Source organism: Dermacentor silvarum, chromosome 10 (genome assembly GCF_013339745.2).
Source record: "Dermacentor silvarum isolate Dsil-2018 chromosome 10, BIME_Dsil_1.4, whole genome shotgun sequence".
Classification (NCBI taxonomy): domain Eukaryota; kingdom Metazoa; phylum Arthropoda; class Arachnida; order Ixodida; family Ixodidae; genus Dermacentor; species Dermacentor silvarum.
The window spans coordinates 75276754-75348842 of record NC_051163.1 but is presented as its reverse complement, the minus strand read 5'-3'; the positions used below and the strand labels follow the sequence as shown (position 1 = coordinate 75348842).

At 47.8% G+C, this 72089-nt stretch overlaps 1 protein-coding gene across 1 annotated transcript; it reads left to right on the top strand.

The window, feature by feature from the left end:
• Window positions 1-14822: 14822 nt before the first annotated feature.
• LOC119431634 (uncharacterized) lies at window positions 14823-45634 on the top strand. Its single transcript, XM_049656939.1, has 5 exons — window positions 14823-14968; window positions 33625-34484; window positions 36841-37021; window positions 41500-42948; window positions 43153-45634. The coding sequence occupies exons 2-5, from the start codon at window positions 33651-33653 to the stop codon at window positions 45195-45197; spliced, it is 4509 nt and encodes a 1502-aa protein (XP_049512896.1). The 5' UTR covers window positions 14823-14968; window positions 33625-33650; the 3' UTR covers window positions 45198-45634.
• Window positions 45635-72089: the final 26455 nt, after the last annotated feature.

Sequence of the window (72089 nt, the reverse complement as noted above, 5' to 3'; positions counted from 1 at the left end):
TTCAAGGTTGTTGAAAATTGCGCTATAAAAAATTTCAAATATGAAATTTACAACTGAACAGTAAAAAATGATTCACAATTATGTAAACTGTAGCTAATAATACCTACACCAAAATTGGACAGAACTCATGCTTGATAACCGCTTCTAAATGTACCACTAATTTGGGAGTAGGCTCTTTCCAAGAGAGAGAGGGATATAAGGGAGGCAGGAATGTTAACCAGTCAAGAGTCCGGTTTGCTACCCTAAGCTGGGGGAAGGGAGAAGAGGAAGAGAAAGAAGAGTGAGAGAGAGAGAGAGAAAGGGTGGGGGGTATGGCGACGTGCACGGACCGTACTACAGAGTCAAAGGCGCTCGTACAAACCAGACGCTCTCAGAAAGCACAAAAGTGCTTTCAGCGCTTTCTGAGCCGATGATCGGTGGTTACGGTGTTCTGGTATAGTTTCAGAGGACGATCATCTAGTTTCCTGAACGCGGTAATCATAGATTGTCTTTCTGCTTCAAATTGAGGACAGCGGCACAATAAGTGGTCAATGTTCTCCTCGCATCCGCAGACATCACATACAGGACTTTCAGTCATTCCAATTGGTGCTGAATAATCTGTCGTAAAGGCCACCCCCAACCACAACAGACACAGAAGAGACGCCTCGCGTCGGTGCAGTCCGGCCGGAGGCCCGACTTGCAGCGAAGGGTTTAGTCTGTGCAGTCTGGTGCGCCTTGTATGTGCAGTATTCCACTCAGCTAACGAAAGTGTGCGTGCTAGAATGCGAAGCTCTCTCGCAGCGTCGGTCCTTGAGAGAGGAATGGGGACGCGGTGGTCTTCTTGGTTTGACGTCCGAGCTGCCTTATCTGCGTCGTCATTTCCAATGATACCGCAATGGCCGGGTATCCATTGAAATGAGATATCATGGCCTTTTCCACTCAAGTGATGGATAAGTTCCCCGATTTCGCACGTCAGCTATCATATACGTCTGCAGGTGCAGAGCTCGCGGCTCTCCGCGGTGCGCTTCATGTGATAAATACAGAGAGTCCTGGAAAATGAGCAGTCTTCTGCGGTTCAAGGCCGGCCTTACAATGTGTACAATCGTTTCTCCCACATGGATCTTTCCAAACTGTAACAAAACTGTAACGATGTCACGTACGCGTTAGATTTATATTGCCAATTCGTCATCTCGAGAGGATCTAACAAATACTGTTTACAGAACCGCGATACTTGTTTTTCGTGCAGAGCTACAGATTGCAAAAAGATTTGTAAAAAGTCACAGTTTCGCGCGAAAGGCGAAGCATCGATTGCGATAGCAAATTGGTGGACAACTATACGAAGTAAGGATAGTAGTTTTATCGGCCGTATAAACTTGTAAGCATAGGCATACTAACTAAATGAACAAGCTTGGCGTCACGCGCGCACAAACAAACATGGACACATCTAACTCGATGACCGCGGAAGCTCGAAGTGAGGAAGCGTGGCGGCGAGCGAACTAACCTTCGCGCTGCGTCTCGAACGTGAACCAAGCCGCGAAAACACAGTGCGCGGCGGACTTTTTCCACGACGCAGATGGCTTTCAAGATTCAGCGGCGCGGGCGGTCGTGCGCATCCGACCTACGAAGTGATTCGTTTGAGAAAGGAAAGGTTGGCGCTATCTTCTGCAGCCCTTGAGGGAGCACGGCTCAGCGCCATCGTCCGCCCGGGCCGCCCGGAGTAGAACGCAACCCCTCCCCCACCTCCTTACCTTCCCTCCGGAGCGTTGCGCGCGACGGAAGGCGGCACGCTTCCCTCCCGCTTTCCTCCCTGGCGTGCGCGAGTCTGAGCCGCGATCGCCGGCTCACCCTCGCACGCTTTCACTCGCGCGTACAGCAAACGGCGAGCGGCGACGATATTATCACCATTGAACTTTATACAGAACCTCACGGCGACGCCAACGGCATAAATGCGCCTATAGTGTTCATATAATTGCTATCGAAATAAAACAGCTAGGAAAAAAAGCTCTTCGAGCCCACACTGCGATCAATGCGCAACGCTTTACCACATGGTATGGGCTTGCGGAAACACACCCCACCACACAGCAATATGAGGCAGTGCTGTCCAGCTCCGACTCGACGGACCAGCTCAACCTGGTCAACCGAGCGAGAAAGGCAGCCAAGGCCGCTGCATGCAGGCTCCCTAGTTGCAGCAGAATCAACATGTTCCGAGTGGCGTTGTTCCAGACGAATAGAATTTAATGTGGTCAAAAGAGGTTGCTAATGCCCGCACACGTGGTATTAAACTAAACTTGATACAAAATAATACCTTTGTGCGAAATTTGAGCGGAGATGGGCCATAAGTTCAGCAAAAAGAGCAATCCATACCTGACGTCGTTACTGGTGCAACACAAGGCATATGCCAGGATATACAGGGTGTTTTCTTTTATTGCGATAGCAATTATATGGCAACGCGTTCTCGTCCCCGTCGCCGTTGCCGTCGCCGTCGCCGTGAGGTTCCGTATGACGTCAACGGCGATGAAATCATCGCCGCGCCCCGGACGCTGTATGTGCGAGTGAAAAGGCGCGAGGGACGCGCGCTTTCACGGGGAGCGAACGCACGTCGGCGAACAAACGCGCGTTCTGCGCTGTGCTCCCTGAAGGGCTGAAGAATTAAGCGTCTCTTTCCTCTTTTACAATCAGCATATATAGAGAGCAAACGCGGCTTCTTCCGTCGGGCGAAAGGCCGTGGGGAACGGGTGGGAGGGGAGGCGACGTTTAGCTGCGGCACCAAATGCGTATTTATATAAAAAAAACACCGCATATCCACGGGGTGAATGATGATGAGTGGGCGAAGCTCCGGAGGGAATCATCGGTAAACCGTGAATCTTCCGTGTAATTCGCCCAGTCTCGCCGCACTAAATCGAACGATTGACTTCCTCCAATGACACGCGCCATATGTGACGTCATTCCTATTTTATAACAGCGCCCTTAATTATAATTGCACCATCTCCCGCTTAAGGGGACGCTAGCACAAACGCGTTAGAAACGTGCAGTACTCTCTAGTAAGGGGGAGAGGCCACAGCGTCTTACGCAGCCGTTTACACATGCCGGAACGTGCACCGCGTTTGCCGACGCCATCACATGACTGCTGAGAGAGTATAACCACCGTATTCATAAAGGCTCCTCGACTTGAACTTGACTTGCCACCGCCTTCAACGCGTTTCGAACGCGCTGCCCAAGGCGCTGGCAAGTCAAGTTCAAGTCGAGGAGCGTTTATGAATACGGGGGTAAGGCGGAGAGGCCACAGCGTCTTACACCAGCTTCTTACACGGGCCGTAACTCGCTAGCACAAACGCGTTAGAAACGCGCAGTCTTTCGTTAATGTTGGGTATTTATTGTCATCGTGGTGCGTGTGTCCATGTGCGCTTCGTGGCGTAGTGGTTAGCGCCGCGCGTTCGGAAGCGAGGGGTCCCTGGCTCGATTCCGCGCTACGGACACAATTTTCGGAATTTTTTTTTCATAAAAGTAGACGTGGCTACCTACTACGACTACTACTACTACTACTACTATTACTACATACTACAGAGGAGGGACAGACCCACACCCTAAGGAGCTTCGCCCCTAAAACGTTGCGAGGCGAGAAGGTAAGATTTACAACGCTGCTCGACGAGTGTCCCATTCTGATCTCGTCGAAAACCTCCGAGCCGCGCCCAGAGGCACCGGCAACAGTCACCAACGCCGCGCGCGTTCGGTGCGAACGCGGGCAAAACGCCGACGGCGTCGACAACAGTTCTGCGCGTTACTGGTGCTGCTGCATGTGCAAGTTTATAAAGCTGATAAAACTACTATCCTTACTCCGTATAGCTCTCCACTAATTTGCTATCGCAATTGATGCTTCGCCTTTCGGGTGAAACTGCGACATTTTTTTAGACCATACAGATTTATTAAAAGAAGCTATAAGCGCAGCGAACGTGACGCTTGTGCATATGACTTCCTAGGCGTGGCGGACGTACTTTGGCGTTAATAGCGTGAGCTTTAGAAGACTTATTACAAAATATAATTAAACATTTTTCGTCACAGTGCTTAGGGGCAGTTGATTAAATGGCAAATAAGCAGGCAGTCTTATTTTAGTACACCTATATTTTCTTAATTCCTCAAAAATCACAATCTCCTTTCGGAAAGTTACCGTACCGTAACAGTACCGTAACACAGCCCACGGTACTGTGTTACTATTGTTACGGAATGTGTATGTGTAATGCGCTCGCTACTACTCCTAGCTGGCGATGTTGAATCTAATCCCGGCCCTTCTACTGAAGCTCTTCTCGCTGAATTGCGTAACCTTACAAACGGCCAAGCGCAGTTAATTGCAGAAATACAAGGCCTCAAGGCTCAGCTTGGTAATACCGACAAAACAATCGGGGAATTGAACAATAGACTTACAGATCTTGAAAATCATTATCAGGCATTGGTACCACTGCGGAAAGAAATTGAAATCATGCGCACTAGTACAGAGCGCACTGCCTCTCGAATTTCGGAGCTGGAAGCGCGCGTTGATGACGCCGAAAATCGTTCGAGGCGAAATAACCTAATCTTCTACGGCATCCCTGACCGCTCCCCTTCGGAAACATTCACAGAGTCAGAGCAGTTGGTCACAAACCTCTGCCGCGATAACTTGCAGTTAACCTTGGAACCAAGGGATATAGAGCGCGCGCATCGCCTCGGCCGTCCCTCAGCTGGTCGCTGCCGGCCCATTATAGTGAAGCTTGCTTTGCACAAGACCAAAACTGCAATACTGTCAAATGGGCGGATGCTTAAAGGGACAAGTTATGGCATCGGTGAGGATTTCTCGCGCCCAGTCCAAAATGCGCGTAAACAACTGATTGCTTTTGCGAAAAGCAAGAACAAGCCATTTTCCGTCCGTTTCAAAACATTGTACATGAACCAAAAGCGTTACATATTTGATGACAGTACAAACAGCATCAAAGAATTATCGTAGCAACCGAAGCGCCACAAAAAGAAAGAAAAGAACCGAGCGTATGCTGTCTCTAGCGATGCTCTTTCACTTTCTGCAATTTACACTAACATCCGCAGTTTTCTTCAAAAGCGTGAACGTGTATCTAGCATTGTATTGTCCTCTAGGAGTAATCTACTAATACTTACCGAGACGTGGCTCACCGATGACATAAGCGATACTGAAGTGCTATCAGACTTACCGAATTTTCGTGTGTACCGCAATGACCGTGTATCTACGCGCGGTGGCGGTGTACTCATTGCATTCCACGAGCGATTGTCTTGTGCCGTCATCAATATTCAATCACAGCTGGAAATATTGTGGGTGATTATCCAATCCCGCCCCCAGATCGTACTACTAGGCGTTTGTTACCGACCACCCCACGCTACTTCCGAATTTTGCAGCCAGCTTAACCAAACTATGTGTCAGCTCATTGCTGCTCACCCAGATGCACACATACTTCTATTCGGCGACTTTAACTTCCCGCAAATAGACTGGCACACTCACAATTTGTGTTCATCGACAGGACTAACCGAAGCCAGAAATTTTATCGATATCTGCCTCAATTTTAATATGACCCAGCTAGTTTCTGAAGCAACACGTGTTTCACAGGATACATCCAATATCTTAGATCTAATACTAACCAACAACCCCGAAAGCCTATCATACATTCATTATCTCAACGAGCTCAGCGATCATAAAGTAATTCATGCCGGTTTTTCTTTTCGACCAACAAAGCGCGAGATGTACAATAAAACGATACAGCTCTACGACAAAGGTGATTATGAAGCAATAAATGTAGGCCTTAGCACATTTTATCCCACATTTCAGACAACTTTTCATCACCATAATGTTGATACCAATTGGACACGCTTTAAGAAAAAGCTAAATGAATTAACAACTAAGTTTGTACCTAAAGTTAGTTTCAGAGCCAGTCGTCACAAACCATGGTTTACGAAAACATTAAAACAGCTTGAAAATAAAAAGAAACGCCTATTCCGGAGTGCAAAGCTTAGAGGTCGTCCAAATGCATGGGAGAAATATTACGAAGCAGATAAAAACTACCTTTCTGCTCTGCATCAAGCAAAGCACTCATTTTACCACTTAGAATTGCCCAAACTACTAAAAACTAATCCCAAACAGTTTTGGAAAACACTAAAAGCCGACGAACCGCGAGAAATCGTACTCACCAGTGATGGGAATGAAGCGATTAGTGACGTGGATTGTGCCAACTTGTTCAACACCACGTTCGCTACAGTATTTTCCGATGAACTGACCGCACCCTCCCGTTTACCTTCACTTCACTTTGATTACGGCATGTCAGCGATCACTTTCTGTGAAAATGGAATTTCATCCATAATAGAAAATATTAAATTGTCATCCTCAGCTGGAATGGACGAAATTAATTCCAAAATCTTGAAAAACACCAAACACAATGTCTCACTTTATCTCACCCTAATTTTTTCACAGTCACTTTCTTCAGGAGTCATTCCAGACGACTGGAGGACAGGGAAGGTCGTTCCGGTCTTCAAGTCAGGTAGCAGAAATTCCCCACTTAATTACCGCCCTATATCTCTAACAAGCGTCCCCTGTAAAATCATGGAGCATGTGATCTACTCCCACATAATTAATTTCCTTGACAGCAATCACTTTTTTCATCCTTCACAACATGGCTTCCGCAGGGGGTTGTCATGTGAAACACAGCTTGCCGTTTTTCTACATGACATCCACACTAACCTGGATGGTAACGTACAGACTGACGCGATCTTTCTTGATTATGCGAAAGCGTTTGATAAAGTTCCTCACCAACGATTGCTTGCGAAGCTTTCCCAGTTAAATTTACATCCTACTGTCTTAACATGGATTACAGAATTTCTTACTAATCGATCGCAATATGTTGTTATAAATAACCACCTCTCCACTCCGGTTTCAGTAACGTCAGGCGTCCCCCAGGGATCGGTTCTTGGCCCGCTCCTATTCCTAATCTATATCAACGACTTACCTTTGCATGTATCCTGTAATATACGCATGTTCGCCGATGACTGTGTTATCTACCGCGCCGTAATAAACACTCCGGATCAGCTAACCCTACAAAGTGACCTTGCTAACATTTCAGAATGGTGTACCACTTGGTTAATGACATTAAACGTTAACAAATGCAAAAGCATGTCGTTCACCCGCAGCCAAAACCCTCGGAGGTTTGCGTACACAATTAATAATTCGGTTCTAGAATCAACTAACACTTATAAATACCTCGGTGTCACTGTGTCAAACGATCTGATTTGGCGTACGCATGTGCATAACATCATTTCAGCTTCTAACAAAACTTTAGGTTTTTTAAAACGTCATTTGCGGAACGCTCCAAATCACGTAAGATTACTTGCTTATACATCACTTGTGCGACCGAAACTTGATTATGCCTCCGCAGTCTGGAATCCGCATCAAGCATATCTCATCGATGCTCTTGAAGCTGTACAAAACCGCGCCGCTCGATTCATCCATTCTTCATATTCATATGACATCAGCGTCACGTCACTGAAATTACTATCTGGGCTTCCAGACCTCGCTTTACGTCGGCGCATCGCTTCCCTCTGTCTTTACCACAAATTCTTTTACAGTCCTACCCTTCACCAAGCACCTTATATCACGTCCGCATCGCGCATATCATACCGAACCAGCCACTCGAAACAGGTTTCACGACCACGTTCACGAACATCAACATTTCTAGCCTCGTTTTTTCTCCGCATGGCGGCAGACTGGAACGGCCTCCCTCCTGCCATTGTCGAAATAATCTGCCCATCCGTATTTTTACAAGAGGTCACTGACCATCTGCAACTACGTTGTACTTGAATTTTCATTATATATGTTTGTATTTACATGCGTGTATGTATATGTACATATATAAGCGTTAATATCTGTATACATGTGTGCATGTACTTGAATATGTATATGTGTACACATTTGTGTGTGCATATGTTACTTGAACAATTGTAAAGTCAAATGTTGTACCCACCCCTTATGTAATACCCCTGAAGTCAGGGGTCTTTAAGGTAAATAAACTGAACTGAACTGAACTGGAAGTAAAAGAAGTGTGAGTTGTATTTGTATATTTATTTGTCTTTTGTTTATTTGTATCTCCCTGTGATGAAGTGGAAAGACTCATCCATGCTTCTCGTACCTATCCAGACTTCGCCACTGGTCCCTACAAAAACAAAATTGTTGCTTTTTACTGCTTGATTCGTTCAGCTTTTCTAAAAGCTCTATTCCTGCTACCCTATTATAGACCTCACGCTATAGTTGAAGAAAACAAGGCGACGTCAGTGCCATGCAGTAAATTTGTGAAGGTGAGCGCTAGAAGACAAAAGAAAAAGAAGTAGACGCGTTCAATTATTGTCACTAGATATAGAAAAAAAACTCATTTAGTGCCTACGCTTGAATCGCAAGCTCAGGAAAAAGATAGCCGAGATCAACAAACAGATCGACAAGCACTGCCAAGCCCTGTCTAGGCAGCAATGGGACGAAATTTGCAATTCAATCGACGGGCACATGCGCACGGGAGGGAAGTGGAATCTTCTCAAACACTTGCTCGACGACTCCGGCACCAAATTAAACCAGAGAAGTGTCCTCGCTAAAGCGCTCCACGAAGCCAAGAAGTCGTCTTCGGAAGAGGAAGTGCTGGTGATGCTAGCTAAGAAGTACCTGCCGCTCAAAACTGTGGCCGATGAGGCGACATACCCAGTATACAAAGGGAAGCCGAACTCCGCGCTGGACGAGCCTTTCCAAGTCAGTGAAATCCGCCGCGCCCTACACGACCTCAATGGTAGGTCGGCTCCCGGCCCGGATCACATTAACAACAAGGCTCTCAGAAACCTAGAGGACGAATCGGTCGAGTTTCTCACAGATGAGATAAATCGCATTTGGGAGGAGGGAATTGTACCGGAGCAATGGAAGGTGGCGAAGGTCATACTCATCCCAAAGCCCGGAAAACCGCCGAGCTTGGACAACCTCCGCCCCATCTCACTGACGTCATGTGTAGGGAAGGTGGCCGAACACGCCATCCATAACAGAATTGCCGAGTATGTCGAGACCAACGACCTTTTCCCTCACAACATGATAGGTTTCAGGCCAGGCCTCTGCACCCAGGATGCCATGAAGCTTATCAAGATCCAAATCCTGGAACGCTGCACTCGGGACACGAGAGCCATCCTTGGTTTGGACCTGGAGAAGGCCTTTGATAACATCTGTCACGAGTTCGTTCTCGACGCCATCTCCAAACTCGACCTGGGCTCGTCCTTCCATACCATCGTCAGGTCTTTCTTGAGCAAACGATGCGCCATCCTCAAGGCTGGAGATTTGGAATCAGAGAAAATGGAGCTGAGCGGAAGAGGCACCCCCCAGGGGTCAGTCATCTCACCGCTCATCTTCAACATCGCAATGGTCGACCTCTCGAGATACCTAGGCAAGATACAGGGCATCGGTCACACGATCTACGCCGGCGACATCACTGTCTGGTGCGCGGGAGGCAGTGACGGAGAAGTCGAAGCCGCACTCCAGGAAGCTGTCGACACTACAGAGCGCTTTCTAACGGACACGGGACTCCGATGCTCCCCAAAGAAATCGGAACTCCTTCTCTACAGCCCAACTAGAAAGAGCCGCAAGCCACAGAACTGGAAACCCCCCACCGAAATCGACATTAATCTCTACATCAAGTGCGGAGATCCGATTCCCAAAGTCGCGTCCATTAGAATCTTGGGAATGACACTCGAAGGGGCGGGCACAAATAGCATCACCATTCACAAACTAGCAAAGAAGACGGATAGCGTCATCGGTCTAATCAAGCGGGTAGCTAACAGAAGGAGAGGCCTGAGTGAAGAGAATCTGATAAGGCTAGTCCACGCTTTCTTGTTATGCCATTTCACGTACGTAGCGGCCATGCACGTCTGGAAGAGGGCCGAGCGAGACAAGCTAAATGCCATGATAAGGAGGGGGATCAAGAGCGCACTCGGACTACCAAACTACACACGCACCGACCGACTTCTGCAGTTGGGTATTCATAATACACTGGAAGAAATTGCAGAAGCACAAGAAAGGGCACAGATTCTCAGACTCTCCGGCACCACGGCGGGCAGACGAATCCTAACAGAGATGGGCGTCCCCCCGGCTAAGGTCGAAGACTCCTACCAGGGCCTTCCGAAAGAGCAGAAAGACCACATCATCATATCCCCCGCCCCGCGCAATATGCATCCCTAGCGCAACGTGGAAAGAAGGAAGGCCAGGGCCGTGGCGCTCCTACGCCGGGTGACAGAACTCCCTGGCGGCAGGTGCTTCGTCGACGCGGCCCAATATGGGAACAGCAAAAATTTCACAGTAGTGTCCATCAACCACAGGGGTTCGACCGTTAACGCAACTTCGGTACGAAGCACGTCGTCATGTGCGGTCGAGCAAGTGGCTATTGCCTTGGCCCTCCTGGACGAGAAACATGCGAACATTCTTCCGCGACTCCAGGGCAGCCATCCGCGCCTTCAGCGTTGGCGCCGTGTGTAAGGAAGCCTGTCGCATCATCGACGGCAAAAGCATCGCCACCCACACGCTCACGTGGTTCCCCGCTCACATGGGATCCATCATGGGAGGCCCCACAAACCTCAACGAGCTAGCCCACTCCAAGGCGCGAGGTCTCGCATTCCGCGACCATGGAGAACTACCCGGCCTGCCCGCAGTGGTGGAGAACAGCTATGAACCGACAACATATAACGAAATTACGCGGCACTTTTATCTCGGCAGGAGAGACTTTCCCCTTCCTCACAAGAAGCTAAATAGAGCGCAGGCATTGACCCTCAGATTATTGCAAACAAGCTCGTATCCCAGCCCGGCTTTATTACACAAGCTTTATCCCGACACTTATGCCAGTAGTTCTTGCAGGCACTGCAATGACTTCGCTAGCCTAGACCACATGCTCTGTCGTTGCCCCTCGTTCCGAGGCACGGAACAAATGAATGAGGACAAGTGGTTCTCCGCTATCAGGAGCCCCGATGCCGGGGCGCAACTATGGGCTGTCCAGAGGGCCCACGATGCAGCGGTCGGGCATGGCCTGACTGTCCCAACGTGGGAGCGGCCCGCTGCGCGCTGAGTCGCGTACCTCAGGACTTTTATTAAAGTTTTACATCCATCCATCCATTTAGTGCCACCATCTTTTTTTCTGAGGTGCACCAATGCTACTTCTCTGCTGGTATGCTCAGAGCACCTCACTCTTTTTGTTTGTAACAGATGAATATCTCTCTCCGAAGTCCTAAGGCGACATGCAAGTACACGAAGAAGGTGCAGACGTCAACTCTACCGAGAACAAACACTCTAAAAATTATCCGGTTATTTTTACGCGCATTAGACCAGCATATTTGGGTGCCAAAATTTTCCGATAAAAATAACAGTGAACCGCTTTTTTTTTTTTTGACAGAGCCGCAATTTGTGGTGCGTATCAAGAAACTACCGAGAAAGAAAATAAATAAACTTTCTTGCCGATGCGGGAATCGAACCCGAGTACCCCCGGTCTCAAAGCGAGCGTCGTAACCACTGGCAACTAGGTTATACAGCCACGCTAGCAGAACATGCATTTATGCGAACCATATGATTGCGTTCGAGTGTCGTCGTCTTCGTCCATAGCTGGCGCGTTCGTACGCTCGTGCTCTGCGAGGTGATTAGGTTTTGCGCGCTATGAGAGCGAGAAAGAGAGAGACGCATTCACGGAGCGGGTCTCCTGGAACGCGGTGTCTGCATTGGAACGCGGTATCCGTGTTGCAAGCTGCGCTATGCAGCGCGCAGTGACGGCCGTAAGTCCTAGAGGCGCGAAAAGAAATTATCATCATCATGAGTTAGATGAAAAGTTCGCGCGCACTTACGGAAAATGCTGGGCTACGATCGCCCAGCTTCGCTAGATGTAGATGTAGATGTAGAGCCTTGGAGTTACTGGCACATACCCACTCTGGGGGATTGGCCAAGAACCGGGTAGTTTGAAATAACAACCAGCTTCGCTGCTTCAAGCATTGAGCGGCCGAGTGCAATGTTTTTCTTCTTTTTTTTTTTTTTTTGTAATACGGAACTTGAAGGCAGGCTGTAAAGATGGAAATTTTTAATGGTGCAATAGACCGTATTTTTTACTGGAATTTGAAAGTATATTTTATACAGGAACGACAAAAAGTTCTGTGAATCTTACGGGTGTTTCGTGCTTAAAAAACGACTGCGCACTGCCTACGCTGTAACCTTTTTTTTTTTTGTATAAATTGCACCTGTATATATAGAAAATTCATATGTAGTTTTCTTCACTTAAGGTGTACGTTCATGACGTCTATCTAAAAAAACAAACAAATTTCTACTTGTTGAGATTTTGCGCAATGGAGACTAGGTTGCCTAGAAAGGAAATTCTATATTTGCATTTTATTCATTTGTGTTGAATATTACAGTACAGTAGGAGGTAGAAAAATTTGAAGATCGCATTAACTTCAGACGTCGTGTTCCTTGTAGCGTAGCCATTTAGGAATTACAGGATGTTCAGAAATAAAAAAGAAACCACGACGTGCGCAGATTACTACTGCATTGTTTTTTTTTTAAGGAATAAAACATTCTATTAGAACAACTGTCAATTTGTCTCTTGTATGTCTTGCTGTCTGATGAACAGAAAAAGAAAAGAGCAAAATAATGGTTCCGTTGCCAAATAGTGAAATGTTAAAAACATGTGGTTGATCCCTCTTATATAGGAATCGGTATAGAACACGAAAGTGAAACGTGTCTTCACAGAAGTAGTGTAATGTTTATTGCACATTGATATATAATGTCTATTGGTGTTTTGTGGCTAAAGCGCCCTTAGGCGTTGATGCACCCACGCTGACGCCTGGTGGCACGTCTCCTCCATCACGACTACCAACGTCGATGACCATGAGCAACCGTCGTGCATATGGAAGCTGCACTACGCTGCACACGCTAGCACAACGCGAAAGACGAAGCACGTAACTGACACACTAATACAACGCGCAAGACAAAGCACGTAACTGAATCGTCACCGAGTCAAATCAGCGCGTACAGCGCGTCGTAATTGCAGCCTCCGCGATCAACTTCAGAAACATTTTCAGAGCTAATTGCGGAGGCCACGCTCCGCTGTGCTGAGTACGGTGAACGCCACCTAGTAGTGCTTCTGCGAGAACGCGTTGGTAGTGCTTCTTGATGCCAGCGTCCCTTCGAATGCTGGCATCGAGGCGTCGTAGTGTTGAGACCACCGAAGCGTTCACTGTCGGTGCGCGTTAGTGTCATAATGCAGTACTTCTCTTTTCTGCTCGTAGGCGGCGGCACCGCCCCGAGCAAGAGCGCGGGTACACGGAGGAGTGTTAGATATATAAGGCGCGTCTGTGTAGCTCTCTGCAAATGCGTTTGTGGCGCAATGGGTTAAACGCTCGGCGATCTATCGTCGCGGACCGAGAGGTCGTGGGTTCGATTTCCAAATTTTGCATATTTGTGGAACTTTTTCTTCTGGTTTCTTTCTTTGTATTATGTTCGTGTATGTTCGTGTGACGTATTTCCGTGACGGAAATTCACTGACGGAGATTCACTGACGTATTTCCGTGACGGAAATCCCCGGCATAAAACACTTTCGTGTTAAAATTTAATTATGGGGTTTTACGTGCCATAACCACGATCTGATTATGAGGCACGCCGTAGTGGGGGACTCCGGAAATTTGGACCACCTGGGATCCTTTAACATGCACCTAAATCTAAGTACACGGGTGTTTACGCCTTTCGCCCCCATCGAAATACGGGCGCCGTGGCCGAAAAACGATCCCGCAACCTCGTCCTCAGCAGCCGAATAGTTAAATGTGTCAGAAGGTGGCTTCACTTATGTTATCTGGGCTTGGTAGAAATGGTGGTACACATGCATTTCACTTACTGTGGACTATACGGAAATGGATTAAAGTGGGGATAAATAATTTTCACAAATAAACATTTCAGAGCATCGGCATGAGCAAGCTTCGCTATTGTGTAGCGTTAGCTTGGTGCCTATACTACATCATACTCGCATCAGCTCGGCAGTAACGCTGTACTTATGACGCATTCTATTGCCAGAAGAAAGAGCTGACAAAGGAATAGTTGCAATACAAACGAACCCCTTTCTTGCGTTTATGTTCGCCGTTGTTATTTCACATCACCGTAATTATAAAGTGTGTGTAGGCACAAAAGGTCTCTCTGCAATAATCGCGGCAGTATGGAAATATGACACAGCCGTGCGTGCGACGAATAAGGGGCTGTACAGTAGCTAACATTAACCGGTCCGCAACTGCAGACTCCGTCACGGAAACATTTATCTGTTCATCATCGAAATACCCTCGGCGGGTACGTGCCACTTGGTCGGGATCATCATCATTATCTGCGACTGCAACACACATAAAGCTGTTTGCGCTACGCGCTGCATTCCATTGCGAAGAACCGCACCGCGTCTCCCGAACGCCACCGGTACGAAGACATCTCTACAAGCATGACCGCAAGCGCGTCTCAGCGCGTTGCCGGGCTACGACTTTACCGCCGTGTTGGACATTCCTCCACTCAACGTTGGCTCCACCTCGACTCAAAAAAGCGGATGGCAGCGCCGCCCTTTGACAGAAGCGGTCATTGCGTTTCGACAACGCACTACCGCAATTATTGAGAAGCGTAACTTTTTTTTAGTCGAGGGGCGGCGCTGTAATCATCAAATAAGTGGAACGGAGGAACAAATTTGTGTCAAAGTTGGTTCGAGAATACGGGGCTTGAGCAACGCGTTGTGAGGTGAGTCTCAAGAACGCTGCTGGCGTGCACGATACATCCAGAACGGCGCTGGCGTCGGCGCGCGCTTTGCCACAGTCGCCGGAATCTGCCAGCGAAGGTGGCTGGCTACTTCGTGCGTTCGTGACGACGTGGCCTGCGGCAGCAGGTGTTGCTTGGACACTGGTCAGCCGAGGTCCTGCATTTCTACTCCCACGGAAGGTAAGCGTCTAAGCGAAGGTTCTTCGTTACTTGTTTTCATTGCTGTACAGTACGTTGAAAACGAAGAAGCGGTGGCGATGCCCCGAGGCATGGTGTTAAAGAAACGCTTCTTAGTTCGAGGGACTACGTTGTATGGGTGAGCGCTTGTGGTGCGTCATTATTTGGCGTTTACCACAGCTACGGCGGATTCTGGCGAATCTGGTTGTAATCGCTTCGATTTGTCTTTCCGAAATGTCCATAGACTGTCATTCGATGCGCGCATTAACCCGTATCGTGCTGACGCCGCGTCGAATGCGCCAGAGCCATGACCACAGTGGGTGAGAGCATCATGGTGCTACGTGACATTACTGACGTGACATTACCGCGACACTGGCGTCTGGCCCGGCTTCGATTCACGTCGGATCGGTGTGTACGAGCAGAGCGTTGACGAAACGAAAAGAGCTCCCGCGGTTGAAGTATACCATAACTCTTGGAGCTCCGCGAGTTTGTCTAGCATACGGTGGCTGCGTCATTCTATAAACCGTCGACTAGCAGCTTCCAGTAGCTTCGCCTTGTGCACATGGCCATTATGACCCATGGAAGCTTCTACGCCGCGACTACTCCTATAGTTTTTCGCAAGCACTTGGCGTGTGTGGACTGAGTGAGTGAACGAGTAGCTTAGCGATGTGCTACGCACGGAAAAACGCGTTCGTCTTAAAGCGTCCCGAGTACTCGAAGCTACTATTGCCGCGAGTGTCGCACCAGCAGACGTTTATGGATTACTTGGTAATGTATACAGTGGGAGCGCCAGCTCCAAACGCAGTTATGGTGCATTGGACTAGAGCCAGTGAACTCCGCGATTCTTCGACTTCCGCATTATAGCCTGTCTCAGAAGTTCCGGGCAGCATTGTGGAAGCTACGCGCACTTAGACCAATGAGGAAGGCAGACACATCAAAATGTATCTATCCGCGCATTGTTGTCTGCTATCGACGCCGACACCGATGCCTGTAGCGCCCGCTGGTCAGCAGTGCGAGTTGTTGCTCAACGCGGCGCAAATATTCTGAAATAAAACATAGACACAGACAAACTAAAAATAGACAATTTGTGAACATGACAGCAGCATCAGACGATGTGGTCAGTGGCACTGTTGTTAAGTGATGCATGCACACCATTTTTCTCGAACCGACTAACGATGCTGAAATTTCTTCGACATTTTTAAGCTTAAGAAACAGCAATTCCGTTGGCGCAGATGGTATTCAAGTCAGACCTATAGGATGTGTAATTGACGTCATTGGAGCTCATACTGTGTATGTGTTAATCTTGTACTGGAATCTGGCTGTTTCCCAACAGCCATGCAGAAAGCAGAAGTGTCAGTTGTCTTCAGACGTGGTAACCGAAATGACTTAAGGATCTATAGACCCATTTCCGTGCTATCTGCATTTTCTAAAGGATTAGAGAAAGTACTTGATCAGAAAAATGACGTACTCCTGCTGTGAGGGCCTTCAGGCACATTCAAGCTATGTGCCGCAGCTTTTCACCTGGATAAACCGCAACAAACTCGTTGGAAAATAAAAGCATTCTGTAAATACAACGCAATTTAGAGAGTGCCGCAGCAGATAGCGCAGGGAATTAACATTCGAACTATATTTTCCTTGCGCAAGCGTCTGCGTTTGCACGTTTCGCAGTCATGGCTCTGCTGAACGCAGCTTCTGATCGCATCGACGCTGCTAACGCTTCGAGCTCGCCTAGTTCTCTGTAGAAAAGGCGAGTCAGTTCGCATTCAAAGGCACGGCGAGCTTAAAAGCGGCGGCGGCGGCGTGCCAGAGAGGTCGAACTGCGCCGTGTCATGTGTTGGATCGAGTGTCGAGACGCACGCGCCGAAGCTCCGCGTTTCGCGACCGTCTCGTGGTAGCGCCAAGTCCTCGCTGACAAAAATCTATTTACTACAAAGGTGGATGCTTTCTGTAAACAGCGCACGAAAATCGTTTCAATCATATTTCCAACGCCGGGCGTTAACCGAGCGCCGCCTCGTATACTGCAACGCGACATGAAACAATGCGAACCAAAGGGATGCGACACCCCGTGCCGAAATACCCTACTATGCTTCGTCTACTCCGCGCAGCGTCCCGATAAGGCCACATTACCCACAGCTAAAAGCACCGAACACGCTATGAAATAAAATCCTAACAAAGCGGGTTATGCGGCAAAATTAAGCCACGAAGGGTCGAGCAGCCGACAAGCGACTCGGACGAACCAACATAGCGAACAAAGGGCGATGGAACTCCGAGTTATTTACGAGAGAGAAAGAACGGAACGAAAGTACGACTGAAAACATCGCAGAGGAGGAAATCCTAGTTCCCGTCAACAGCTCGAAATTTGTTCTCTCTCTCTCATGCTTTTCTTTATCCCTGCGCCTCTACGGTCTCGGCTGCTTTGGGCCCACGTGATCGCTATTGACCAATCGAGTGTCACCTAGGAGCCTTGTTGCGTGTTGAGTTCCAGTGAGATTGTTTCTCTCGAAGAGTTTGAACTAGTTTCAACGTTTTTCAGTTCCGTTGGGTCAAGCGGCGGTGTGCGCCGGATCCCTAATTTAGCCATCAGCGCTCTGTGGCGTCAAAGTTGCAATTTTGTTTGCGAGCTTTCGGTTTGTGCGCGGTGTGTCGAGCGAACATCAGGCAGAGGTTGCGTTTCGCGCGAGCCTTGATCGTGGGCCGTGCGGTGTCTGGTGTGCGCGCCATTGTGTGGCCTTCGGGTCGTTGCTCGCTACGTTTTGCCGCGTGCAATGAAACGTGTCCGCCGAGTGTGGAAACGACTGCGCCACGTGATGATGGGTACGTATTTCGTTACCTTTTTGCCCGGTGCCGTGTTCGCCTCCATCGGTACTATTCCTAGGGCCGCATTATGCAACGATTTTCTTTCGAGTTTCATTGTAACGGGTGTTACGCGGCGGCTTCCTGGTGGCTGTGATGGCCGGCGTGCGACGGCGTGGTGGATGGCAGATGTAAATGTAAACGCAGCGTGTGTCGGAGTCCTGAATTTGCTTTGCAGCGAAATGATAAGTTATAATATAAAGGTTATCGCGTATATGTCATTCGAATACACGGAAATATATAGGCGCCTTGTTCTCAACTAGTAATCTTTTTCTCACGTCGCATTATGCCGGCTCACGTGGGAGGCAGCCGTAGGAGCTCGTCTCGTACGGCGGCAACGGTAAGCACTGGCGCCGTGATGCTGCTACGCAGCCTACGTGGGGGGCTTCACTAAGCGTTTGCTTCAGTACATAATTATTAATTATTATGAAATGAAAATTACCTTGCGTGTTCCCCACTTGGTATGTGGCGCTCATCAGCGACAAAAAAAAATCCTTAAAAATTTATCCGGTGCTTGGCGGAATGAAGCCCGCGTCATGTATATTGAGATAATCTTGTCTGAATAAATATTCACGTACGCGCCACGCGCGAACTTAGCGGCAGCTGCGCTAGATAGCGCAGCGTGTCACGAGGAAATGGGGAGCTTCCATACGCGTTTGAAGGCTCCCCGTGAGGGAAGCGCGGGAAATGAAGCCGGCGCTGCATACGCGTGAGATTGCGTCAATGCTAATACAGTAACTCTGAGACATTGCGCGGGTGGCCGTCCTGCGGCCGTTATCGCCCGGGTCAGCCATCGATGCTTCGCATTGCAATTGCAATTTCTATTGTCTTCTGTAGTCACACTTTGATTGGATATGAGTGCTCTGACAAGCGGTATTTTGTGACACATGATGCTTTCTTCAGGTTATTTTTTTGCGTATACATGCATATTGTGTGCGACCATTTTGCATGTTTGATGATCATTGTGATGCAGGGTTCCTTTTAAATTGTTTAAGTAGCTGTGCTTATTCTTTGTGTGAAGTAACTTGTTTGATTGTGTAGAAGTACACTTAATGCAGATATCACTTGATTTTAGTGACACATGATGCTTTCTTTAGGTTATTTTTTGCATATACATGCATATTGTGTGCGACCATTTTGCATGTTTGATGATCATTGTGATGCAGGGTTCCTTTTAAATTGTTTAAGTAGCTGTGCTTATTCTTTTTAGTGAAGTAACTTGTTTGATTGTGTAGAAGTACACTTAATGCAGATATCACTTGATTTTAGTGACACATGATGCTTTCTTTAGGTTATTTTTTGCATATACATGCATATTGTGTGCGACCATTTTGCATGTTTGATGATCATTGTGATGCAGGGTTCCTTTTAAATTGTTTAAGTAGCTGTGCTTATTCTTTGTGTGAAGTAACTTGTTTGATTGTGTAGAAGTACACTTAATGCAGATATCACTTGATTTTAGTGACACATGATGCTTTCTTTAGGTTATTTTTTGCATATACATGCATATTGTGTGCGACCATTTTGCATGTTTGATGATCATTGTGATGCAGGGTTCCTTTTAAATTGTTTAAGTAGCTGTGCTTATTCTTTGTGTGAAGTAACTTGTTTGATTGTGTAGAAGTACACTTAATGCAGATATCACTTGACTTTAGTGACACATGATGCTTTCTTTAGGTTATTTTTTGCATGTACATGCATATTGTGTGCGACCATTTTGCATGTTTGATGATCATTGTGATGCAGGGTTCCTTTTAAATTGTTTAAGTAGCTGTGCTTATTCTTTGTGTGAAGTAACTTGTTTGATTGTGTAGAAGTACACTTAATGCAGGTATCACTTGATTTTAGTAGTTTTGTCTCTGTGTAGTTGAAAAATGGTGGTTATGCAACATAGAGTATACTAGGTGTTTCTGCGAAGACTCAGTAATTTTTAAAAATAGCTTGTGGCAGATAGCACAATTCTAGTCCTTGAGCTGGTCTACTCGAAGATGTGGGCATTACTTGTACAAGAAATTGAAGTGCCTAATCTATTGAAAAACAAAAATTCACTAATTAAGTTTTCAACTAATTAACCTATGTCACATATTTGAATTTATAAATTTTACCTTGCGAGACTGCAACGCATATCCACTTGAAAAGAATTCTGTGGATGACATCACTTTCAAGATATGCACCATCAAACTTTCTGTAAAAATGCACTGTCGTTCTGCATACTTTTCTAACAAAACGCCGTTTTATGCATTGAAGCACAATATTACCTGGACCGCCAATGTATTTCTTTGCAAAGTTTGGTAATAGTATCTTGAAACTGGTGCCATCCTGAGAATTCGTTCCAGTTGAATCGACCTTGTGAACTCCCAGGCTACAATTTATAAATTGCAATATGTGGTGTAAAGTAATTAGTTAAAAACATAATTAGTGAACTTGTGTTACTTATTAAACTATGCATTTCAATTTCTCACTCGGATAATGTCCGCTTGCTTGGGCAATCCAGCTCAAAGATTATAATTGCTTTATTTTTAAAATTTACTGAGGGTCCTTGAAGAAACACCTGGTATAGTGATCTATCACACATACTTTAACTGATTCCTAAGCAGTGAATCAGTCTTTACGTCCAGTGTGATTAACATAACATGCTTAGATAGAAATACATGCAGCTGGTAGTTAATTGTGTAGTGGGAATAGAAAGTACTTTTGTTGTTTGTCAGTGCTTATTGGATGAATACCTGCCTTTTCTTCTAATTTCATCAAAACGCCCCCACATGAACAATGCAAACGCTTGTAAACAGAAAGCAGATATAGCTGCAGGCAATTTGATTAGTGTGCATGACAGGAAACTAGTGTAGTGCGAAAACAATTCTGTTGTGTTAATAAGCTATGTTTCTTCTGCGGATCACCAGCACTGATTGACAGCTGCAATTGTGTGCTACAGCTATAGGCCTGTGGATGTTGGAGTGGGTGGTACTGATTTTGTGCGACAGTGATGAGACATTTGACAGCTCTAGAGGCTGCCTGTATGCTCTTACTAAGGCAGAATATGTCAGTTATTGTCAGTGCTGATGATCATATCAGACAATACTTCTGAAACTGCAGTGGCATTCCTAAAGCCCCTCAAGTGCAATTTTGTAATGCATAGGGGGTGTTCAGTAGTGAAGTCTCCGAATAAAATCGAATACGAGTTTTTCAGCAAAACAACCATTGATAATCGAATCAAATATAGAACATTTGCTCATTTTTAAACGACGCAAAATATCATGTGTGCACGGAGTCAATTTAGTATGTAATGCCTTTTGCAACATGATGTTTGAATGGGAAACTCTTTCATTGAATACCGATCGAATAACTATGACTGTTTGATTAGCATTCAAAATTTCAAATATTAACCACCGCTAGTAATAAATGATGAGCCATGTGAATGGAGAGACGTGATCTAATGAGGTGCAAGAACAGCAACAGACACTGATGCCAGATGGTCTTTCATAGCTTACTTTATGTATGCTCACTTTAGCCGCTGCAAATACTAGCTGCTTGGTTTAGGATGAGTGCTGAGAAGCCAGTGCTAATTAAGGGGCCGCTGATTACCAGCATTTTGTCTTTATGATGGCAGTTAAAACCAGCTTATATTTGAAAACCGTTTGCTAGTAAGGAGATGTGAGCAGTGAACATGTGCCATGCAATTTGTTGTGACTCATCTTGGTAGCACTTTATCGGCCATACACAGAACGCCTGACTGCACATATTTTATGCAAGTCAAAGGCTGTTAAAGAGGACACAGTGTATGTCGCATGGCTTATGATATTTTCCTAGGTTGGCCATTAGTAACGAAATTTGTTTCGGGCAAAATTTCTCAGGCATATACGCCCGTTCACGTGAATTAAAAGAGAAAGTTGGGCTTGTTGCAATGTGTAACTACATGAACAGCAACACAACAAACGGGTCTAAATAGCTTATGTTCATAGCAGTAGCGCACCCAGGATCTCTGCCAGGGGGAGGTTGACAGTTTGCCAATACCATCTAAACAGCACTAATTTCGATTTTTTTCACAGGAAATTGTCAAAAAATTGCGCTTTTTGCGAGTGTGCAGACGATTGCGCGTCTTACATCTTAGTTGCAGTACTCAAATGCGTAAGGGAAGAAAAGGGGTTAAACAAAAGGGGGGGTTAAGTCGGCCTCAGGGGGGGGTTACAACCCCCGAATCCCCCCCCCCCCCCCGTCGGTGCGCCACTGGTTCATAGTTGTCTTGCTCTGCATTTTGCACGGGAAAACAACATGAAGGGGTGACACAAATGGAGGCATGAACACACAAGCTACCAACTGTACTTAGAGGAGGGGGGGGGGGGGGAGGTGCTGTGCCCAAATAACACAGCACAAAGAGAGTAGTGGCTGACACAAATGCTGCAACTCCCAACTAAGTTTTATTTCACAAAAGAAGCTGTCACTGCACACCACTGCACTGCTACGCAACATAAAATTGCATTTCATAACAACACATGCACACACACATACACATGCACATTTATATGCATACAAAGAAACAAGCAGTGTTTGTGTCATCCACTCTCTTCTCTGCATTGTGCTTTTCATGTGCTACCCTCCCTTTTCACGATCAGTTACCAACCAACCCTATTGTTTACCTTATTGTATCTACTGTACTATTCATGACAACAGCATGTTTTACATGTGGCGATAAATAGGTAATATCAGAAGCTTCACAAACATTGCAAGTCAAAGAGGATTACATTACATCCGATTCGTCGGCTGACCATTTTTGTCATACTCCTTTATTTAACAAAGGGTCTTGTGCTCCTACTCTTTCCATCTTCCCTGTCTTTACAAGTTGTTCGTGTAATCCTCTTTTACTTATAATGTTCACGAAGCTTCCGATGTCACCTACTTATCACCAAATAAACAAACATGCTCTTGCCATGATGAAACTCTTGGTAGTGCGCACTTGCATACCTTTGTTTCTGTTAACCCTTGCTTTTTTTACCCGTGTAAAACAAAGTGCAAGACAACTCTGTGTAGACGTACAGCACAATATATTAACAAACTTTGTTTGGGCTTGTTATCAGCGTTTTGCGGGCAAAACTTGTTGAGCATGCTCATTATATATACAGCTTTACAAGAGAGCATGAAGTTGGGCTTGTCAGTGATGCGAAGTGAGACGCACAGTGCAGAAATGCGAGATGAACTTAAACACAGCAGACACACAGAAATGACTTGCAGCTGCCCTGTGACACTGAAATATGCAAGTGAGCACTCGGTGTCCCTGTGTTTTCCCAAGCTAAGTACTGCTCATCAGTGTGCCTGCAAATTTTACACGTAACCATTACTTCAATCTGCATAAAACTTATTGATATGGCAACCCTACTACAAAAAGTGCGTGTTTATTGAGCATTATCTATGATGTTTTGAGAGGATTGTCATATTGAGCCCTCTGTTCTCCGCCATTTGAAATAAATGTAGAGCATTTAAAGTTTTTTTTTTCTATTGCTGCTGCTTAGATTTCATATAAATGAGCACTAACATGGCAGTTTCATCTGCATCGTCACTATAGATCCATTCTAGTTTGCAGGAGTCATTATGCTATGATATTTTAGGGACTCTACAGTTCCATTGAAGTTGTTGTGGATGAGATGGGTTTATTTACAGGATTAATGAGAGCATCGAGATAAGATCATGGGTAATCAGACATTGCCTATTCCACACATTTCTTCAACCACCTTCGCCTTTGCCATCCATTCAATAATATTAACATAGTTGCATGTTCATGCGAGTCATGCATGTTAGCATGTTATCCAGTGGCAACTGAAAGGCACACTTGGTCACACTCATACAGTACTGTTTGGATATCATGTTCCCAATTCTCTATATCAAGCCTCATTGCACCTGGTAGTCATACGTGATAATTTTCATTTATCGTTTGTAGGGAAACCTACTCAAGTCTGAGGCATATTTGCTTGCTCATGTGCAAATACAGGGTGTTTCAGCAAACAGTTCCAAATTTTTTTTAAAGGTTGCCTGTGGCAGGTAGCACAATTCTAGTTCATGAGCTGGACTACTCGAAGAGGTGGACATTACTTTCACCAAAAAATTGAAATGCATAATGGACTAATTAACGAAAATTTAGTTTTTAAGTAATTACCTTTGCAAGCATCAGGAAAAAGTGCATAGCTGTCTAACTGACTAGCATTAGTCAAAGCACACTGCCCCATTTGGTGTTTTCGCAATGAATACAACCATCAGCAGAAGCAATATATTGTGGCTATCAGTTACAGCACCTCATGTAGCATGCTAAATATTAGAAAAATTAAACAAGAACAAAAGGTATTGCATAACCTCATTGTAACAGCGCTTCGGATTACACAACTTGAGGCATGCTTTGTTCTTATTAAGTGTGTGCATTGCAGTACTACATTGCGGCATGCGCATGAATCCCTCTCAGTTTTAACTCGGTCTTATTATATAGCATAAATTGAAAACTAAACCAGTGCTGTTATGACACCTGAGAGCATGCAATGATGCTTGTTGTAGTCATCAGGCATGAGCATAGTCACACTATACTGTGTTGCACTATATTGCAGTTTACAAATTCTAGCAGTGGAGTTCTCAAGGCTGATCCACTTCGAACAAATTCTCAGGATGACACCAGTTTCGAGATATTCATTTCCGAACTTTGCGGAGAAATGCATTGGCGTTCCAGTTAATTTCTTAACAAAATGTTGTTTTATGCATTGAAGCACACAAGTAACTGAAACGCCAGTGCATTTCTCTGCAAAGTACGGTAATTAATATCTCGAAACTGGTGTCATCCTGAGAATTTGTTCCAAATGGATCCACTTCGCGAACTCCCCGGCTACAATGTGCAAGTTGCAATATGGGCCATAATGTAATTAGTTAAAAACTTAATTTGCGCATTTTTGTTAATTAGTCAATCATGCATTTCAATTTTTTGTGCAAGTAATGTCCGCCTCTCTCGAGTAGACCAGCTCATGAATTAAAACTGTGGTATCTGCCACAGCCAACCTTTAAAAGTTTTTTAGGTTTTCACTAAAACACCCAGTTAGTGCGACTATGCTCTTGCCTAATGAGCACAAGCATCATTGCATGCTCTCAGGTGTCACAACAGCACTGGTTTAATTTTCAATTTATGCTATATAACAAGACCGAGTGAAAACTGAGAGGGGTTCATGCTGATGCTGCAATGTAGTACTGCAATGCACACACTTAATGCAAAGCATGCCTCAATAACGTGAGCAGAAGCCCCGTTACAGTGAGGTCTTGTTTAATTTTTTTAAACTTTCTCATGCCACATGAGGTGTTGTAACTGATAACCACAATATATTGCTACTGCTGTTGGTTGTATTCATTGTGAAAACACCAAATGTGGCAATGGGCTTTGACTAATGCTAGTCAGTCAGACAGCTATGCACTTTTTACTGATGCTTGCTTCCACATTTTACTGGTTTTTCTCACTGCAACCAGTACCACCGAGAAAACTTAACTCCTCCAAGAAGTCGACTACCCATCAAATTTCTTATTGCAATTTTTTCCTATTGAAGCGTCATGCTCAGTGTCCAGTGCTTGGTTCTTACTGCCACAGCAAATAAATCCACACGAACTAGTGATGTTCAGCAGTTATGTGAGAGTAGTTATGTCAGCAAGATTGTCAAGGCGAAACTTGTGGCCTTCCATTTGTTGCGACACCTTTATATGATATTTGAACTGTGTGGCTCTGGTTCACATATGTTTAGCAGACTTCTAAAGCAGTGGATCGCAACAAGACGCAGACTTGGAACTATGAACATGGCGAACAAGAAGAGCATTAGGCTGAAGCCAATATTTCGACAAGGGGACTTGTCAGAGCAACAACTGCTTTCCTTGGAAGCATTTATATGCCTAGCTCACTGTTCCTCAAGGTGCGAAGAGCATAAGCTGGTACAAAATACACAGGTGTGGCAACCGGAAGTGTTCATGAGGAAGGATTAGTTGAAATAGAGGTGGGTGTGTTACATACAGGTTCTTCAAAGTAGAAGATAAAAAAATGGTCAAAACCTGACGTGTCAGCTGATATCAGTTCAGTGGGCTTTCTTGCGAGAAAGCAGGAAGTATAAAAAGCCTTGGACAGTGGAAAAACTAGAAGGCAAAAAAAAGTATCATAAGGTACCCAGTTAAGAGCTAACTGTGCCACTCAGAAAAGAAGCAGTAAATACAAATACTTTTTTTCAAAAGTTAGGCTTGTCGGCGATGAGAAGTGAGATGCACAATGCAGGAATGAGAGGTCAAAATAGGTATTGTATAGGAATTTGCAAATACTCAAAATATAGAACAAAAGTTGAATAGTCCTTGCTATTTGATACGTATTCACTTCCAGAATTCACTGTTTAAGGTTGTTGAATGTTCATTTCTATTCGAATACTATTATAGACAACAAAATACAAATACAGTTTTTCAGAGGTGAATGGATTGAAAAGGCAATTGGCATAATACAAAAAGCATAATAAATGGGGGTGTGCTTGTGTGTGTGTGTATATATATATATATATATATATATATATGTGCAATTTAGAATACAGTTAAATTGTATAGAGTTTGCCTTTTTGATTCATATTTAGTTTGAGAATTCACTGCTTGAGGTTGTCAAATAATCATTTCTGTTCGGAAACTATAAGGAATAGGACTGCGAGGACTGCAGGTGCAAGTGGTGATTGTTCTGAATAATTCTGCAGAGGAAGCATCATTTGCTCTGCAAATGCATGAAGTAGCTAACTTCTGCTCAACAATTTTCAGTGATTCAATAAGAATGCCTTTCGTTTAGGCAGCTTACAAGTTCATTTTCTTGATTGAGGAAAAAGTCTTGCATCCCTTTTGAATGACGTGCTGTTCTGTTGTAATGTACTTTGCTCCTCAGTTTACCAGGAGTTCCATTGTGACTTGCATTCCAAATGTAATGCAGTTCAATATCAATGATTAGAAGGTCAATACAGATTAACAGAGGCTTAGTTTTTTCTTGCTAAACTGATTCTATGAGAGCTTTATGTTTCAAATTCTCCAGAAATTTAAAGAATATTTGGCATTTTATATTATATTTCGGCATTCTTCGTGAATAATTGTATTCAATGCAGAAATTTTGATATTCCAAAACTCCTCGTATTAAATGGAGAAAACGCTAAAATTCAAGGAAGTATGATAGTAAATGAAATGATAGATTGGTAAAACATGTGACTTGCAAGAAAAAAAAGTGAGTGTAGGATATTATCAGCTCTCTTCTAACCACATGTATAACAGCAAGAAGTTAAGCACTGTTTATATAATAGCAAAATTTTACATGTTGCTGGACTTTCACGCCCAGTACAAATTCGCAGTATACGGTTGTGTTTAAAAGAGTGGTCTTTTATGGTGTTCTGCGCAGCACAACCATACTGGGTCACACCTTATTTTTATGTCCTCGAAGCCGAGGGAGGAAACTTTGGCAGACTACAACCGAATGCCACTGATACTGCGTTTTCTCGAATTTCAACAATCTTGTCATCTCTCTGGGTCGCAATGACAGGTTGAAAAATACATGTACGCCAGTTGTGTACCAACTTTTGACCCATGCACTGTTTGCCACTGGTCATCACTATGGTAAACCCCACAAATCCCTAACATCATCCCACATGAAGGACGGACATGTCCACCTTTATTTCAGGCCATGCAGGTATAATAGTACAACGGAACTCTGGCAGAACCCATCTTTCAATGAATGTCTACGTTAATGTGATTTGCAGTCAAGAAATGTGTAGCCTCACACCCTATGGCCACTGTTTAAATGCGTCACATATGAGGCGTGTGCCGCAGCCGTGTTGCTCCTCTCTCACGCTTCCCTCTGGACATTCTGCGCCATCTGGAGGCGCCGCCGCGAAGCCCGCGCGTTGCCTCAGAGACCCGCGGTGCGACGATGCATGTGAGCTTAGTACTGCAGCTGCAGTTTAGTACTCCTGTTGCCCTCTTCGGGCGCCTCGATAACAGCGGCGCTATTCAGGGTGGAGACGTAAAGCCCCTATATATAAAAAGTAGCGCCATTCTTAGATCTTGCCGCCACCGCGCTCACCCCGACGTTTCCTCCTCGCCTCCTCCTGTCGCCCCAGCCTCCTCCGCTCCCCCATTGGCCAATCCGTGTCACGTGGAAGCACGCGTTGCGCTTTTGTATTTTTTTTTTTTTTTTTTAATTTCCGGCGCGCTCCGACAGCCATTCTCGGGCCTGTGCGACGAAAGTGCTGTACGCACAAACTGATCAAACGTGTTAGGGACAAGAACTTCGTTGTGATGGCATGCTGCTGCGCCTTAAGCTGCCGCAACTGACAAGGCGAGGGCAAAAGGCTTTTTCTTTTTTTTTTTTTACCATCCGGCGTGTGCCAACGCTTGCTGCACACTTGATATTTGCGCCGTCTTGCATCGTCGCGTTGCTACTTCCAAAACGGCATTATTAAGGCCAGTTACTGACTGACGAAGCAAAATCGCGCCTCAAAAGCTTCTCCGCAGGGCGCGATCGAAGTTTTCCGCGGATTTCTTCTGGTAGCGCGTTAGCTGTCGTCTGCCACGGAAGGCCCGAAGTAGGCGGCCCCACTGTCGATATCGCGCCCCGAGCGCGACAGTGGAACGGAGGAGGAGGAAGTGGTTGGCGCTACTTTTTATATATAGGGGTTTTATGGAGACGCCGTTTAATCCACTCCTCGCCCCTCGAGACCTTTCTCGCATCTGCCCGACTGTTGTGCACATGCGTGAATTGCGCGAGACATGGGGGGGGACTTTTGCTCCTCAAAATCTGCTTTTCCTTAGGTACTACAATACACCGGAGGAAGGCGCGCTTTGGTCTGACCCTAGCCGACGAGCCGCACTATGCCGCAGCTGATCAGTGCTCTGGAATAGGCTCTCCCTCCGCTCGCGTTTTGTGGCGTAGCTGCTATAGCACTGTGCTCGTGACTGCCAGCTTGTCGGTGCGCCTGTATTTGCGCGTCTGTGTGCACGTGTTTGTGCGTGCGCGTGTATCTACATGTATGTGTGTGCGTGCTCGTGCGTGTTTATGCGCGTGTCTCCTTTGGGCGTGTTTGTCAGTGCATCCATCTGTGTATGCGTCTGTACGTATTTCTTATGGGTTGGTAGAGCCACTCTTACGTGCAAGAAACCTCTTCAAAATTGGTGCAGTGGTTTCCGAGAGAAACGATTTCTCCGTTCACATGTATTTGGGTATAAGCCTCGCCATGTAAACGTTATTTTTAAATGACCAATTTTTGTGTTTAAAGCTTTCTCGCGAACATATTGCAATACCGAACGCTTCCTTTTCCCGAATTCCAACTTCTGACTCACTTTCTTCCCTGGCAAATGTGCACGATTTAAACAGATATCACGAGGGTTTTCGTACACGCCAAAAGGCGGCGCGGAGGAGGTGAGAACCAACATCATGGCACCGGCGGAGGCCGTGTCCCCAGCTTGAAAGTCGGGCTTGGTATCGAGGCGTTCTATTATGGACACGCCGCGCCATCTATCGGCGACGCCGTGAAGTCCGCGCGTGGCCTCCGAAATGCTTGACGCGCCGGTGCGGATAAGCCTTGTACTGCTGCCAGGCTTCTCTCTGTACACACGCGCCACCCACCCGCCGTGGTGGCTTCGCGAATATGGCGTTGCTCTTCTAAGCACGAGGCCGCGGCGGCCGCATTTAGGTGGGGGCGAAATGTAAGAACGCCCGTGTCACGTGCATTGGGGGCACGTTGAAGACCCCCTGGTGGTCAAAATTAATCCGGAGTCCCTCAATATACGGCGTGCCTCATAATCGGATCGTGCTTTTGACACGTAAAAGCCCAGAATTTAATTTATTTATTATTGCGATAGCAATTATATGGACACTTCTACCGGATTTCTGCCGTCGCCGTCGCCGTGAGGTTCCCTATAGATAAAATCTTCTCCGCGCGCCGTATGCCCGAGCGGAAGCGTGCGGGGACGCGCGCTTCACGGAGAGCGAACGCACTCAATCACCCACGCGCAAGCAAGGAAGCGGGAAGCCAGCGCCGGAGGGAGCGCGGAGGGGGGGGGGGGGGGGGCGCACTTCTACGCTGCCAACAACCGCGCTCGTCGCTCGTCCGCACCGTCTCTTATCTCCACACGGCTCTGACCTTTATGCGCCATGCATTCGCCGCTCAGTTTCCGTTGAAGCGATAGACCGCACGTACCTTCGCCCGCTGCGGCGTATATACGCTCGCTGCCAGCGTTTTGACAGTCGTTGTCTGCAGTCGTTCAGTGTGATCTATTCCTGTTTGTTTGTGCGCGCTCACACCACGCTTGTTCATTCAGTTAGTAATAGTCGGGCCACATTTTCCAACGCACGCAACACATGCAATGCTGCCCGGATCGGCAGTGCAGCACTACAGGTGTGTCCCTTCGCACGCGCTGCCCACGGGAAGCGCTTCTCATCAACATCACGGTTTCACACGCGCCTTCTCGTGGTCATCGAGTCTCTCTTCATGTCGGTCTACTTACGCCGCAGCACACCTGCTTACTTAATCAGCTCATGTTTACTACAATTCATATTGCTACCAAAGCCGCTCACCTTACTTCGTATCACATTGCTGTGTTGCTATCGCATTCATTGCTTCGCCCTTAGGGCGAAACTGTGACATTTTTTTCTTAACTGCGCCATAGTGTGTGCAAGGGGGGTGGGGGGGTTGTGCTTAGAGTCGACAAAGTGCTTTTGCAGCCTCCCCCCCCCCCCACGCTGAGCTTACGCGTTTGACTCTCACGCGCTGCAAAGTGTATCGTGCCTGCTGCTCTGAAGTGTTCGCGCACTCTGGCAGTTCCGAGCATGTCTATCCACCGCGGAGGTCGTCATCGTCCGCATACTGCGGTTAATAAAGTGTGACGGCCGTTCCGGCGGTTTTATTACGCTGTTTTATATGCCCCTCGCGATCTCCTTAAAAAAGGCCGCCGTATATATGGGCGAAGCGTGCACGGTTCCAGGCTTTCCGCGTTGAGATCGTGCTTCAGTCAACACCATGGCAACCGCGATCGTTTCGTAAAATAAAGAAAGCTAAAATTAAGCGTGTCTGGCGAGCGCGATCCGCTTGTTGTCGGGCGGGGGCGGTTGCAAGGAGGGGGCGTAGCGATATTGCGCCGTCCACGCTGTTGACGCGTCCAGAATTGCCATTTTCTGTCTCCGCGTCACATCGCCGAGTGCCAAAGCAAAGCGCGGTACCTAGAGTTACCGCGCATAGGAGCCATGTACAGTGACCCTAGTGGTACCGTACGTCAATGCGGAAAAAAAAAAAGCGGCAGATCCCACGCCCTGTGAGAATCGATGTTATGCGAAGCACTGTGCGGGGAGCCTACCATGTTAACGAAACGACCATGAGAGCACCAAGACGTAGGCGGCTCATTCATGACCTACATGATACGCATGTCATGACACTCATGTCAGGAGTCCTCTGGAGTCCTTTTAGCTACACCTAAAAATCATAAGGCGAAAGCCTTAGTCATGCTCATGACTATGACTTCGACCATCAACCTTCAGCCTTTTCCTTTACTTAGTACCACATACGAACCCATTCCTTTGGTTTTTGAGTGTTAATCTTTTTTTTTCGCTGAGTCATTGACTATGACTTCTAGCACAATCCTTTAGTGTTTCCTTCACTTAGTGCCCACGTCCGAACCAATTCCAGTGGTTTTTGAGTGTTAATCTTTTTTGCTGAGGCATTGTCATTTTTGCTGAGTCATTTTCATGACTATTCTACCAGCGTCCTTTAGTGTTTCCTTCACTTAGTACCCACGTCCGAACCAACCCATTTTAGTGGTTTTTGAGTATTAATATTTTTCGCTGAGTCATTATTTTTGCTGAGTCATGGTCATGACTATGACTTCTACCACATTCCTTTTTCCTTTACTTAGTGCTGACGTCTGAACCCATTCTAGTGGTTTACGAGTGTTAATTTTTTTTCGCGAGTCTGTGCCCAGAAAAACAGGCTACACTCAAAGCACACCGATAACGACAGTCACAGTGGGCGTCCGTCGGAATCTGGGGCGCGATCTTGTACGCGTTCCAAAGTGGAACGGAGGTGGTCCGTTCCATCGAGCCGCACACGATTGGTCAATTTGATCGTCATGGTTCAAATTGACCAATTGTGTGCGGCTCACGGTTCAAATGATCCGCCTCCGTTCCATTTTGGAACGCGTACAAGATCGCGCCCCTGATATGCGGGCCAAGCACGTCGGCTTTTATACATGACTCGTCGAAGGTTCGCTGGTGCCCGCGTGCCTTCCAGAAAGTACTACACGATTCGCGTCGCGCATACAATCAGATTACGCAAGGTTCGGTGAGAAACAGACAGCGGAGAGAACCACTGATAACATTCGAGAAACTTCGGTTACATGCAGGCGCGTACGTCCTGCGCTGAGCTATTACGTTTAACATTTGTTAGCCGGTGAAAAGCGGTGATCGGAGCAAGATAAACAAGTACACGTGTCAATATTAGGTTTGACACAAGTTTTTTTTTTTCGTTTTTTTTTACAGGGCAAGCTATTGTGGGCTCATTCCAATAGCCGTTTCTGGTCGCGTTGATGCCGGAAATGCGAAAAAAAGTACCCGCTCTCCGCCAGGATCGAACCCAAACCCGCTGCGTGGGAGTCGGATACTTTACCACCGAACCACGCAAGCGCTTGCTATCACGCATAAAAAAAAATTCCCTTTATACGCGCCCTGCGCCTCTGCGCCTGCGTGCCGGAGCCTCCGCCAGTACGGTGGCGTCATCTAGTTAACGTTCCTGCAACCGCCGCGTGCGATGAGGTGCGATTCAGACGCGATTCGATTCAGACGAGGCGCGCAATCAACGCTATCCCGATGTTAGATGTGCGCCACGTATTCTGGGTACCTCTTCGGTACACGTTACGGCGCCTGCTCGCAAGGTACGAACCGCTGCTGAAGAAGCGAATCGTAGAGCTACGTGCGCGGCTACAACCACGCATTATCGGGCTCAGCAGAGTGCTGTGCAGAGAGCATTACAAGCCGCAGCTCGCCGTCGCCGGGCGGACAGTTCAGATCGTTCTCGTCAAAATCGAGGCGAAGACACTTTGCCGCGAAGACCTTGTGCGTGGTGCCGAAATTGGAGCTACTCTTGCGCCGCTCCACCAGCTTACGCTGTGACTGTGCTGCGTGTGCCGCGCAGGCCTGTGACTTTTTCGTATTTACTAGTTAGACAACAGCGTCCAATATTAGAGAACGGGTGGACTAACCAAAGAACAGATTACGTCAATGTATTAGTAATGTCTTACTGGCATTCAGCAACATCAGCCGGCATGAGAATACGGAAGTTCTGCAACGTCCCTCGCATGATTTTGTTGTACGATTCTCTTGTTGAAGGGTGCCTCCGAAGCAAGGCTTTTAAAGCATTATTTTTTTGGGTACAAATACGAGAAAAAGACACATACACGCAAAGCGCGAACTACCAACTCATTTATTGACTCACATAACAGAACATAAAGGGCGCAATTTCTGCGCACGCGCAACACAAGACACAGTGTCGTGGCAGTACGAGTTTTCGTTAATTATTTAATCAATTGGTACTTGGCACTTTGTGTGTGTGTGCGTGGGTTGTGTACGTTCTTCTTCAACCCACAATAAATCTTTAGGAAACCTCACAAACTTGTAAGAGCAGAAACAAACAAAATATTCAGCTGTAAACGCAAATCTGGTGTGCGTGCGTGCATGGTTGCTCCCTTACATGCTTGTGTGTGTGTGCCTGAACGACCCTTGCTAATCGAATCGCCGTAAACGTCTGCAGGAGAATCAGCAACCACCCGGAACTCCATGGCTACTACCCCAGGGGTGGAGGCGGTGGATCCGGAGGAGGCACCACAAGGGCCATCAGACAACCGAAGCGGAGATACCGCCGCCAGCTACTGTAGCACCGATAGCGGCCGCGCCCGATCATGCGAACCGGGCGAGAATGACGGCACTTCGAGAAGCTGTAGCGACGCCGGTGATGTAGTCTCGAAAGCTGCCAGCACTAGCTACAGCTCCCCGAGCGTCAGCGCTGGAAGAGGCAGCGCCATGGACGTTGCCGGCGCTAGCGGCAGCAGCGTCGGGAGTTGCGAGAATGGTGGTACCGGAGACAACGCAACTGGTGCCGGTGCGAGCTGCGCCACTGAAGTTGCTGCTGTAGGCGGTGGTACGAAGACGGGAGGCGCCGGAAGTTCCGACACTGGTAACGCCGACGTTGGTGGCGCTGCCGCCTACGGTAACGGTAGCGCCGAAGACGTTGCTGGTGCAAGTTGCGAGTGTGGAGCCGGAAGCGTTGAAAGATGCGTCAGCAAAGACGGTGGTACCGGAGAAGCAGACGCTGGTGTTGGTGCGAGCAGCCCTACTCGAGTTGTCAGAGTCGACGGTACTGGAGGTGGTGGTACGGAGACGGAAGCCACCAGAAGTTCGACCACTGGGAATGCGGAGATTGGTAGCGTTACCAGTGACCAGGCTGCTGCTACTGGCGCTGGTGGCGGGAACGGCATCGCCCGGAGGACTGGCGCGACCCGCGTTGAGCCCGCAGCGGTTCCGTCGTCGGTGCACTATGGCATCTACGTGAACAACATACCGCTGGACGTCGAGGAGGACCAGCTGAGGGCGCTCTTCGAGCCTTACGGAGAGGTGCGTCCTCCGCAGTGCACGTTACAGTGAAGGTGAAACCGTTAGTGCGAAGCCGCGTCCAAAGCGGAAATCCATTCGTTATATCCGATATTCCTTGTAGGCATATATTGGTTACACGCTGATATAGTTCGTTATATTCTATATGGTGCATCTGTGTTCGTTATTTCGAGCTATATAGTCATGGTGGGATGTAGAGAAAGACTGACATGGGAAAGCATATCCCCTTCAGTCACGGTGTACACATTTGTGGACGTAACTTATTTATGCCGTTTCTGTGCAGTTATGACAAGGAATAGGACACAAAAGTTGAGCTTAGGGTAAATTAAACGTTCTACTTACCTCAAGTACCTTCATTTTACTTCCGAGGAAAATCTATCGCTACCGAAGATCGCTTTGGGACGTGGGACGTTTCGGTAGCAATCGCGAAATAATTTTTTTTCTTTGTAGTAATGCTTGCAGCCCATAATTAACTTGTGCAAGTAATTCGCGCTAGTTATTCAATTCTTTTTTATGAAGGAACGTATCATTACTGAGTGCACTATAATTTGATACTTAATCACTCTAATTATTGGGATTCATCGTAAGATTAGACTCATCATAAAATGTCCTTCTAACACCTTGACTTGCTCTTAATGTAGTCTGCAGCAGCTTGACATGAAATTATGTAGACTTCGTACATTTATCGACACTCGATCGCAATTTGTGTCTAAAGGGGATATGCTGACCAGCTATATCTAGCACGCGGCTGACACCCGAACAGCAGTCAGCAGTGTGGGGAGGGAGAAGGCATGCAGCGATGAGAGAGATAAGTAAGACAGTGCTTTGAGTTTGGCAGCTCTGTTGATATAGATTGCTGTGATAATGCTTAACACACTCAGTAGGAACGCGGAAAGCGACAACCCTCGCTGCGCCCGCTACGTAGGGGGCACGAATCCCGCCGTCTCACGGGCAGCCTTCAATCCTCGCCGATCAGTGAAGTTGGTAAGGTTAAAGCCTTATCTGGCCACCCCTTTACGAACGACGGGCAGCAGTGAATCGGCTTTAAATAATATTAGCAACTGCGCGGTACACATAAAAAAAAAACAAGGGTGCGTCATATATTCTAGTTTTTACAGCAATGGGCTAGCTGTCTTCGCCGTCCTGTCGATGACTCGGGTCCCTTAGCTGGCACCAGAACGGCTGTTGAAAATTCTGCCCGATCTCGCGAACGTCTTGCCGAACATGTCGTTCATTAAAGTTAGTTGCGTTTAATCACTACTGTAGGTCTCTCGCGCTACTGGGAGCTTCGCAAGGTTAGCAACGAATGGAAATAGCAAATGTAGCGTAGTTGCTTCCTTTAGTCCCAACTTCCCACGAGTGGAGCGCCGCGATTATGACGTAACACGATCGTGGCGCTGTTCTGGACATGTACAGGGTCATTCACTGAATGTTAATAACTCAAGGGCATACTTTGTCGAACAGCGCCTTGGCCATCGATGCATGCTGTGATAAGTTTGGAAAATGAGCTGAGCAAGTATGCTAGGAAAGGGTGCTCTCGGTCTAATACGCTTTAAACGTCAGCATGGGTATGTCGTAGAGGTAAATGTGCAAAGGTCCTCGCTAGGAAGCTATGATCCTTACGAAAAGTATTTCTTTTAGTGTACGAATGAAACTGGCTGATCAGTATTAAAGCTAGTGCAGTGTGAATCGTGCTTGAATTGGTCGAGTGGCCGCCTACAGGCTGAACGAGCGTCCATATGCTGGGTTTGAGACCTGTTCGTTGTATAGCGTAAGTACCGAGCATGCATCATATCATTCCTGGTCGTAGTGTGACGTCGGCCTGCACATTTTTTTTTTTCGCGAAACATAGTGACCGAATCGGCCGACTGCCTACGCTATAGGCAAGTGTGATGCTTATTACGGCTTTTTTTTTTTTTCTACTTCATGGGAAGAGTATTCACCATGCGACGCTTGTGGTGTACGGGCACCTCTACAAACGAAACACTTCAAAGCTTTACAGTTAACCCTTTGGGGCGTATCTTGTCGCCAACCAATATTCTTCATCTGTTTCGCTTGCGTTTATGCCTTACTTCCTGCATTGAAAGCTCACTACTTTCCTGTCAAGAATACTATGTCACGCTGATAACGCGCAGCCGTTAAGAAAACAAAGGCACGCAAGATAGATGAAGATTCTTTTTGAGGACGAGATAAGCCCGAATCGGTGCAAACTTTTTTTTTTTAGAGAAGATCAGACTGCTAGATTCTGTGTCCAAATTTAAAGCTGTTACGAATAATCGCCAGATGTCTCCACGCAAAGGTTGGGGGGACGCTCTTCGTTAACGTCGTCGTTTGCTGTGTGCGCGCGTGTGTTCGGCAGGTGCTTCGGCTGAAGCTGGTCAAGCGGCCGGAGTACACCACCTTCGTGTTCGCGTACGTGCTGCTCGATTCGGACGACAACACCAAGCGCGCCATCCAGGAGCTGGACGGCACCGTGCTCAACGGGCAGCCCCTCAAGATGGAGCCCACGTTCGGCCGCACCACGCACATCTTCGGCATCGGTAACGCCCCTTTCTCTCTCTCTCTCTCTCTCCCCTTGGTCATGGACGGTGCTACAGAATGCATAGCGCCGCGTCGGGTTTTCACGCTAGCCCCCCCCCCCCCCCCCCCTCCTCGTCACCTCGTGTTCTGTTAGCGCCTTGTGTACACCATCCCACACAGGCAAACTTACCCCCGTATTTCAGAAATGCATCTCGACTAGAAGCCCGTGTTTGTCTTGGGGTCTAGATGATCGACGCCCGGCGGGGACGTGTCCGGGACACTCATTTGCGTTTCCTTCGGCACGTTCACGACAGGCGTCATTTAGATCCGATTCAAGCATATGGGCTTCGAGTTAACATGCATTTCTGAAATACGTTTTTTTTTTTTTTTTCCTTTGCCGTCACTTCGGCGGTGCGCTGCTCGACGGATAAAGGGAAAGCTATTCATTGTTCTTGGTACACCGACTGTAGGAAGGAAAACAGGCTGATACGAGTGTCAGTGTATTATTCCTCCCTATATATTCGGTGTTGTTGTTGTAGCCGCTAGTGTGTGCTGAGCGCCCTTGCAAGTTTTATTATTATATCGCGCGAGCGTCGATCGCACGGCGTGTTAACGGCGTTGTAGCGGTGAGATCGGCGACAGTGCGCCTGGCCGTGCAAGGCGAATTTGAGTTTGAATGCCGTCGGCACTTGCTGATCGCTTCAGAGGTGCCCCTCGGCGCTACATCAGCGCGCGATAGCATTGAGAAAAAAAAATTTCAAGGGTGTGCAGCACGCGCTAACGGGGACAAGAGGAACACCGACCCAGGAAGGAAACCACACTCACGCGAGTTGTAGTGTGTTTTCCTTCTTAGTCGGTGTTCCTCTATAGTCCCTGTCAGTGTGTGCTGGACGGAGCACTAGAACAATGACCGTACACCAAGTGGCCCAATTAATCGGTCTGTTGAAGTGTAAGTTGTATTCGGTATTGATGGCGACGTGAATGAATAAATCGGTATCGTCAATAAACTTAAGATAAGCACTACGTTATTCTTAGGGGTTGTATTTGGCGTGGATTTTACGTTCGCTCTGTAATGCCATAGCATCGTCTATGTTACGCCGAGTTTTATAACTGAAACTTTTGATTTCAGAGCAGGAAGCCTAGATATAGCCCATAGTGGGGTTCTTCATGTACTGGAGCCAGTTTTTGGCTGTGGACAATTCAGCAAACTATCAATTTATTAGTTATGCTTTTTACTCATATCTGTTTTTGTTTTTTTCTTTTATACAAATGTACACTTCATGGCCAAGCAGAAATAAAGATGGACAGGCTTTTCTGATTTTCCTTCATGTGGAATTGTGTTTGCGCGATACAAATTTAAATAATACAACTCATTCCAACGGCAGTAACTTCATGAATCGCCACCAGCCAAAACAAATCCAAGACGAGCACAGAAAAAAATTGCTGTTTTCGTATCTGATCGCTCGGGGACGTTTATAACGTTTCAAATCCCTAAAAGGGTGTTCAAAATGAGTTCCCAATTCCGCATTGAACGTCTTGTTATTTAATTTTCTAATCACTGCCATCGAAATTGCACATTTACACGCAGCAAAGCGATTTTGTGTTCATGGGTTCATATTCATTTATCGACTGATTGAGAAGAGGGAGATTACAGAATGGATCTAGGGTTACCGAATGGATACCAAGAGAAGGGAAGCGCAGTCGAAGTCGGAAGAAGACCAGATGGGGTGATGAAGTTAGGAAATTTGCAGGCGCAAGTTGGAATACGCTAGCGCAAGACAGGGGTAATTGGAGATCGCAGGGAGAGGCCTTCATCCTGCAGTGCACATAAAATATAGGGTGATTATGATAAGAGGAAAGCCTGCTGACCGCGCCTTGGCGCTATAGTGAGCCTGTAAAATCCCGCTATAAAGCCTGCCACTGTATACCTTTCTGTGCGACATCTTCGGTACAGCCTACGAAGCTTAGATTTTGCGCGCCTTTCGTATGCCCGCGAATCAGCGTCGGTCGCCTGTCTATTGTACCCTTTTTCTGCGTGTCGATGTCCGGCAGGTCTTTAAGGGCCTTCACTTGAGCGTGAGCGCTGGCTTGCCGAGACTTGCAACATCGTGCAATGTTTCTGGACGTCTCCGCAACACCGAAGCGGGCACGCGCCATTACCAGTGCTAACGCATCTAGCATCCTTCTATATCATCTGTCCTCACCATCGCTTATTCCTTTTATCCTGTGGACAGTAGAAGGCTAGAGCACGCTCAGGCGACATCTCCGCGTTATTTTATTCTCTCTCTCCTACGCGTAGCACTAACGAGTCGCTCAGAGTGACAATTTCTCCGTTTTACAAGGGTATTTTTCTCTCTTCTTACCGCGGCAGTCGCGCGGTCTTACCGTTTTGTGTTTGCGAAGCGCGATGTCTCGCGTTGGACTTCGCGCTTCGCGATGCGCCTTGATCGTTCTCGAACTTCCGCTGTTAATATGTCCCACCTGAGTGTGCCTTCAACGCGCCGCTTCTAACTCCTTCGAGAACTTTCGCCGTGCTTAAGGTGGGGGTCCCACTCCGGCGGCACGAGCCCCCCGTTTTCAGTACTTTTGGAGCGATCGTGGCGGCTCTTCTACTTGGGATATAAAGTTGTCGTATATGCCATAACAAAGCTTAATTCTTGTAGATTACAACTATATATAATATAAGAAAATTGATTAATGTGATATAGAAATAAATGTTCAAGAACCAGCATGAGATACATGGTTTTTGCGAACTGTGTCTCAGTTGTGACCATATTAAGAAGAAACTACCCCACTTACTGCATTTCGGCTTGCTCTGTAGCTTTAGGACATATTTATCTAGTTCCTAGACGTAGCAAATTAATTTAAAATTTTTACTTTTTGGATAATTTGCTTTTGAAAATTGCCAAATATTGCAATCTTCTGTTGTAAACAGCCCGGCAACTACATGCTCAAGGAAGCTAAATTTTGGGTAAAGTAGAGTTCAAGGAATTTCCATTTAGGACACAAAATTTCATTCATGTAACTTCATTAGTTTTAAAGCGCAGCTTCGCAGCTTTATTACCTTCCCGCAAAACTGGGCAAAAATAAAACCAGAATTCTAAATATTGCTTACTTTCGGCCGCATTATTAGGAAAACTAATAAAGTTACACGAATGAAATTTTGCCTCCTAAATGGAAATACCTTGATCTCTATTTTACCCAAAATTTAGCTTCCTTGAGCATGTAGTTGCCGGGCTGTTTACAACAGAAGATTGCAATATTTGGCAATTTTCAAAAGCAAGTTATCCAAAAAGTAAAAATTTTAAATTAATTTGCTACGTCTAGGAACTAGATAAATATGTCCTAAAGCTACAGAGCAAGCCGCAATGCAGTAAGTGCGGTAGTTTCTTCTAAATATGGTCACAACTGAGACACAGTTCGCAAAAACCATGTATCTCATGCTTGTTCTTGAACATTTATTTCTAAATCACACCAATCAATTTCTTTATATTATATATAGTTGGAATCCACAAGAACTAAGCTTTTTATGGTTTATACGACAACTTCATATCTTAAGTATAAGAGCCGCCACGGTTGCTCCAAAAGTACTGAAAACGGGGGGCTCGTGCCGCCGGAGTGGGACCGCCGCCTTAACGGGATTTACAGAGAACTTTCAGCCGCGCATGTACAGTCGAACGCTTTTATATAACGAAGTGCTTGGGGCCTTCGTCCACGGTGGCCGCATTTCGATGGGGGCGAAGTGCAGAAAACACCCGTGTAGTTAGATTTAGGCGCACGTTAAAGAACCCCAGGTGGTCCAAATTATTCCGCAGTCCCCCACTACGGCGTGCCTCATAATCAGATCGTGGTTTTAGCACGTAAAAACTCAATTTTTTTTTTTTGGACGGGGGTTCTCCGAAGTCATTCGATACACAGGTAGGTCACTTCGTTCAAAGTTCGCTGTCAAGGTCGCGCACAGCACAGCTGACAGTAGAACCGGTGCAGAATTATTCTGTCGTTATACAGGTCATTTCGCTGTAGAGGCGCTCGACCGTCGATAACATCTTGCCGAGATGCCGTCGAGTTCCGACGCTACGATCGCCCGTTAAGCGCCCCCCCCCCCCCCTGGTCCCCCCCCCCTTTTTTTTCTTTAATCCACGAACATCAGCTTTCTGGAATACTCTCGGTAAAAAGGCAGTGAACTCGTGCTCATGTGAATCTTTGTTAATGTACAATGAGGTGTATGTCCAATGCCATGCGTTATTTCGGCAGAACAAACTGCGTGCTGTGTAAATCTTACCAAATTGTCGCACATGATTGCATTTTCAAGCGCCTTTCGCTCTCGCTATTTTCCTTTATGTGCCCGTACAGGTGATATCTATTCTATTTGTTTTTACCTGAGTCAGTGCTTAGCGCCCAAGTGAACTGCTGTGCAAAATCACTGCTCTGGCCAGTTAAGTCTCGGTGTATTCCTCGTGGTGAAATGTTGCCCACTCTCCCTCTCTCTCTTACGCAGGCGAAGGCACGCCGTACAACCGCAGTCGCGCAGCGCTCGAGCAGTGGAGACAGAAGCGAGATGCCCAGCAAGGAAACGGAAATCGCGGCAGACAGCCGCGTAACGACGATCACTGGCGAAGGGGCTACAACGACCGTAGCAACTACGGAGACCGGAGGTTCGGCGACCGGAACTACGGGGATCACCGCTACGGCGACCGCTTCAACAACAACGACCGTCGATACGGTGGCGGCAACCGTTTCGACAACGGTAGCGGAAACCGTTTCAGCGGCGGCAACGACCGCTACGGCGGCTACCGCCACAACAACAACAATAACCAAGGTCGGTACAACAACCGTTACGACAACGACGGCTACCGGGGTTTCTCCAGATACCAGCGCAATGGGTTCCAGGGAGACGGAGGCAGATACCAGCGCGACGGGTTCCGCAGAGACGGTGGCGGCGGCGGCCACTGGCAGCACGGTTATCGCTCATCCGGAGGGCCTAACCAGGCAGGCTACAGGTCGTCGGATGACGGGCAAAGGCACCAGTACGGCCGCTACCAGGACCGCTACGGCGACTTCGCCGGTCGCCGCGGTGGAGGCTGTAACGACGGTGGCTGCGGGCTCGGTGGCAACCATGGCGGCGATGACGACGGCTTCGCCAGCAACTACGAACGCTGCCTGGAGGCGATGCGCAAGATGCGCGACGCGTGGACCAGGCGTTTGGAACGCCTGGCCGCCGAGGGAGATGACGGGGAAGAATGGCCAACGTTCGACGAGCTCCTGGAGTTGGTCAGGCACACGCCTTACAACATTCCGATGCGCGCCGACGACGTCGACGATGAGAACGAAGAGGACGCCGGGCAGCCCGTCTTTTGGTGGGCCCACAACTCCATCACAGGGGGCGGTGGAGATGACTTCGGGCCGCAGCAAGCGCCGCGCACCGTTCTCGAGCTGCTGCGCTGGCGGCACGGAGAGGACGCGGTCGCGCAGGTCTTTAGCAACGCGGACGGGGAAGAGAGCGAGGAGGACGGAGGCGTTTGCCTGATCGTAGACGGTGGCGCCGACGGGGAGCAGGGTCCCCGAAGCCCGCCACACGAAGACAGCTCGTCCGCTGTCCCGGAGGAGCTCGACAGCGGATACCGGGACGTTGTGGGGGCCGCCGTTGACGTTGCCGGAGAAGGAGTCGCAGAGAGCAGCAAGCGCGACGAAGAAGCGCGCTTGACACAAAGTGACTGGCCGCTTTCTATCCAACAGCACGTAAGCGAAGAGCGACAGCCTAGGGCTGGCGATGATTCGGAAAGCAAGCTCGCCGAAGGAGAGAAGGCCGGCGAAATGAGCGTCTCTTGCGAGGAGGAAAACATCGAGCATAGTGCGGCGACTTCCACTTCTGAAGAAAGAGACGCGGAGGGCGGCAAGCGCGACGAAGACGCGGGCTTGACTCAAGGTGACTCTGTTGAACACGCAGGTGAAGAGCGACAGCCGAGGGGTGGCGATGATTCGGAGAGTAAACTCGCCGAAGGAAAGAAGGCCGGCGAAATGAGCGTCTCTTGCGAGGAGGAAAACAGTGAGCATAGTGCGGCCACTTCCACTTCTGAAGAAAGAGACGCGGAGGGCGGCAAGCGCGACGAAGACGCGAGCTTGACTCAAGGTGACTCTGTTGAACACGCAGGTGAAGAGCGACAGCCGAGGGGTGGCGATGATTCGGAAAGTAAACTCGCCGAAGGAAAGAAGGCCGGCGAAATGAGCGTCTCTTGCGAGGAGGAAAACAATGAGCATAGTGCGGCCACTTCCAGCCAGGGAAGTGTCGCGGGGGACGGAGACGTTTCGGAAAACACGTCCGTCGGGTCCTTGTCCACTGCGAGCTCAGGCGAAATCTTCGACAGCGGCGACGTGTCAGCTAATGACTACAGTGAAGGATCGGCCGAAAACGACACACTGCAGAGCGAATTGGCTTCTGGACGTTCCCTCTCGCTCCCCAGGCACTTATCTCGCTTCATAGAAAACGTGGAGGACAACGATGCGGGCGGCCAGGCCCAGGGACAGCAGCCATCGCGGACGGCCTCGATGGACATGGAAGATGTCACTGAAGAAGCGTTCGAGAACACAATCGCCGAGGCTGCTTCAGCTGACCCTTTATCTCAATTTGCCGACGCCGAGGAGGATCCTTTTGAAGTGGTCCCGGAGGCCAAATCCGCCAACTCGGAGAGAAACTTGAGCGTCGCGGCCAAGTTGCTGTGCGCCGTCGAGACGCTGCAAAACGATAGCGGAGGATACCGCGGCCGCAGACAGCGCAGGGAAGGAAGCGCGGCTACAACCACCATCGCGGAGAGGATGGCGGCGGCATCGTCGTGGAACAGGGCGCAGCGGGCCGCCACAGTGAGGGCGGGCGCCAATGACAACGAGGACGACAAGACAGAGGACGATGAAAGCGAGTTCACTTCGGAGGACGAGTCCTTCTGCACGGAGATCATCGTGCGGATGAAGAACGCGAGGAACGCCGTTCACTTGGCGGCGCGCCAAGGCGGCGCGGCGACTGAATCCAAGTTTGTTCCAGCAACAGAAGCGCAGGGCTTGCCAACTGAGCCCCCGGCGGCCAAAGTCATCTCTGAACTCTTGATGGAAAACGAGAGTGGTAACTCGGTGGTTTTAAATTCTTCCGGTTTCGACATCGGTCATTCGTCGGAGAGTATCGGTGCCCGCCAAGCCCCAGCGCTGATCGACCTAACTAACATGGCCGAGAGCGGCGAAGAGGCGTCCAATGCGGACAAAACCGAACGGGACGTCACTGACGAAATGCGTGCACCGTCGCTGGTCGAAACGGAAGGCGCTGGCGGAGCGTCAAATATGGCGGCCGGAGGTGTGGGCGGAGGAGCGAAGCCTAAAGGGACGCGTCCCTTCCAACACGCGAAGCGACGGCAACGACGGAACGTCGCCGTGAGTGCCCTGCGGTGCGTGCCGGGTCAGACTTCGCGAAGCACTGCGCGCGACGCCTTTGACGGCGGGCACGAGTCTGACGCGCTCACGCCTCGCAAGGAAGGCCAGCATAAGGGGGGTGCGGTTGACGCCGCCGTCCAGGATCCCCGCGCACGCGAGGGCGGTGTCCGAAGGGCTCTGCGCCGCAAGGCTGACTTCGAAGACGACTCCGAAACGGACGACGAACTCTCCGACTCGGAGGTCGAGAACCGGCTGCGTCGAGCGACTCATTGGGCCAGAGTCCCCGAACGTAATTCGCCGGACGTAGGCGAGGTCGATCCCCCAGCGGACGTCGAGGATGCAACGCTCTCGGAAGGCGGCCGCAGTGGGGAGGCCGCGGCGACGCCCATGCAACTGATTAAGCACTCCGCCGAGGACGGCGGCGCTTCGAAGGGAACCGGTGGTCCGACAGGCCGAGAACCTAAATGCGGCCTAGAGGGCTCGTCCGCGGGAACTGCTCAAGGCGGCGGCGACGCGGTGCTGGAAGCGAACGGTCGAGGAGGCCTCGAAGAGGACGACCCTGAGACCAAGCTGACATCGGGCGGCTTTGAAGAGGGCACCCAAGATGGCGTCGGCGGCGCGCAACAGACTACGACTGCCGAACAAGGGGCGGCGCAGAGTTCACGTGCCGGCGGTGACTCGAGCGAGACGGGACGCCGCGACGCGGTCGATACGAGACGCCCTTCTCGCCCTTCGCGCCGCGGTGAAGAAATTGAATGCGAGCCAAGTGACGGGCAGTAGTAGAGGCGGCGCCATGGTGCTTACGCGCGGCCGCGTTTCCCCTGCTCGCAAGACGCGAGCGCAAACCGAGCTGCGTACACATATTCCTCGCGATGGCGTCGAAGGCTAGGGACGAAAAAAAAAAAAAATTCCTCGTGGCAAACAGGGTTTGGTGCGCCGCCTTTATTCATTTGGGCCATCTGTATACACGCGGCCAGCTCAATCATTTCTTTTTCTCCTTTATTTATCCCTCTTGCTTGTTCGGGCATAAGGCACAGAACAGCCTTTTCATTCCGTCCAATTTGGGATATGGTGATGTCCATTCTCCGGCAAAGTTGGTTATATTTCCAAGTCCACTACATTTCGGTGGGTTGCGTGCCGAGTCTGGCCATCAAGCCGTTGCAGTTTTCTTTGGTTTTTGTTCGTTTGCTTGCGTTTCAATAAAAAGAAAAAGCGCCTTAAGGGCATGTGCGCGTCCTGTTTACATTTTTTTTTTTTTTTTGCCCAGCTGGCTTATACAAGACCTTGGTCTGCAGCCGGTTGCTTCATTTCGGGTATTACAGGTATGACATGACCCGGAATTGGGCGTGAGAGAAAAAGAAGCAAGCTACTAGACAGGCTGCTGAGTTACCAACAGGGGTCGTGCAGAAGAAGAACGTAAACTTTATTATCAAATCGATAAGATTTGAGTCCGACGTATTTTTAGTGGGTCTGGGCACCCGCCGCGGACGCGGTTCCGAGACCTTGTCTCGAAGCGGCTTCCTCGGCTCGCTGGACGGCCCAGAGCTGTACTGTCAGGTTCGAGCTGAGCAGTGCGGTCTTCCAACGCGAGCGGAGGCTGGAGGTGGAAGAGACGGAGGTGTCGACACTGCCCGAATTGTTTGTTATGTGCTGACATTCCCATAACATGTGATTAAGTGTGGCAACCTCGCCACAGGATGTGCATCTGTTTGTTGTGTACATGTCTGGATACATGGCGTGCATGAGTCTTGGGTTTATGTAAGAATCAGTTTGTAATTGCCTGTAGTGTACGGTTTGAAAGGGGCACTCTAAAAAGAAGCGCTTCTAGCAAATGGCGCAGCATCGTGGCGACCGCACTGCAACTAAGGCAGCGACTACCCAACTGAAGTAATAAATCCAACGCACCGGTCGCAGTGCGCAGGAGCCGACCCACACGCAGCGTTTGCGTGCCAATATATCCTCCCGATACCCAAAAGAGGCCTGCGGCGACTTGATGGGTCTTTATTAATGTATACACCAAGTTCTTATAGCCAGCGTTCTCTGGGAAAGCTACTGTTTAAGTCGTACGGGCACATGTGCACAGCTTCTTCACCATGTACGTGGAGAAATTCTCGAGTTTATTCAAGCAATGCACATGGTTGTGTTGTGTTGACACTGTCCCGAATTGCAGCTACACTTTACACCCATGTTCTTGCAGCATTATAAATGTACTTTACGCAGGCGTACTTTCGTCAATTGTGGTAAAATGGCACGAGCAGTCCTGATTTTCTTGAAAACTGGTGGAGACAAGACGTGTAAAGCATTACTATAAATACAGTGGTAGCTTAATTAAAACGTTTTCTTTTTGTCATTTGTGACTACTACTAAAGGCCTACCGAGGGGCCTTTAGGAGTAGCCACAAATGGCTCTCCTAAACATTGGAGAGCTACAAACAAAAGGCCCCTCGGTAGGCCTTTAGGAGTAGCCACACATCCCCCCCCCCCCCCCCCATGGGATGAAATAGGGACAGGGAATTGATGTTGGCCAAAGCGTTTGTGGTATACTTTGCCAGCAACGCCTACTGGCTGTTTACGTCACTAGTGGCATAATTTTTAGAAAATCGGGGTTGTTTTATGTTTTCCCCATTAAACCGTTTACTGGCCACTGCAGGAGGTAATTAAAAGATATAGCTTGAAAAGTAATAGGCAAAACGCGTATGAAACTAGGAAAATATGAACAAGTTATCACTCCTCAGCCACTTCTCGCTAAAAATGGAGTATTTTGTGCCGCGACCTTGTCGGAAAAAAGGTTACCAACGCTGCAGAAATCAGCTGATAGCCAGGGCTGAGTAGAGAAATTGTGGAAGCTCGAGATAAAAAAAATATGCAGCAGATCCAACGAGTTGTAATCTATATACAGCGAAGTTTTGTGCGAGTCCATGAGTTAAAACACGAATACGCACGCGTGTACACAAATTAGACCGAGTTTCTTTTTTTTTTTTGAGCGGACTTGCTGATTACTAGCAAGTACGACGCATCATCGTTTCAGAGGCAACATGTTCATACACGTACTATCGCGATGAAAAGAAATGCGAACAGCGGAGTGCGTGGCAGAAGCATAACTCAATGTATAGTGCGCGCCGTCCAGTCTTCACGATTGACAGGCACGCACGTCCGGTTTGATCGCGCTGTGCGATGATGCACCCCCCATACTGCGATATTTTTGTTACTGCTCTGCTTCTCTTTTTTTTTTTTTTGAAAACGAGAAAGGGTGACAGCGAAGTAATGATGACAGCGCAAACTGTACTGCATCATCGCACAGCGCTATCAAACTGGACGTCAATGGTGATGACTGGAGGTCGCGCACTATGCCTTCAGTATGCTTCGGCCATGCGCTCCCCTGTTCGCGTTTCTTATCATCGCGATAGTACGTAGGGCAATTCAAATCCATCATATACGCAAGAAGCGTTTACTTCATTACCGTGCAGTCACAGATGCGCGAAGGCGAGATTTCTGGTTCTCTTTTTTTTTTCCTTTCCCTCCGCATGGCCGGCGCTGCCGCGCAGGCGAGCGCTATCTGGCGATGGGTGGTGCAAGGAACCCAGCGGCGAGCGTACACCGCTGTGTTTGGTTTGCCTTTCGGTAAGGGGGACAGCCAGGTCGCAGCCTCGGTCACTAAACCCGGCAAGGCTCGCAAAGAAAAATGCTCTATCTCCCCCTAAAGGGAACCATGTGTGGATGCGAAGCAGCGGGGAGATAGCTTGAGCGGGAGATGGTTTCACTGCAGCGGCCCGAGCGCTCATCGCGGCGCTGCACAGGGGAGAATGAGGCGCGCGCGCTCCGTCATTTTCATACCGCGGAACTACCGTGGCGCCCCCAGCAGAGTATGCAGCTGTCGCACCAGCTGTCGTGCGCGCCGCTCCGGATTCCTAGAGGAGAGAAAGGCGTAGGAGAGGGGGAGGGGACGCGCAGGCTCTGTGGAGGTGTGGGACGCCGCGGGAGGGACGGACAAAGCCCCCACCATAAGCTGCTTCGCATCTAAAAATCGCATTTTAACAGCGGAGCTGTTTAAGGTGGCGGTCCCACTCCGGCGGCACGCGCTCGGCATTTTAGTCATTGTTTGCGGACGCACTGTGCTTCCTGCGCTCATTGGACAAATTTGAAGTTTTATTGCGTTAGAAAGCTTCCTTTATGCGCTTTCCGATGATAGCTAGTATTATTTCCTAGCCTAAAGAGTTACCTAACGGCAGTCAAAACAGTGGGAGCAAGAAACGGCGTTCTTGCTGTACTAGCCTCCGCTCTACTGCCATTCCGACTAAACTGTTCAACATAACAAGATTAAATTTGCTGTGTCTTTAAATGAAATGTTATGCAACGTTTCTGTGAAGATAAAGTGTGTGTAAAGCAATTAGAAATATATATAGGCGCCAATAAAAATGGGCAAAACTACAAAATGTATGAATGAATATCTTTTTTTCCTTTTAAGCTCAGGACAACAGTATTTAGTGGTTTTCTAGGCTACGGTGTACTTATCATCTATGCAAAGTTGTTTTATGTTCTGATGAACAGTTCGTGAGGTATTATTACTTACAATTGGCAATTTATGACTATACTTGCTCACGCATTACCGGCGACGGTAAAAAACTATTCTAGCTGAAACTCTGAAATGTTCAATAATCAAGCAGCAAGCCCTTATCTCAAATTCTATGAAGAGAAAATTAGCTTATGTTAATTAGGGAATCTACAGGGGAGTAGTGAATTTAGCTAATTTATCTGCTTACCAGGTCCGTACAAATTGACATTCTTTTTCATGTACACGCTAATTCACAATTGTTGCACATTACTATAACCATACAGTGTCATGTAAATCCAAAAATGTGGGCTGATCCTGACGGTAGGGCAGAAAGGGTCCAAGCGCAATGGCACATACCCCTGTGAACTAGCGAAGCTGTGCCTGGCTAAGTCTAGCTAAGCATCGTTGGGACTACTTAAGCTTAGTCAGTCATCGATAACCAATCGATAGTTAATAGAAGCTAATCCGGGAAATGCTGGGGATGACTTGGTAGCGCTTAGCTATAGCCCAAATACGTGGCCAGTACCTTGCGATAGCCAATCAATAGCTAATCGATCAATAATTAAAAAAACACCGCATATCCACGAAGTGAATGATTATGAGTGGGCGAAGCGCCGGCGGATCATTCCGGTAACCGTGAATCCCCCGTACATTGCCCACTCGAACATGCAAATGAGTGACAACACATGTGTACAGTATATACATTGTGGTTTTATTGTTCGTATATGGTATTGAGGTGCGGACTTCGTTTTCCTTTCATAAGACTGCCTTGTGATCAGTGCAGCAGCACGGCGACGCCGGCAAGCGGACTCAGAGGTGGCGGGAGCGCGGGAAGCGGCGGCAAAACGCCGGAAACGTTCTCTACATGAGGTTGGTGGCGCCTATGCTCGGTTCAAGCGCGAGCTTCGCGAAGCCTCAGCTCTGGGTCCGCTTGCCAGCGTTGCCGTACTGCTGCACCTTCGCGAGCCCTCAGCTCCGGGTCCGCTTGCCGGCGTTGCCGTTTTGCTACAGCTTCCCGCGCCCTAGACTCCGGGTCCGCTTGTTGTCTGCGTCGCCGTGCTCCAGCAGCTTTGCGAGCCCTCGACTCCGCTTGCAGGTGAGCCGCCACTCTCGCCTTTTCATCCATAGCGGGCGCGCCGTTATCAGAAGCGACCGTTATCATCCATGGCTGCAAGTGAGAAAGAGCGCGCGTCGGGAACAAGCGCTTATATAGCGCTTGTGCACCGCAGCGCCCCTAGCGGTCTCCATGCAAACCAGAGCTATGGACGACGAGGGGGGACAAGGCTCGGCCCTAAGGTGCTTCGCCCCTAATAAATGCCGGAAAATGCTGGGGTTGACTTGGTAGTGCTCATCCTAGCCCAAAAAACCAAGACTAGCAAGGTGCCCATCAGCTCCGCTGTCTCTATAGCATTGGGCCTCTACTACATTGCTACGCTAATTAAATATATATATAGCCCTTCCCCTATCGGAAAATCGGGGTGAGCGAAGCTTGTTCTGGGTGCACCTTGTGTTTTATTTAACGTTGTTTCTTGTGAGTAACTTGACCGTGACCAAGGGAAGGTCAGGTGATCTCGGCGTTGGCGGGGCGCCGCAGCTTCAGCGGTTCGCACCGTAGGATCGCCCCTCGACGACACGCCCTTTCACGGGCGATGTAGTGTTGTTGGAAAAAGTCAAAGAAAGGCCAGTAACCCCTCCCCTTTTCTGGCCCCTCAAGAGTCCGAAGTTCGACGAGAAATGGGCATTTAAATTTGGCCACGGTCTCACAGCGCAAAATAAAAAAATGAAAAAAAAAATGCTTGGTATGCCAAGCAACTGGTACATCAAAATGAGCGAAGAGTTCTCACCCTTCAGAAGTACTCCCGCATTTACTCGAATTTAGGTCAACCCCTTTTTGTTGTACTCGACGTGAAATTAATAAAAATAATTCGATTCTAGGTCCATGCCTGTCCTTTAAAAAAGAAATCCGAGCGTTACACATCTTTATTTACCGTAAGCTCGGCTACCAAATCTTCCTAGTCGACGTCAAACAAGCTGCATGCTCGTCGTAACTGCCAGAGATGTCGCCCACGCCGAATGCTTCGCAGGCACCCTCGGCACCGCAAACAACGCCGCCCTCGGTGTCTTCGAGTGAGTCGGATATGCAGTCTTTCTTAAAGCCAGTCTGGATAATCTCCAGACTGACTTTACGGTGTGCGCGACGAACAACCACCGTTAGCTGGGTGCTATATTGCTGGCTTTGTTCACGAATACACAGGGTGTTTCAGTTGGGCCAAACATTAAAAATATGCAAATGCTACGTAGCTAGACAGAACTAAGATAATGCTGGCAGTCGCTTGGAGATACTCGGATTATTTTCTGCATTCCGCCTAATCAATCAACGTCCCAATTATTATAATTAGATGAAAAGTGTCAATGAGAAAATTGTGCAGCAAAATGAGAAACTCCCGATACAGCTTTCTGTTGCTCAATACGTGCTACACAAAGGTGTTTTTCCGAGCGTAAAAGAAGACCGCGAATACCGCGCGCCTGTATTAGCGGGCTTCTTTTACGCTCGGAAAAACACCTTTGTGTAGCACGCATTGAGCAACAGAAAGCTGTATCGAGAGTTTCTCATATTGCTCTACAGTTTTTCTCATTGACACTTTTAATATAACTATAATAATTGATAAGCTGATTAATTAATTAAGAGGAATAATCTAATTAGGCGTAATGCAAAAATAATCTGAGTATCTCCAAGCGACGGCAAACAACAGTACCTTGGTTCTGTCCAGCTACGTAGCATTTGCATATTTTTAAAGTTTGGCTCAAGTTAAGTGAAACACCGTGTAGGTCGATAGCTCATTTTGGGTAATATTTTCGAAAGCAAAAAAAAAGAAAAAGGTCGATCGACGTATATTCGAAAAAAATGTGGTTGATCCCTCTTATATAGGAATCGGTATAGAACACGAAAGTGAAACGTGTCTTCACAGAAGTAGTGTAATGTTTATTGCACATTGATATATAATGTCTATTGGTGTTTTGTGGCTAAAGCGCCCTTAGGCGTTGATGCACCCACGCTGACGCCTGGTGGCACGTCTCCTCCATCACGACTACCAACGTCGATGACCATGAGCAACCGTCGTGCACATGGAAGCTGCACTACGCTGCACACGCTAGCACAACGCGAAAGACGAAGCACGTAACTGACACACTAATACAACGCGCAAGACAAAGCACGTAACTGAATCGTCACCGAGTCAAATCAGCGCGTACAGCGCGTCGTAATTGCAGCCTCCGCGATCAACTTCAGAAACATTTTCAGAGCTAATTGCGGAGGCCACGCTCCGCTGTGCTGAGTACGGTGAACGCCACCTAGGTGGCGTTGGTAGTGCTTCTTGATGCACTACCAACGAGACATGTGTATGCTGCAGAAAATGTGATGCACTACCAATTGAGACATGTGTATGCTGCAGTAAAGATCCAGAGACCACTCAGCACATCCTAATGGAATGCGACGGGATCCACCCAGCGAGAACCGTAGGTAACGTGCAACTCCCAGAAGCGCTTGGGTTTAAAGTGGAAGGAAACATAAACAGATCAGCCGTAGAAATCAGCAAGAGACGATTAGAGTACTGGTGGAAAAAAAGCAGGGAAAAGATGGATACGACCTGATCTCTTAAAATCATAGGCAGCGGTACAAGCTAAATTTTTGAAAAAGGTATACAAAAATGCTAGATAAAGAACATGTGTAGTATACCTGATTAAATCAAGCAGGCTAGGTGACTATTTGTCGCCACCCCGTTTCAAAGGGGATGCCAATAAATCATCATCATCATCATCGATGCCAGCGTCCCTTCGAATGCTGGCATCGAGGCGTCGTAGTGCTGAGACCACCGAAGCGTTCACTGTCGGTGCGCGTTAGTGTCATAATGCAGTACTTCTCTTTTCTGCTCGTAGGCGGCGGCACCGCCCCGAGCAAGAGCGCGGGTACACGGAGGAGTGTTAGATATATAAGGCGCGTCTGTGTAGCTCTCTGCAAATGCGTTTGTGGCGCAATGGGTTAAACGCTCGGCGATCTATCGTCGCGGACCGAGAGGTCGTGGGTTCGATTTCCAAATTTTGCATGTTTGTGGAACTTTTTCTTCTGGTTTCTTTCTTTGTATTATGTTCTATGACGTATTTTCGTGACGGAAATACGTCATAGAACACACGTATTTCCGTGACGGAAATACGTCAGTGAAGTCTCGGTGGACCCCGGCATAAAACACTTTCGTGTTAATAAATACGGTAGGTGCTTGTTTGCTCGCTGTTTTAGTGATGATTCATCATCTACGCCCTGGTCACGGTTGCTTCGCGGGGGAAAAAAAAAAAGAAGTGTCATCATGGCCTATAATGGTTGAGCACCCGGGTTCTGTGCTCGACGACAGAGGCTCGATTGCCACATCAGACATACATTATTTTTCTTAAAGCGAAGCGAGACAGAAGCCTACCTACACGCCGCAAAGTGCCAAGAATGAGGGAAAGAATGCTTCGCATTAATACAAAGTTTAATAAAGATAGCACAAGGCGAATGCAAGCTGTCACACGCGTCCTTCCTGACCTGAGGCCACGCCGATCATAACAAAGCCTCCGAGATTGGTCAGCGCGCACTTTCCCGATCTCGGAGGCCACTGGAAATAATAAAGCCAACTATGGCGCTCCTGTCGGTGGAGCTGCAAGAATGGCAGTACAGCTAGCGCGGGAGTGATAGTACACTGATTTGCATAAAGTCCGTATTTATAGCTTTAAAAGGTTTCTCGACTTTGCAAACTGAACATTTTCAACAAAAAATTGCATTACAAGTACAACTATTCGAGGAGATTGTGCAGGCCTGCAGTGTCTAATAACCGTGTTGCGTTCAGAAAAGTACGATTTCTTCGAAACTCGAGCCAATAAAGGCAGACACAGCGTAGTAAGTGTACAGTGCACAAATCACAAAAACCGGCGAAATCCACGTACAAAAACCGCTGTTCGCATGGTAACTAACCGATCGCAGCGCCACAGTTCCCTCTGGTAATTTTTGTAGGTAACTCTATGAGGCCTCGGGTCAACGTTGCGTAAACTTGAATTATGGTTACTACATTTTTTTTTATCCTGTCGCAACATCGCGATTCGATCCGTTCCTAATGAAATGTGAAGAAGCTGACAGCGATAAAGGTCAAACGGGATAATTACCCAGAGCACAATAATCCCACGACAGCGCTGGTAAGCCGCCGCATTCCGACTCCCTCCGAGGACTAATTAGCAGCGTCGGCCGCGACCCACGTCAGCACGTTATTAAGGAGCAGCGATAGGCAGCATCTGGTTTATTCGATTCTGTGGCTGCTCATTACTAATAGGATGACTCCATAAGGACATTAGCGGAGTGTCTTAGAGATGACTTTATAGAGCCTGCACGGAAAGGGATAAAGAAAGAACAGGAAATGGAAGACGCGCTCCGTGCGCCCTCTAACCTCAGATTCGTAACATCAAAGCAGATATCTGTCGAGTTGCAACGACACCGCGAGCGGATCGCAGGTTCGCTCATAGGGAGCGAACAGAAGATGACGCAAATACAGTAATGACACACTCGTCTCGCGTGTCGTACCCATCTTAGGACGTTTATGCTTGAAGACGCAAAGCCAAGCTTCTCGGGTATCCGAATCAATAGCGGCTGGCCCGGCTTTCAGTATTTTCTGGTACCCATCCTAAAGTCTGGCGTGCAAGAACACATCTTGGTAGACATATAAACTCCAGTCTTGTGACGAGTAACCGCAGCATCACGCCATCGCGGTGATTGCTAAGCAGGGATAACCCGAGCATTATATTCCAATTCTTTTCCTGTTCCAGTTTCCTCGGTGGCCCAAGCGGTGCCGTCATATGCCATTGTCATTATTACATCTTCATCTAGCCGTCGTGGTCGTTATACATCGGCGTCGTTAATTCCTTCTTCGTCATGCGTATCGCGTGCATGAACGAACTCAACAAGTTTATGTTAAGCGCCGTGGTTCTCAGTGCAAAACGTGTCCATTTGGGTCGCGTGATCTCAAATCTCAAAAATGTTTTCTAAGCAGGAACGGCGTTCTTCGCAAATCCCAATGAAAGTTTCGCTTAAACCGATTCCCACATCGCTTCGGACCCGCACATTTTAGTTGGCAATCACTTTTATCAAATTGTCCTGCAGTTTCTGGCGACCCGCGCACATAAAAAAAAAATAATGTTTGTTTTCATTCCGTATAGTTCCGCAGAGAACAAAGCCGGTTCCACCAGCCCGTCGGTAAAAGTACTACAGATGGCATGCGTATAAATGCCGTATCACGCGATGTAGTTTTCGTCGGCGGAATCTCAAGTGCCGTCGCGTGCGTCGCAAATCGCAACCTCACTCGTCGCAGCCCCCCCCCCCCCCCCCCCCTCCCGGGGACTGAGTTCAACCAATGTGTAGAGCCATGGATTTCAATTCAATTCAGTTCATTTCTTTCTTATTCGGAGTTCGGTATATACGTATATCATCAGCATCGACACGCGAATAAAGATACCAGCATAATATGGCACAGTATGCCGGATCATGCGTGGAATATAACGCAGACTATAGAACAACTAATCCTAGATATAGATAAACAATTGAAAAGGTTCGGTTATAGCGAAGGAATTACGCCGGTTATAGTGAAGCTTTTGTAAAGCCTAAGGTACATTTTTGACGATGGAACCCTGGGGCTCCCGATGGGTCTGATAACAACTCCGTTATACGGCTTCGCATGTCCGTGACGTATGGGTTGCTCGGATTGGCATACATGTGCGAAGGTGTCTTTTTCTTTTTTAGCGTTCGCAAACAGGGTGAATACGACAAAGGTAGTTATTGGCGCGATCGTGCAATAATTCCTGTCCTGCAGGATTCTTATGCGACCGGCGCTCACCACAGTCAGCGTCTGACCTTAATGTCAATGGGCTGTCGGTCTCCCGGGGCGAGGTGACAGGCCAAGTGTCAGCCAACAGTGTTGTCTGTCACAACAAGTGACAGGCCAACACCATCAATTAGGTGTTGGCTGGACATGGTCGTGTCGGCGCTCTGCCGCGCAGGCGTTCGCAGGCCTCGATGCATGCTGTCACAAAGATCCCAACCCATCGCAAACGGTATCACTTTAAAGCTGTCGGGTCTGGCTAAGTCAAGGGCAAAACGTACGCCGACCAAAAAAAAAAAAAATGCAATCAAGACGTTTCGGCTATCATACGTGGGCCTTGTTCAGAATCAAGAGCCGAAACGTATTTTCTTTTTTTATGTTTTTCGTCGGCGTACGTTTTGCCTGGAAATTCATTTCAAGTGGATGCGTCTTGCAAGCTCACCGGCTACAATTCATAAATTGCAATACCTGCCGTAAAATAATTAACTAAGAAGTTCATTAGTGATTCTTTGTTAATTAGTTGAATATGTGTTTCGATTTCTCGTGCTACTAATGTCCGCCTCTTCGAATAATCCAGCTCAACGATAAGAATTATGCTACGGTTTGCTACCTGCCACGGGCGATTTCTTTTTTTAATTCCGTAAAGCTCAATTTCGAACACCCGGTATACAGGGTGTCCCAGCTATCACGCAGCACGATTTAAAAAAAGAGGAATGGCGTTACGCGAAGCAAACCTAGTGCGTATTATTTCCAGTACAGTGGAGTAGCCGGCAGTAATTTTTTGGTTACTGAGATTTAATTAGGTAATTGTAATTAATTATCTAACTCGAGAGGTATTGTCCTAATTATCAAAGTGTCAATGAGAAGATTGTAGAGCAACATGAAAAACTCCCGATACAGCTTTCTGTTGCTCAATACGTGCTACATAAATGCGTTTTTCCGAGCATGAAAGAAGCCCGCGAATACACGCAAAATGCCTCGAGCGGCCAGTCGCGCCGTCCGTCCGTCCGTCCGTCCGTCCGTCCGTCCGTCCGTCCGTCCGTCCGTCTGTTGTGCCACTTACATTTTTTACTTACATTCTTCTTTAGAACGCTACTTCATGTATTGCAGCGCAAAAGTGACTGGAACGCCAATGTATTTCGTCGCTCACTTTGAAAATGAATATCTCGAAACTGGTGTCATCCTAAGCATTCTTTCCAAGTGGATACGCCTTGCGAACACGCCAGCTATTTGCCGTAAAGTTAAGTTAACGAGTGAAATTCTGCTAAATATTGACTTAAGTATTTTGATTCTTCGCAGAAATAACGTCTTCCTCATCGAGTAATCCAGTTCAAGGTTTATAAGTGTGTTATCGGCCACAGGCTACTTCTCAAAAATTTGGTGCCGCTTAAAAAAAGAAACGCTTAACCTTGCGCTCGGCCGCGCAACGCGTGAAACAGCGAAGCTGGGCGATCGTAGCCCAGCATTTTCCGAAAGTGCGCGCGCACTTTGCATCTTAAGTTGCTCATAAGTTCTTTGCCCCCCCCCCCCCCCCCCCCGCTGTAATGCCTACGGGCGCTGTGGGTATTGTGATAACTAAATAAATAAATAATTTCTCGGACTTACGGACGTCACTGCGCGTTGCATAGCGCAGCTAGCAACACCGACACCGCGTTCCAGGAGACCCGCTCCGTGATGCGCCTCTCTCTCTCTCGCTCTCACAGCGCGCAACACCTCTTCACCTCGCATAGCACGAGCGTACGAACGCGCCAGCTGTGGACGAAGACGACGACGCTCGAACGCAATCATATGGTTAGCATAAATGCATGTTCTGCAAGCGTGGCTGTATATTCCAAGTACGAGCGAACATCGCGGGCAAATCTTTTTCGTAAGGTCAGGGAAAGGGATTTGGGATTAAGTCACTGGTTCTTAAAACAGGTGACCAACAGGTTTTTGTTCTTCAGGATCAGCAAGATTGGTGGTGGTGGTGTTAGTGGTGAATTGTATCAACAGGCGGGTTTAGCCTGGCGATCAAGACCGGAAATTGCTTCGCCTGAGCGTCTCTTACAAGATCGCTGAAGGGTTTCACCATATGTACATCAAACCAGTCTCTCTTAAGAATTCCATAAGAAGACGTGAAGTTTCTTTGCGGGCTACTACTGATCCCTCGCGAAATACAAGGTGTTGCAGGCACGCATGCGGAAGGTCCTTTTTTTTTTTGTAGATTTATCCAGGAGAGCGTCCCTTTCATCTTGAAATTTTGGGCACGACCACAGAAAGTGTTCAATATCTCCTGTCTCGTCGCATTCCGTACAGTTCGAAGAATTGATTCGTCCCGTCTTAAATAACCAGGCCGGTGTACTAGCAGATCTTCTCCTGATTCGATATAAAAGTGAGGCTTCCTCTCGATGACATCTCTTGGTTACGCAGGGCATATGTGGTGGCACCCAAAGCGACCCAAAGTGATTTCGAATGTCCGATTTTTTCACTTGATTACTCTGTGGAGCCTTGACTTTGGGAGGATGATAGAGCGCTGCGTATGCAAGCGCATCAGCTTTTTTGTTGCCAGTAATACCAATGTGGGAGGGAATCCACTGAAACTTTACCGTGAAGCCTTTGTTGTTGAGTTCTTTCACGAGGGCTAGTGATTTGCATGGGAACGTTGATGGATGGCAGACCACAGTATAGTTGTTGTAACGCTGCCTTTGAGTCCGTAAGGACAACCACATTCTGTGAAGGCAGAGTCTTTAGTTTGCGCAGAGCAGAAGCTATTGCTACGCAGCAAGATTCTTTTATCCGTACATACATTCAACTAATGCTGACAGGAGCCATACCAGAATTTGTAGTCTCCAACACTGAAAATGGTCCGTATAGGGTATCCCGTTACCTATGCGAGGTTGTATCCTCCTATAACTTTCTCATTGGCAGATTTTCTATTGAGTACTTAAGCAATGTGCCCAGGAAGCGCCTCCTAAGGATCTGGCAGACACAGTATTTCCGGTCCCTATGTATAGATCGATTTATGAGAAAAATTTAGGAAATGTTCTGAAACGTGTCAAAAACATGTTAGTCTCTGCAGGGGTCAAAACGTTTTTCTTTAAACTTCACACGGATACCCTGCCAGTAAAAACTTGTCTCGAACGACGAGGCATGTTCGTGCCGTGGGGAGTTAATTGTTTTTTGTGCAGGAAACCCGATACAATGGAGTATGTTTTCATTGACTGTTGGAATGCTGTCTTCTATTGGGCTGTCCTTCAAAGGACACTGCAGAAGGACCTTCCAATAGATGCGGATGGCATAAGATTTCTCCCTGTTCAAGGAAATGGCGCCCTTTATGATGTATTTATGCTCCTCGGTCTTTATAGCATATGGAGGTCACGTATGGATTTCCAAAACGCTGATCCCCAAGCACGATCAGTTAACGCCCATTTTGGTGAGAATGTCACGAAACTCAGAGATGTGCTGAAACACCAAGGCGCTGAAGACGAAGTGCTTCAGATATTGGATGCCCTTACACAGTTGAAAGTTCATAAGTAAATGCAACTAGCCTTACACAGGCTGGCGGATGTGTTGTCAAATATTGCAATAACGAAAAAAGAAGTGGCTGTATAGCCTAGTGGTTACGACGCTCGCTTTGAGACCGGGGGTGCGCGGGCTCGAATCCCGCCTCGGCAAAAAAGTTTATTTTATTTTATTTTTCTCGGTAGTTTCCTGATACGCACCACAAATTACGACTGGCTTAAACAGCTTCGCTGTTAATAAAAAAATGTGGTTGATCCCTCTTATATAGGAATCGGTATAGAACACGAAAGTGAAACGTGTCTTCACAGAAGTAGTGTAATGTTTATTGCACATTGATATATAATGTCTATTGGTGTTTTGTGGCTAAAGCGCCCTTAGGCGTTGATGCACCCACGCTGACGCCTGGTGGCACGTCTCCTCCATCACGACTACCAACGTCGATGACCATGAGCAACCGTCGTGCATATGGAAGCTGCACTACGCTGCACACGCTAGCACAACGCGAAAGACGAAGCACGTAACTGACACACTAATACAACGCGCAAGACAAAGCACGTAACTGAATCGTCACCGAGTCAAATCAGCGCGTACAGCGCGTCGTAATTGCAGCCTCCGCGATCAACTTCAGAAACATTTTCAGAGCTAATTGCGGAGGCCACGCTCCGCTGTGCTGAGTACGGTGAACGCCACCTAGGTGGCGTTGGTAGTGCTTCTTGATGCCAGCGTCCCTTGGAATGCTGGCATCGAGGCGTCGTAGTGCTGAGACCACCGAAGCGTTCACTGTCGGTGCGCGTTAGTGTCATAATGCAGTACTTCTCTTTTCTGCTCGTAGGCGGCGGCACCGCCCCGAGCAAGAGCGCGGGTACACGGAGGAGTGTTAGATATATAAGGCGCGTCTGTGTAGCTCTCTGCAAATGCGTTTGTGGCGCAATGGGTTAAACGCTCGGCGATCTATCGTCGCGGACCGAGAGGTCGTGGGTTCGATTTCCAAATTTTCCATGTTTGTGGAACTTTTTCTTCTGGTTTCTTTCTTTGTATTATGTTCGTGTACATTGTAAGCTGACGTATTTCCGTGACGGAAATACGTCAGTGAAGTCTTGGTGGACCCCGGCATAAAACACTTTCGTGTTAATAAATAATAAAAAAGAAACTCGTATAGTAACTTTGCTACAGGCTGCAAGCACCGGACATCTGTCCCAACATCTGCTAGCTGGCTGGCTGTTGAACGAAGAACATATAGACCAGCACATGTCGTTGCTACAACGCCTGAAACTTCCAGCGACAAATTCTCGCTTTCCTTCTTTTATTTTCCGATTACCTCACAACGTGTATAGGTCCAAAGAGTTTGGCAACCTTGTGCCGTGCTGATTCAGACAGGATTCTTTCACCACCACTTTAAAGGCGTGCGTCTCGCGCTCTTAGCTGCAAATTACATGCAACAGTTTCGGACATTATTTATTTATTTATTTATTTATTTATTTATTTATTTATTTATTTATTTATTTTACTTCGCGGCATCGCGGCAGATTTTATTCGAGCGTTGCATGACAGCAGACCAGGTAGGCGCTAGGCTCGAACGCGGGGTCTCCTTTGTGACGGGTCCGCCCTTCCTCAGTTCGCCTGCCGCCTCAGAGCTGTTTAGTAAAGCACACGGTTGCTCTTGCGCAGCAAAGACACTCTGCTCTACCTGAAGGATGAAGGCAAATAAATATATGTTAAGTTCCGAAACGAAATGCCATTCAAATGCGACGCCATACGCCTTCGGGGGCTTTTAGAAGCAAGCATTTTTCCACGTCCTTTCTTTGGGATTCGCCCGGTCGTCCGGTTGGTCGCGGCGCCGAATGCAGGAACCGGTAGAGAAATTGCCAGGGGTGATTCGTCGGACCGCGCGCAATTACTACAACCGATTTTTCGCCGCAGCCTTGGTACACAATGACGTCACTGAGTGACGTCGGCACTCGCTGCGGTGACTCAGTGGCTATGTCTGATGCAGTGCACCGAGGTGGTGGATTCCGTTTCCAGTTTCCGGGTTCACCCGTATTTGTAACGATGGCTCGATTCAGACTGCAAAAGGCGCGCCTGGGACTACTCAGAGAAATAGGTCACAGAGCGTTCAGTTATTTCTTGTGCGCGTTTCCATTCATGCTAATTGTACACACTCACGCACACACGCACACACACACGCACACACACACACACACACACACACACACACACACACACACACACACACACACACACACACACACACACACACACACACACACGCACACACACACACACACACACACACACATGCATACACGTTCTTAAAATCGAATCCTTGAAAAAGAAAGGAAACGCGGCCGTAGCAGACGGCGCGCAAGTTCAGGCGGGGAATGACGTCGCGTCAGATTCGAAGCTACAGCGTGGCCGAAGCTACCGCATTGACAGAACCATTTGGACAGGAAATCGAAATACCCTTTGTCCCGAAGTGGACTTAATTTGGAGCGCTGGATTAGTGACGATGACACCCGGGCCAGAAGCAAAGCAAGTTCCACAGCTGCTGTCGTAGCCGTCGTGATCAGGTTACCTCAATTACGCCCTTCGTATAATGACGGGCAAGTTGAGCTCCGCTCACACGATGCGAGAGCACCGAACGAGTGACTTAAACCCTCATGGGAAAGCGGGCTGGTAAGGGGAAAGGGGGAGAGGTGGGGGGGGGGTGTTCGACAAGAGAGGCTTGCCTGCCACGCAGGCGTGTGAGTATGTATATATATCGTGCACTAATTGGGCAATCGAGCGACCAGCTCCGAAGTGATCACGCAATCGATCGCTCATCGGCCCGCATCGAGTCACGTGATTCGCCGATCACGCGGCCCCGCCTCGATTGACGTCTGCACAGAAAGCTTACACCGCACATTGATCCCGCTACGCCTTTTCGTATTTGTATTATCTTTACGCCCGTTATGTCTGTCTACTTGGTCAATAAGATTCGCGGTATATACAGAGAAGAGCTGTGGATCGATTGCCCGCATTCGAGGTAATCTCAGCTACGCTTGTATTTCATTTATTTCGTTTGTTTGTTTTTACGCGTAATTTGTCGCGGAAATCGAACTGACGATTTCGGCTTTCAGCTGCGGCGCTCAGCCGAGCCGCCGCGTGGAATTAAGCGAGCGCTCGTGCCGACGATTATGACGTAAGTAAATAAAGGACGCCGCTATTATAGCACGGAAGTACATTATACGGAACGGCTGTGATTACATTAGAAGTCGGATTGCGTAACATTTTGACGGGAGCACACACAGGCGCCCGTGTGTGTATGTGTGTTTTCTCCCACTTTGTCCGTCGTCTTCTTCGCGCCTCGGCTCTTCAGAATACACACGCACAGCGTATCGCTGAACAGAAGGGCAATTAAAACGGTCCGTTGAAGTGGATACGAAACTTTCTAATGCTTAAGACGGGGGCGTGTTGGTATAGCGTACTAGAAGTTGGATTGCGCGATATTTTAAAGGGGAGACACAGAAGAGAAGCACACACAGCGGAGCGCTGAACAGAAAGACAGTTAATGAATGTTGAGCAATCCAACTGTCTTAAGCCTTAGCATGTGATTACATTGGCATAAGTGTACTTTACGGGCCAGCTTTCAAAACTACAAGCACCTATGTGAGTGCGCTAAACTGATGCCGCCGTGGTCGGCATAAAAAATGCTTCCAGGTTTTTTTTTTTTTTTTTTTTTTTTTTTTTTTTTTTTTTTGGGGGGGGGGGGGGGTGCAATGGAGGCTGTTTTAAGGGAAAATACACGTGCTTATTCATACAGCTCTGATAGAAAAGAACATACGCCAGACGTTTATTGTTATGTGGAATACTTTCTTTTAAAAGGAACTGGCTTATTACGAAACGGCCTCTGCCACATATGCACATTAGCAGCAATGTGGCGGACATTAGCAGCAAGCAAATTTGAAAGAATAATTTGATTACTTGCCTAAAATGTGCTAATTAACTTTATAATAATTCAGTTTAGGCCACCCGTTGTAAATGAGAAATTGTAGCCGAGGTGTAAGTGAAGTCATGTTGGCTTAGCAGAAATCCTAAGTCTTGGTAATGGTAAAGGAAGCTTATCGCAGGGCCAACTCGGATGCCGCCTATTCAAATGCGTGTAAAACGCAGAAATGCTTTTGCGAGGCAACTTCTACATCGACTTGAATGAAATTTGTTGTGTTTAAGCGAGAAAGTTAAATTCTAGTGAGCGACTGTAGGAAGCAGTATTTTGATGTAGGCCGTGAACCTTTTTACAAGAATTGCCAAAAATTGCCACGGGCAAATTTGATATATCAATTTATATCTTATGTGAATTTGTTCTAATGTTTACTGGGGTTTTGCAAAATACCTACCCATATATTACTGGTGTATTTAAGAGCCAACCCATATATTAGTGCTGTATTTAAGAGCCATCTATAATACATCAAAATTTGTCCGCTTTAGATATTCTGTTAGACGCAGTTTACAGAATGATATTTCTTTATTTATTTATTTATGTTCGTTACTTAGGTACAGAGTTGTAAACTTGATAGCCTCGTTTTCCGAAAATTTGCAATGGTCAATACGTTTTATAAAAACATTGCCGGCCTAAATCACGATTTCGCTTCCGACAGTCACTGCATTTCATCTGCTTCTTTTAAACGCAACCTACCTCACCAAATTTGGTGCGCTAGTTGTCGAGAAAAAATAGTTTTCTGTTCCCACGTATTTAGATATGACCGCCCGAGTTAAATGCTTCCCCTTAGCAGCTCCGACCGTTATAAATCGCGAGACAATTGATGCAAGAGTTCGAAGCACTGAAACACTGATAGCCATAGCGGCGCAAATCCCGAGAGCCGCCAATCAACAGTATGCCAAAATTATCCCTCCCGCGCAGTTGGCGACGATATTGGCTGCAACGCCAGAGTACCTCACAGCGCCTTTTCTCGGCGTGAAAGATGTTCGTAAAAGGGCGGCGCATATGTACAGTCGCAATCAAAAGTTTGGAGACCAATTAGGTGCCGCGATGTTTAATTTTTGTTGCGCAGCCTGGGCATTCCGGTCGAAATCAAGTGCTCAAGCGTACGCCCACTTGTTTGGCCAATACAATGCATTAAACCAATTCCAGGCTGCGCAGCTACGCTTGAATATATTTTATATTTTTGCTGGTACCGTTGTCTCTAAACTTTTGATCGCGACTGTACATATAACGGCACATACGCAGTGAACCAAATTGGCCGACGGTTGGATTCGAACCCTGTTCGAAGCTCTATGCGCTACCCATTCGACTACGGACTACCCAGTGACCCAGGTATATAGCGTATATTGAAAATCTAGAAGGCCTTAGCAACCGCGGTTGAACCAGTTGAACGCGATTGGCTGAAACGCCGCCAGCGACGCTCTGATGTCACGCCGTGATGATTATTGCCTTTGCGCATCGCCCACGATCGGTTAGGTTAGGATAGGTTACGTTAGGTTAGCATAAAAGACGTTAGGTGGCGCGACGTATTCTCACAGCGGTTGCAAAGGGCGTCGACCGCCGCCGCCGGCCGGCGTTTCAGCCAATCGCGTTCAACCGCGGTTGCTAAGGCGCTATGCCTTCTAGATTTTCAATATATGCACCCCGCGTGGCAGGCGGGAAAACGGTTAGATACAAACATAGATAGATAAACACATACAAACAGATAGATAGCCCCGGAAAGTTCGTGGAGTACCGTAAGAATGCTAACGCATTATAGAAATCATTGAGAACTTCTGTGGTGCTGGCTGCAGAATCAAACTCCCGTGGTATACATTCAGACACTCTTGTCTGAATATATATAGAGTTATATATAATCAAGCGTGTCCAGTTGGAAGCGCAAGAGAGGTTCGCGACCGGTTATATTCACGCCTCACAGCTAGGTGACACGTTTCGGCGTTGACAATACGGTGTATCGTTACATAGCTTCAGCGCTAATCGCGTTAACGTCGGTATTCAGCTATTGATCGTAGGATGGGTTCTGACGAAATGCTTTCTTTTTTTTTCAGAATTCGTTATGGAGAGTAAACTAGCGAATCTTTTTCAATTACCCGATGCAGTGGCTTTGGCGTTCTGCTAGCGAGCACGAGGACACGGGTACGATTCTCAGCCACGCCGGCAGCATTCCTATGGCGGCGGAATTGCAAACAAACGCTCGCGCGCTTATAGAATTTGGCAGACGGTAAACGGTTTCACATAGTCGAAACCGATTCGATACGAAGGTGGATACGATGGTGGATACAATTGCCGATACGATGGTGGAAAAGAATATGATGGTTAAAAAAGAAAAAGAAAAAAAATGCGTTCGGCACTACAGGGTTATGAATAGGAACAACGCTGTATTGCACAGGCGACAAAAAAAAAAAAGAAAAAAAAGACATACTAGAACTAAGTAAAAAAAATGTGGTTGATCCCTCTTATATAGGAATCGGTATAGAACACGAAAGTGAAACGTGTCTTCACAGAAGTAGTGTAATGTTTATTGCACATTGATATATAATGTCTATTGGTGTTTTGTGGCTAAAGCGCCCTTAGGCGTTGATGCACCCACGCTGACGCCTGGTGGCACGTCTCCTCCATCACGACTACCAACGTCGATGACCATGAGCAACCGTCGTGCATATGGAAGCTGCACTACGCTGCACACGCTAGCACAACGCGAAAGACGAAGCACGTAACTGACACACTAATACAACGCGCAAGACAAAGCACGTAACTGAATCGTCACCGATTCAAATCAGCGCGTACAGCGCGTCGTAATTGCAGCCTCCGCGATCAACTTCAGAAACATTTTCAGAGCTAATTGCGGAGGCCACGCTCCGCTGTGCTGAGTACGGTGAACGCCACTACCAACGCCACCTATGTAGCGTTGGTAGTGCTTCTTGATGCCAGCGTCCCTTCGAATGCTGGCATCGAGGCGTCGTAGTGCTGAGACCACCGAAGCGTTCACTGTCGGTGCGCGTTAGTGTCATAATGCAGTACTTCTCTTTTCTGCTCGTAGGCGGCGGCACCGCCCCGAGCAAGAGCGCGGGTACACGGAGGAGTGTTAGATATATAAGGCGCGTCTGTGTAGCTCTCTGCAAATGCGTTTGTGGCGCAATGGGTTAAACGCTCGGCGATCTATCGTCGCGGACCGAGAGGTCGTGGGTTCGATTTCCAAATTTTGCATGTTTGTGGAACTTTTTCTTCTGGTTTCTTTCTTTGTATTATGTTCGTGTACATTGTAAGCTGACGTATTTCCGTGACGGAAATACGTCAGTGAAGTCTTGGTGGACCCCGGCATAAAACACTTTCGTGTTAAAAAAAAAGAGACCACAGCTGTAGACCCGCGTCGAGCATGAAATTCGGGAACGCTCCATAAACGTGTAACAATCTACGTAAAGACCAGAGACACGGCCAAACGTGGCGTTAAACGCGGCGCGTGCATACATGTACGCGCTTCCAGAGTGGCCAGGGGGTAATTTGCGGAGCTGAAAGCGGCCAGCGTGTTACAACCGCGGTCATTCCACCGCGTGCCGAATTTAAACCCACCGCACGTCTAATGGTTTAGCATACAGAACAGCTTACGCTCGTCTCGGTTGAACGCCGCCTCCGGCACTGAAGATTGGACGGTCGGTACCGTTCCGTCGACACGGACCCTGCACGCGTCGTCGCTAACGCATCTGGGCCTCTCGGCGTTTCGCACAGATTGCCGTGATTTCCCTAATAATGTCCGCTCCCAAAGCTGTTTTCCCGTCTTTTCCCTAACGTTCTCAATAGTGTTTAGAAGGTTTGATGTTGGGAATTCTTTGCTTTTTTAAAGATAGGTAGGACATTTGGCAAAATAAGAAAAAGAGCTTGGTGGCGCAACCCACCGCCCCGTTTCAAAGGGGACGCTCATAGGATCCCTCCAGCATCCATCCATTCACGCCATTGACGTATTGCGCAGCCCGGCGTTCCAATGGTAATAGAGAGTTTAAGCGTACGCGTACGCTAATTATTATTTCCGGAATACCCGGAAAGATATATATATATATATACATACATACATATATGAGAGAGAGCGAGAGAAAGAAGGACGAAAAGCACAACTTCGCGCTTATCCTCCGTTTATGTTGCCTACAACTTCGGTCGACCTAAAGCCCCTCCATACGCGTTTTCGCCGACCAGGCTTTAGGTCGACCGACCGACCGAAACTTGGGCAAACAAACCGAAGAAAACCAAGACGTTGTGTTTCTCATCCTTCTAAATACGATTGGCCCATTGCAAAAATTCAGTCCCTATATATATATATATATATATATATATATATATATGTGTGTGTGTGTGTGTGTGTGTGTGTGTGTGTGTGTGTGTGTGTGTGTGTGTGTGTGTGTGTGTGTGTGTGTGTGTGTGTGGTGTGTGTGTGGTGTGTGTGTGTGTGTGTGTGTGTGTGTGTGTGTGTGTGTGTGTGTGTGTGTGTGTGTGTGTGTGTGTGTGTGTGTGTGTGTGTGTGTGTGTGTGTGTGTGTGTGTGTGTGCGTGCGTGCGTGCGTGCGTGCGTGCGTGCGTGCGTGCGTGCGTGCGTGCGTGCGTGCGTGCGTGCGTGCGTGCGTGCGTGCGTGCGTGCGTGCGTGCGTGCGTGCGTGCGTGCGTGTGTACGGTCATCATAATTACGCTCCACAATTTTATGCATATACCGGGTGCTCAAAATTAAGCTTTACGGAATTTTTAAAAATCGCTTGTGGCAGGTACCATAATTCTTATCGTTAAGCTGGGTTATTCGAAGAGGCTGACATTATTAGCACTGGAAATCGAAACACATAATAAACTAATTACAAAAATTGACAAATGAATTCCTTAGTTAATTACTTTACGACACATATTGCAATTTACGAATTGTAGCCGGCGAGTTTGCAAGACGCATCCACTTGAAATAAATGTCCAGGGTGACATCAGTTTCGAGATATTATTTCCCAAAGTGTGGGACGAAATACGTGGGCGACACATCCAGAATTAAAATTACTGACATTTTTATTTTGCTAATATTTTTATTATCTTCAAGAAAAAGAGAAAAAGAAACTAGAACAACAAGTGGGAACTTGATTGAAAGCGGAATTACGAGAAGAATATTTTTAGAACATGTGTTAATAGAATGCGCGAAAAAAAAAATACGAGAGGACAAGGTCCCTAGAAAGGTAACCTGCTGGATGCGTCAATTAACGTTGTGACGACATGCACTGCAAATTGCGTTCTGGCTGAGGGGCGGACTGTACGGCCCCAAGTGATAATGAAGTCGAAACATTTCTCGAAAACTCGAGATAAGAAAGAAGGAGTTCCACGACACGTTCGTTCTGTGCAGATTTTCAATTTCTTAGATTATTAAAATATGGCGCATTGCCACAGTGGTAAGAAAGAGGGGGGAGGGAGGAGTGGGTGAGGTTGGTCAATGCATACTTTGTATTACGATTTTTAGAACAGATAACATCATTGTTAGCCATGTAATTGGTACCTTTACCTCGCGGCGGTCCCATAGATGGCGCTGCAAACACTTCCAGTCATCGATGAAAGTGTATTTAGTTTTGAAAAAACGTCAGACACATTATTTCAGTATAAAACATCATTTTTGGGCGCTTGTAGGTGGCAGCCATGTTTTGCTGGGGTCTGCGAGAACAGACGGAACGAACGCCCGCCATAGCGCTAAGCCTGTTCGCTAGCTTGCGGCAAGGGTTCGCTCGACATGGCTATGTCGTCAGCTGTGCGGTCATCAAATTTGCAGTCCCTGCGTGGTCCGCGCCTGCAGAGGATGACCGAAGTCAATATTAAGCGCGCTTGCTCTATCTAAACCCGGCCTCGAGAGACAGAGATTCTGGTCTGCAGCTTGGCCAAAGCCACCTAGGTAGCACAATATTTGTATACACTCTGCTTTATGACGTTATGCTAATAGGGCCGACTGCCATAGCATGTAATGGGAATACTGCTGAGTAAGCCGTGGGGATTATGACGTCACCGCTCTCGTCACGCCGGGCTTGGCAATGGAAACTTCGGCCCTAGTAGCACGACGTCATTAAGCAGGATGCACAGACATTGTGATATCTATAAATGCGTTGAGCAAACGCACTCTGTCGTTCATGCACGAAAATAACTGCAGCGGCGATTATTTTTAATTGCAATTGACTGCCCCGCGTTTAGCTGCAAACTGCTGTACAGCTGAGACGTTTCAAATCATCATTCTCCATCCGTGGAAGATTGTAGAAAGACCGGCCACATCGTCAACATTTGGTTGTCTTGGTGGCAACATTACCAATTCATAATGAGTAAATGAACCAATAAACCGCGCGACAACGATGCGGCCAACACGACTACGCTCGCTTAACAATGACAACGACGTCGCCGACAAGGACAATAACGTCGGCGAAAATGACCGCAACGAAGAAGGCACAACGACGTTGACGACCGACGAAGGTACGGCCACAACGGTGTTCGACGTCATCATATTGACGTAGACGACACGACAGCATGCGGGTCATCGACCCAGGACTGTGTCCCGAGGAGAGGTCAGACATTTATGGAGGCTTCTGTCATAGAAACATGGCGACGAGCACGACGTTGCACGCTGGCTGTAGGTAATAACAATGCAGACGCCTGTTTACACTTCCGTCCCGTTCGGAACGGGCCAACGCTGCCCTTCGTCATACACCGCCAGCGTCGCGGGAATTCTGTCGCTACTGCGGCTCCCTGTACTGCGTCCTGTCTGCCGTTATTGTGCTTTTAGGGGAGCGAGTTCCTCCCCATCTCCCCTAGATTCCTCGGAGAGGGCAGGCGCGACCGACGGTCGCAGGTCGTTGCGCGCGCATCTCCCCCGGGAGATGTGTCGCGCCGCTTCTTTCCTCCCCATCCGCCCCCGCACGGTATAGGGAAAAAGAAAGAGGGCGCATCGATCGCCTCGCTCGGGAGCGGCGGTATACCTTGCGATAATAAAGCCGCCTGCGGGGGAAAGGATGGTGGAAAAAGGCGACGAGGGGGGGGGGGGGGGACGCTCGCTAAAGAGAAGCGCACGTTTCGTTCGCGCTGCAGCCACGTCCGCTGCTCAGCAGCTTGTTGAGCGCGTCATGTATTGCAGCGCCGCCCGAAAGGGTACTCCACATTCATTCATTCATTCATTCATTCATTCATTCATTCATTCATTCATTCATTCACCGAATCGAAAGCTTTCGCAAGTTTTCTGATCGGTGGCATCATAGTGAAGGACTCAAGAGTTCTGACCACGACGTACGCCAACGTACATTACATTGATGGTGCTTTCCCATTGTGCCCCCATTGAAACGCAGCCGGGAATTGAGCCCGTGGCCTCCAGCTCGGCATCGCAACGTCCCGGCCATGTAGCTGCCGTGGCGGATACGAAAGAGAGACACTACTCAGTGAATTAACGCAAGCACTCTTGTTCGGTGGGGTAAAGCAAACGCGACGCGGGTTCTCGCATGATGGCGCGTGAGCATTCGTGGCAAAATTGGGTGGCCCTCGAGCTGTACAGTTTGCACCGGATGAATATGATGATGATGATTTAATGGCAGCTCCTTTGAAAAGGAGCGGTGAGACAGTCACCTAGCCTGCTTGTTTTAATTAGGTATGCTAACCTGCTCTTTGAAACGGGGCCCTCTGTGTTGAGGGCAGGTAAATGCATGTTTGCCCAGCACAGGAATGAACAGTAGTGAACTAGATGGAACCGCGGCTGGAGGGACTGAACAAATGAATGTGACAAAACAAAAAAGAAAACAGACAACTATTTTTACTACAGAATCTTTAGAACGAAAACTGGAAATATTATTTTGTTTCCAAAAAGTTACCTTTTCTGTGTATAATCAAGTACAAAATATATCATGATTTTGATAGAATTGGTCCCTCTACGGTGAAGCAAAAAGTTTTGCCACGAATACTACTGTGACCGGAATGAGTGTTTTTTTTTCTTTCTTTGCTATCCTCTATTAAGATTTGAGCGCAGATTCGCCCCCTCAGGTCACCGCTCAGGTCAGCAGCCCGGCTTTGTGGCGTTGTGCAGACACGGTTGGTTCTGCCGACAAGAGAGGCGACCACCGATCTTTTCTGGTTCGTCGGGTGCACTGAATTAAAATGCAGATACCTGCCTGTGTGTATGCTCTTTCTGTAGACGGAAAATGCCAGATTGTGCCGGTCACGTTTCACGAGGACGTCCAGAACAGGTAGCTCGTCGTCTTTTTCTTCCTCGGCTGTGACTTGGATAGACGCTTCAATACTATTCAAATGCGACAAAAATGAAGAAATTTCTTCTCGCTGAATTATGCAGAACACATCGTCTACGTAACGTAGGAAGACCCTGGGCGGCGAGTTGAAAGAGGCGAGAGCTCGTCGCTCAAGCCGTTCCATTGTAACATTTGCAGCAGTTACCGAAATAGATGCTACCCATCGGTGTCCCGTGCACTTGCCTGTAGAAGGTGCCTTCAAAAGTGAAGTAACTGTTCTCAGGCAGAACAGAAGGAGCCTCTTCAAGTCAGAAACGTCGATGGGTGTCCTTTCTGGTAGGGTATAGGGCCATCTTCAAGAGCGGCAGGTGCAAGTGTCCGCGGCGAGTCGACGCGGACACTTGTAAACGCGACGCTTGTAAGAAGCGACACGACGTCGAACGAGACAAGCGCTTCCTGATCGTCGGGAGTAAAATGACGAACCTTGCTTATGAATCTTCAGAATGGCGAACGTGAGTGGCGCCTCTGCC

Excerpts from the sequence above, each read along its gene's own strand:
- LOC119431634 (XM_049656939.1), top strand. The coding sequence starts at position 33,651 with ATGGCTACTACCCCAGGGGTGGAGGCGGTGGATCCGGAGGAGGCACCA. Across the intron at positions 34,485-36,840 it reads TCTTCGAGCCTTACGGAGAG|GTGCTTCGGCTGAAGCTGGT; the intron begins GTGCGTCCTCCG and ends TGTGTTCGGCAG. Across the intron at positions 42,949-43,152 it reads TGACTCTGTTGAACACGCAG|GTGAAGAGCGACAGCCGAGG; the intron begins GTGAAGAGCGAC and ends TTGAACACGCAG.